The sequence below is a fragment of the Excalfactoria chinensis genome, chromosome 4 (genome assembly GCF_039878825.1).
Source record: "Excalfactoria chinensis isolate bCotChi1 chromosome 4, bCotChi1.hap2, whole genome shotgun sequence".
NCBI classification, from domain to species: Eukaryota; Metazoa; Chordata; class Aves; order Galliformes; family Phasianidae; genus Excalfactoria; species Excalfactoria chinensis.
This window is the reverse complement of record NC_092828.1, coordinates 64,495,048-64,566,749: the sequence shown is the minus strand read 5'-3', so window position 1 is coordinate 64,566,749 and position 71,702 is coordinate 64,495,048. Positions and strand designations below refer to the sequence as shown.

The window sequence follows — 71,702 nt, the reverse complement described above, 5'->3', positions numbered from 1 at the left end:
AAATCAGTAAATGAAATCAACCTTTGTACTTTTTATTTCCTGTAACTTCAGAAATACTTGAAGGCAGCACATTTTTTGTCCCCTACTTTTTTTTTTTTTTTTAAAATAATAATTTCTTTTAATTTCTTCTAATAAATTTAGATTAGGAAATGACCTTGAAGCTCCATGTGGTTTTGACTGATGGGAACAATGACGTGAACTACTACAGAAGTTTGTATTCTATTCTAGCCTAAACTGAGAGAGTACTATTTTGAATTTCTATTTCTCCTAAGTGGTTATAGAATTATTCTCAGATTTGTATTAAGCTATATTTTTACAGATAATTAGATATGTATGTGAAGCTGCTGTATGCATTATTTAATGTTGGCACCAGTGAGCTTGTAAAGAAAACATTTTTCTTGTTATGCAATAATCAGAAAAGCTAACACTGACACTTAGAATATGCTTTTGCTTTCAGGTTTCTGTATTAAATCAATTGTAGTTTTTCTACTCCCATTTCTCACTGTCTCAGTGAACCTTCCTATCGCTGTTGCAGCAATCTTTATTGTTAAGATTCAGCACATAGAGACTGAAATATATATATATATATATATAGTATTCATATAGTCTTTGAATAGAAGAGATCATCCCCCTAATGCTCTTCTAGAATGTGGGCACTTTGTTACACAAATTGAAGCATTCCACATGCAATTTAAATGATCTTACTCATGAGCATAGAAAGAAAATTTGCTGTGTGTTATAAAACAATGTACACAAACTGCCTATTATAACACTACACAGTGAGGTATGCTTCCATTAATTCAAACAAGCCTTTCATTTGGTTTCCATGTCCAAAACACAGCTTTGGTTCCATTAAATGTTCTTTTAGGTGAAAGATAAGCACAAAACAAGAAAATCTGTGATAGCTTTCAAGCAGATGCCTCCTGAAATAGTCGTATATTCCTCTCATTCCTTCCTAGAGAAAGAAACAGTGCACAGAAACTGTTCTTTCTGACAATTCTGATTTTGAGTCTTGACATGGATCTGTTTTTATCATTTTCTCACTGTCCACATAAGGTTATTTGAAGAGTCTGTTCAGAGCAGTAGAACATCAGAAATAGCAGCAAACCATTAATCTCATTGTCCATGGATGATCAGTGGCATTCCATAGCAATCTCTGTACAAGTGGCAGTGCTTCAAAAGCATTTTGAAGGATTATTGGATGTAAATGTTTATCTTTCCAGTTAGACTCAAGCCACATAACTCTACGGAATATTTTCAACTACTCTGATGACATATCTTGTTTAGAGTAATGTCAGTACCAATTTGGTAGGGTTTGAAGATTGTTTGCTGTCTTTGAATAAAATATAATAAGGATTCTTCACTTTTACATTTGAAAAGCCCAAGCTAAATGCAAAGGTATTGCTGCATTGGCAATGCCATGGGAACTACAGTAACATAGTATCTAAGATTTGAAATGTTATGATAATGCACAGCAGATCTCTTTGACAAGATGCAATACTGCTCAGATATAAGATCTTAAAAACTATAAAAGCTCCCCCAGAGACACTTAAGGAGATGGCTACATGCAACACTTATGTTTCCTTGAGAAAAAAAAAAAAAAAGGCATCACAATGCTTAACACTTCAGATGACCACAATCCCAAGAATATGTTATCAGCTCTCCTAGAGACACCACTGTAAAATAATGTGCATACAAAAATAAACCAAAAATCATTTCTAAGCAGTGCCAAGATATTAATGCATCCAAATATCACACCATTATGTATACAGTTTGGGAAAAATATACATCTTGGGACTTTTCTGAACAGTTAATTATGAATCCTAAAACATGTATATACGACAGTGTGTAACCCTCAAATCAGCATCATCTTTTGGGCATGTTTTCTATTGATAATACTATGATTTGCAGTTCTGCTATTGCTATGCTTATCATCTGAGCATAAGGAAAGAAAAGGGGACTACATAGGTAAACAATATGACAGAGATACAGGTTTAAAAAGATAACATTTACTCCCTGTTGCAAAACTTAAGTTTGGCAAAAGTAGGACTGAGAGTTCTAACACTAAGAAAATATACACATAAGAGCAAGAAATTGAATAAGCACAGCTTGGAAAGTTCAATATGAAGATGACTATTAATTTGCCAAACTGACCATATTCACTTTCCTAGCCTACTGTAGCATGAAATTAAACAAAATTTTATGGACCAATTCTGGGTTCTCTTTGAATATGTTTCTGTGTGGTAAGACATAAGAGATTTCATAGTGTGTTCACACATCAAAACACCGAATTTAGGGATGTCAGATAATTAAGAACACAGAACTGAAATGAGTCATCAAATTAGTGATTTTATGGAAACTTAAAATGTACAGAACAGGAAAAAATCTGCTTTCTACCAGTTAGAAGTTCACACCACGCTACATTAAAGACATCTTGGAAATCTTACTAACTATATGTACCGTGCTGTGTTTAACATGAACCCTACACTTCCAGAAAATGTTTGTGAGGCTAAATTTCATGCTAAAAACAAAACCTTGTTCACAATACCTTGTTTCGGACTCCTTCCATTATTTAGCTTGCACTATAGCTTCCTGATTGAACGAGACAACAGGTATCAATACAACCTCAATCCTTGCTGAGATTTACAACTGCAAACACAACACACAACAGAGCACTAAGTACCTTTCTGCCTCAAAAATATCATGTCTACAAGACTTCTGAATCTTCTATGGTGTCGATGTGCACAGGCAGCACAAGTTATTAGGATCTGGCCATTTCGTGGCAGATTGCTGAATTTTCAGCAACCTGGGCTAAACCACCAATTCCAGTCTGGTTTGAATCAAGTTGCTGAAGATCTGGAAATCCCAAAGAAACAGCTGCCTGAAGTAAGACTAATGTAAGGTAAGCCCCATTTCCTCATTAGTACCTTCACACTTGATTGAAAGTGCATTGAAGGACAGATAGAGGGGGGATGGAAATAAATCAAGGTAAGTCAGTAAAAGTAAATCCAACCTCCACCCTTTATATCTATTGTGCATTAAATGATTCTGGAACTAAAATGAATGATTCTGAGAAAAAATATTATTGCATATCATATTTCAGAGCCATAGAGGTAGCCAAAGTTAAATTGTAGTCTGTGAAAGTAACACAACCTTGAGAATTTCTTGGAATCAGCATGTCTTGGTACTGAGTAATGTACAGAAGAGCTTATTTCAACACACCGACTGTGCTAACTCTTGGATGTACCTAATTATGCACCCAGAAGTAAAATGAGGATCATTGCCAACTCACAGTTACCAACGCATTCAGTGATGAAATGAAGGAAAATTCATGCTGTGGATAGTTTGACTTGAAGCTCTGGATGTCATATAAAAATTTAGATGTCATTAAGAAAAATCCATTGTTTACAGAATTATTATTTCCCTGCTGAGAAAACATTCTTTAGTTTGCAAAACCAGCATATTAGCTTAGCATGCAAAAATAATCTCATGGCATTTATATCAGCTAGGATACTAGAAACTCTAGGGAGAAACTGAATGTGCAAAGATGCTTATGGATGAGAAGGAAACACACTTAGAGAACAGAAACTTTTTTTTCCTGATAGAGTTTCATCTAATCCCACAGAAACATACTGTTTAATAAGATATTTAAGTCACATTAAGCAAAAGAGAAGCTGGGAATACCCTTACAGCTATTACTGACATTTTATTTATTTATTTAGTATTGCACAAGGTTGAAATCTAAAGAACATACTCTCGGAATTCAATATAAGAGCCTTGTGCTTCAAGGCTACATGCACCTTTCCTGAGACACATCATCTTACCCATGCTAAACATGTACTGTGCTGACCTGGCCATGTTTGGAACCTCCTGACTGCATTTAGCTAGGGTGACCAGACAAAATGCAGTCTCTGTGCACATAACATCCTTAACCTTCTTTATGGAGCATCTCAAGTACTTAGTTTCAATTATTGTCAATCCTACAGGCTCAAGAGGACATTTTCTGGTGTTCAGAGATCTCTATTCTATAAGTGACTGATCTGGTATCACTTATTAAACTTGTACTGCAAAATAATAATCTTGTCAGGATGTTTCCTTATGTATGAAGCAATCTAGGTGTAGAAAGCACATGTTTTTCAAGCAATACCTTCTAGTATAAAAGGCAATTAGGCATCTCTGTAAGGTGCATGCCTGTCAGATTGATTTGAAAATACTATACTTCAAACAGGAAATAATTTAGAATAATAATCATTTCAAATGTGAAATGTAATCAAGGAGAGGGCATCTGAGACAAATGCAATCTATTTATGGTGTAGGCAGGTGAGACAGTTATGTTATCTCCATAAATTCAGCTTTGCTGTTTTCTATGAGTTATTCAAGGTTTCAGAAAAGTCATACTTGAAAGTAAGAAGATATCTCCATGGAAGTGCTGTTTCTGTGTAAGTTTTTTTGATATTAAATTACTGTGAGCATGATTTCCTACCTTTTCCTACCTGAATGCTAAGATATTCAAGAGCTTATAAATTTAAAGATTTTGAATTTACCACATATGTAGGGTAATCAACCAGAATTTATCTCAGATAAATTAGAAGAAGAAAAAAACAAAACAAAACAAAAAAACAAACAACTGATACATTTTTAGAACAAAGTCTTCACTTTCTTTAAACTTTGACAACATTCACTGCTATCATTCCTGCTACAATCAAGCAGCAGTTTGTTTCTTCCAATATATCAGCCAGAGTTACTACTACCAAGACACCATCACAAAAGGATTCCTCCTTTGTTACTCAGTCTGCAATGAACCTGTGCATACTTTCAGTCCAAGGGGTTTCTGGGTGATTGTGTACGTCTAATTCACATCAGGCTTGTGATGAAATTGAATATAGATAACTATGTTACACAATAGTAAACAAGAATTGTAACCTTGAAAGTAAAACAACAGGTATTTTATTTAGACATTACGAAATGTTTTATTATTCTGACAAAACCAATGCATAATATGGATTTTGAGTGGCGTTCATAATCAAATCAATCCTATCTTCTCAGAATATTGGCCATCTCAATTCTTCACTGATAAATAGAGAAAATAATTATTATGCTAAATGGGCCTGATAGGCTCATAAGCAATTATTTTCACCACACTTAGCAATCAACTTCCTGGTTGCCTAATATAATCTGTCAGTATAATTAAAGCTAGTTGGATGGAGGAATGAAAAAGTTCCACAAGTGACAGAGCTAAGAGGAAGCAAAGCATCAGGTTGGACGTGCAGATACTAACTGTCCATACTAACATATTGCATGCACAGAAGCCAGGGAAACAAAGGAGATAAAGAACCAGCTACATTTAACTAACTTAGTAGCAGTTGATTTGTCTATATAAAGCATTATAGCTTAAGGCAAAAGGAACACTACGGAAAACCAAAGGTGCCTCATCTTAGCTGAGTTACACAGTTATCTCTGCTCTTCTCAAGTTCTGATTTTAGCATTGTTGTGGCATCTGAATGCTCTTCCAGAGGCCAACTACCAGCATGACTAGTACTTGTTAAGTTATATTTCATTAGAGAGCTTGATCTTACTACATTTTGTACTAACTGCATTTGGAATAAGGTAACTGACCATTTGCCAGCATCAGAATTTCAAGGACAGACATTTCATATTTTGTCCAATCTTTTACATTTCATTCCTCACACACACATACTTTCAGCATATTCTGTCTCTTTGTACTTTTTCTTGAAAAAAAAAAATAAAAAAAAAAATCAAAGAACTTCCAGTATCAGAAACTAAGGACCTGTGTAGCTTGTTGGCATGAGCTACAGTGCTCAGTATGTGTTCCATGCAGTGCTTAACCTAATACCCTCTTTCAGCTAATGAACAGAATTTCAGTTACTGGTATTGCAAAAGCAATTTGTTCTCTTTTTTATTACTTCCAGCACTTTTGTTTAATTTAAAACACCTACAGAAAAAAAAAAAATAAATAAAATCCCCCCTAAATCAACAGAAAAATCCAACATTCAGACCAAAGAAAAACTCTGCTCTTGCAGAAGACTTGCATCAATAACCAAGGTCATCTCTTCTAATATTGTATGCCCCGGGAGGAGCCCAGAGAAAAAGCCACTTTGGAAGCTGCATTTTCAGAAATCTCACACTGCAATTTCTTTCCCCACTCCAATTAAACAAATCTAAGTTATAATAACAGATATGGCCAAAGTTAAATAAGAATCAGGAGATTAATATACTGGACAGGATCTGCATGTGAAACTTGATATGAATTGCAGAACCGGGAAGCAAACCAACACTTGTTCTTTCATTATTTATATACTACATTTTTAAAAAAATTGAATTTTCAAAACTGTACATTGGCATGTGGCAAGTTTAAGTTCGTTGCCATAGTGACTAGGGTTTGTTTCCCAAGCTTAGTCTTTCTACAATAACAAAGCGATCGCCCACACATCTCTGAGCTTGTTCTTCCTTGTATAAACATTTTAATACATAATGCCATAGAATAAGTACAGTACATATAGAACTGGATTTGTGTGTGTTTTGAGTAGGTTGGTTTTTGTTTTTTTTTTTTTTTTTTTGTTTTTTGACATGTGGAAATATAACAGAAAAGTGTGAACTGTACGTGTTCATAATTATTGTGGAAACATAGAATTATAGAATCACCAAGGTTAGAAAAGACCTCCAAGTTCATCCAGTCCAACCTTCCACCTGTCACCAACAGTACTCACTAAATCATGTCCCTCAACACAATGTCTAAATGTTTCTTGAACACCTCCAGGGTTCGTGACTCCACCACCTTCCTGGGCAGCCCATTCCAGCACCTGACCACTCTTTAGGAGAAGTATCTCCTAATGTCCAGACCAAATCTCCCTGGCACAGCTTGAGGCTACTCCCCTAGTCCTGTCACTACAAAGACAGGAGTTTGTCATGGTTTTATGATCATTGGTATTCCACATCATCACATCATGTAGTGTGCTGGGAATTAAAGTGTTAATGCCCCAGTTCTGCACACCAAAGACACTACATTTCCCAGAAGACTGTTCACTGTGCTGATATCATTCCTGCACAGGGGGGAATGCATATAAGGCAGTGGCAGGCCATCTGATGCTCACTTTCCTTTGGGTTTTCTCTTCACCACTCCTTCATTTTTCCTCACTGCTGCCCATCCCAACTGCGTGATTACTGTAAGGCCTACAGCTTTCAGATACTCTCATTATATCTGATTTATTAGCTTCAATTCTAATTATTTTGCATTCCAATACCATATTTAGTAAATTAGTCTGTTTCTACTCAGATCATTGCCACTGTTTTATTTTGGGTTTGGTTTTTTTTTTTCTAATTATTTTGTGGTTCCCTGTTTCCCTTCTCCAGAGGTGTGGACTTCGCAAAATCCCTTCACCCCACTACTCACAGAACCAGGCCAAACCAGCCTGCAAACTGTTGACACAGCTTACCAGGGATTCATGACTTTTTCCAGCTTTCACCTCAGTTTTTAATAAAGCATCTCTGAGCACATTTGAACAGGAATACACTTCATGACCTTTTCCCCCCAGTTTTCTGAAATTTTACTCACCTTAGATGATTCGCAAAATGATTGTTTGTATCCATAACATTGGTATGGATTCTAAGAGGAATGCTATCTAAAAGTCACACTCCCAAGCTTCTCTTCCATTTCTCCTTTGCAGTTCCTGTTTTACAGTGTTGTTTTTTTTTAGTTAAACTCCCCTTTAGGAAATGAGATGAAAATCCAGAGCACAGACATTCTGTATCCTTTTGTATTTTGTGATTCTCCAGCCCAAATCTACACTGAATGGTCCTGCCAAGTCTTTATCATCCTGTACTATAGTTTAGAACATACTTACATAGTAGATGTTAAGTCACAGCCTGAACCACTGATTCAACACCTGGGGAAAGGACCCAGTCAGCCTGTGCAATCAGAAGGGTTGGAGCCTGGCTGCACCTCTCTTAGACCTTATTTGAGGGCTGTCTGGCACTGCGCAAGGATCTTGGGTTGGAGATTCCTCCTCTGTGGTATTTCCTTTGTAAACCTAGATCCTCAGAGAGATGTGAGCAATCCTTTCCCTCCCTTCATAGTATCCTTCCATCATGCTGGTTTTTCTGTCATTATGTACTGTATGATAATAGGATACATGACTAAATGAAGTTTTGTATTCTGTAAGAAAGCTCCCTAATGGTGGCATGGAGTGCTGTGATGTTTCACACAGAAAAATTATGGAAGAAGAAAAGTAATAGTTTCATTTAAACTAAAAGGGCTGGAATTTACCATAAGATTACCTTTAACATCAGTGCTACTATGAGAGTGAATAAGGGCTGTCAGTGTATCTTTATAAAATGTGAAAACCACAAGAATATGTAAAGTGTAGAACAAAACTGAGTTTTATTTCACCAATAGGTTTTCATTTGGGGGAAGGGATTGTAGATGTATCCCAGGCACTCTAGAGTTCTTCTCTTATTTTCTTTTTTGTTGTTGCTGAAATAAATCAAACTCTGTAATTTTCATGCAATCCAAACTATTTTACCCTGATTTTTCTTCCTTTGGATCACAAAACAAAAGAATCTGTCATTATTTTAACCCCTATTTCAGTGTCCACTTAAGCAACACTGTTTTTCCTCAAGTGTTCGTCAAGCTGTTTATTTACCAAGGGATTTTCTTGCTCCATTGGCAATCTGACTCACCTGTGTAGAGATGGAAACATTACTCGTGATTCTCTGACCCCCCTAGTCACAAAATACATTGAAATTAAACCAAAGGTAAAAGGCTTGTTGTCAGAACTATTTCTGTCCCTATCTTCATTGATCTGTAAGTTTCCTATTGATAACCACCTTCCCTAATTTCTGATGTTCTTGTTTCATTGTGCACAGAATGGTGTTAATGGGATCTTATGGGTTCAGTGCTTATTATGACAGGATGGAGTTCAGCCCTTATTCATCTTACGCAATATAAAAGTATTCCTTCTAACTATAAAACTTCACAAGCTCCAGGTTCACAAAGAAAGCTTTTCTAAAAGACATATCTCAAAATAACATAAATCATGTGTATGTGGAGGTTAGCTCCTACCTTGATACTTCCAGTTGCCAACCATTAACTCCAAAACAGTTGAAGGCTCACTTCTCAAATCATGCCTCCCACACAACTTCAAGAACTAGCAGCCACGCTTACAGGATTTTAGAGCTATGATTCCATTTACTTGCTGCGTAAAACCATACGCTCAGTACTTAATAATAATGAATCTATGAGAAACAGTAGTCTCTTAAGAAGCCTGTACAGCAGAAGAGCTTATCATCATTCTAAGATGCTTCTGTTCCAACAGACCAAGGCAGCATTCAATATAGTATGTAGATGCCTGGATGCAGGATACCCTAATTGTTGTTGAAAGGAAGTTTAAATATATAAAGTGTATATATATATATATGTATGTATGTATAGAAGGATATAATACAAGAATTGTCATATAATAGATAGCCAAAGGTTATCTATAGAAAAAACTCACCAATTCTGAGGCCTTCAATCTAGATGGAAAATGCTGAGGCTGGTCACCTGAACTCCACAAAGGAGTGATCTCCAAAAGCGATGCTGCTTTAGTGGTGGTCAGTCCTTAAATAAAGTCTAGGAGAGATGGAGTCAGGCTCCACCCCTTCTGGGAGCACAGCTAAATTACTCTCACCTGTGCTCCCACAGCTGACCCGACCCTTGCCTCAACTGGTTAATCAGAGGTTCAGGCTGTGATTACCAATTTCCTATACAACATATCACATAAATGAAAAATGTGTGATGCATCATGAAGCAGAGCTCATATGTGGTATGGGCATTGCTCAACAAGGTAGTAAAGAAAACATCTTGCATTGTAATTAATTTCATTTCCCTGTAGACTTTTGTAGGTTCCACAACAAGACCTTGCTACTTAATAGCCATTCAAATGCAAGTTAATTCTAAATTTAGAACTCCTAATATCACAAACTACAAATTCAAAGCAGTTCCAAAAAGTTGCTGGAGGGGACTGGCAGGGAAGAAAAACTAAGATATTCATATAGATGGCTAGTGATAAGAATTGTGCTGATCCTACACTGAGTTGTTAAATCTGAAATGTAAAGGAGGTTTTATTTTTATTTGAAGAGTTTAGAGCAAAGAGCATAGGGACAGAAATAGGTCAGCTGTTTTGTGTACTGACACAACTTGTAGCCCAGTTATCTTAATCCCCCAGGTTGCAGAACACAAATGCAACAGCTGTTACCTAAATCATCTAAAATATACTCACAGTGCACATGGCACAGTTCCAAGGATAAGCCAGATGCAGTGCTGGAGCTAAACACCACCACATCTTTTACTGAACAAGCTATACCATTTTGAGTTTCCAAAGACTTTTTAGCATCTGTAGACTTACATGGCATCCAAATGAGTTGTTTTATGAGGACTAATATTGATTTAAGAAACTGAAACTGATTGCAATTTATTCTGATTTATTTTTAAAAAATCTCCATGCTTATGATGGTATGTATCGTGTCACGTACTGATACTAATGCAACAGTTATAAGGATGACGTTGGTTAAGGCAGACTTGATTAGTATTGCAGGCATGGCATTTTGGTCTTTCTATGTACCTCCATTTAAATTATCTACACACTACAGATTTCTCATGCATGTCCTAAGCCCTCTTGCAAATGTGGCCCTTCATGCTAACATTCTTTTTCACTTTGAAGCTCCTTTGCAAAGGCAGATAGTCAGAATAGTTCAAGGCTAGAAATTAACAGGAATAAAGATGATGGATCCAAGATCCTTTCCAATGAGAGATTACTTCCTGCTTTTTCTATCTTCATAATGAGTTTTTTTGCACAGCAAAAAGAATTTCCAGTACATGAGACATTGCTATTTAGTGAGAGCTAGGTGTCTAAGTTTTTACTGTGTCTGGAAATTAAGACTTCGATATTTTGGGGTCAGTTTTCCCAATATACATACTGATCACACTATAAATTTTAAATTGGACTATGTAGTTACTGAGGTGGAAGAAAGAACCCAAGAGCCCCGTACTGCAAGAGGCTACTTTTTTTTTTTTTTTTCTTATCTATGTAAGTGATGTTAATAGTTTGCTGGGTTTATTTCATATTCTGCTTAACCATACATTTTTCTTCCACAACCATCATAAAGTGTATTTCAACTTCATAAAACTGGCCGTCAAATTCTTTGCATGTTGCAAGTGAAAGAAGGAGTCAGATCATTTGAGCAGAGAAAGTATTATTATTTATTTATTTTTTAATGAAAGTGGGGTGAAACAGAAGGAAAACAAATAAAGAAACTACAAAAGAGAAGGACTATAACTGGGAGCATGGCAGTGTTAACACAGTACTGATGGACATAGCAAATAAAGTGAAACCAGCAACTCCTGCTATGCTTTCCTCTACTAAAAACTGACACTGGTAAGAGAGAGGAACTCCATTTTGATCTATCACAGTTTATGAACAAGAACTTACTGAGAAAAAGGACTTTGCCCCATTATCTTTCTAGCCCATTGTACACTTAGACACATTTTTATGTCAAGCGTGACTGGACCAAAGTTCTGTTTTACTGTGAAACTTTTGCAAAATCAAGTAACACTATTCTAAAAGCATTTAGATTTTTCTTTCAGTGAGTCCTATTCAAAATGATCTTTCTAATACGTCTGACACCATATTTTTAATATGTATATGTTTATTTACATGAAAAAATTATGTAGATACATGCCTATGCAACTATTAGTTAGTACAGTCAGTTAAAAGGTCTCATTGCCACGTATTGTAAACACATGCATGTCCGCATGTCCTTACTTTTGGAGAATGACTGGAACTGTGTTAAAACAATTTTGCATAGCAGATTTTGGTAATTTCTCTCTCTCATGAAAATGCTGTTTAAACATGATTACAACATACAATCTGTCCTCAGTGGGTGCAGTAAATATGTACTTAGACTCCTTCCATTTATTAGTATCATATTCTGTAGGACTTTATAGGAGAAGCATGCTGAGTCACGTGAGATTTCATAGGTCAAGGTAGCCAAAGTGAGGAAACTCCAAGTTAGAACTTCAAAAGCAAGCTCAAATTTGGATTTCACAGTGGTTCAACACAGTAGTAGTTGCTGGTAAAAAGTCTCACACCAATTTAAGCAAGGTGATTTGAGCCTACTTGCATTATTTGGATTAATAAATCATCAGGATATATTTGGAGCAAGCTTGAATCTCAGGCCTAGTGACATTGCCTGGCCTCCTCTGCAAACACGAAACTTGATCACTGCACTTTCCTGAATACATACCTATGGATTCAGAGGCATAACTTTTTCCTTACTCATTGGATGTACCCTGCAATAGTCTGCTTCTTCCAACTAGTTTCCAGTGAAGGGGGGAGGGATGGGGGTGGAGGGGGGTCCACACTTCACCCAGGAAGACAGTTTGTGTCGTGAGGTGATAAATTGGACCAGTTCTCTCATTCAAACATCTTCTTTATTGTTAGGTTACTATTAAGCCAGATCAACATCACAGCTTAGTTTACCATTCAGAGGAATATGTTATTGAAAAGAGTGGGAAGAGAAGAAGGTAGAGAGAGGGACTGCTTAATCCTGAACCATACCTAAAAGAGCTCTATGTAACCATCATTTCATTTACGTCAATATAGTCTGCTTGCAATGGGAATAGAAAGGGTCAGTGCAGAGAGCTGCAGAATGATACTGAGCAGCAGGAATTCTGACACTCAGCATCACTGGGAACCTGTCTTTTAAGAAATCCTCTGTTGTTTGTTTAAACTGTGTTCTGCAAAAAGAACCTTGTGTAGGATATGTCTAAAATAAGAATCAGAACAATGTATTTATTACTTTTCCTGTCTCATAAAAATAGCCCTACCTGCTCTTGAGTTCTGGCTACCAGGGCAAAGTAGCAGAGTAGTTTGTGGTCTCATTCAGAGGTCACTGACAAAGCAGCATGGCTTTCTGATTGGATCAGTGTTGGTATAAAGCCTTACATGAGGTTTTGAAGTTGTCAGAATTCTCTCTGTGCTGAACCAAATCTCTGAACCAAAAATAAGATGGAGAAGTTTTTGATGGAGAGAGGGGAGGGTTTAAGAAATTGTATCAAAATCTACCTCCTGAGAAGGGAGATTTGGGTTGTTCTTTTAGTTGTTTTTTTTTTTCCCCCTTAGCTGCAATCATAGTCGTTATATAAACAGTACTGATTTTCTAAGGAAATCAAATGGCAAAATCCAGTGTGACAGGGCTAACACCAGTTTTTAAAACAATGTACAAACAACAGTTGCATCCTTATTATGCAGCTAGTAGTATTGCTTATATATTCATCAGAAACACTGCTTCATCTGTAGCTTTTTAAAAATACATTACACCAAGTAAGCACAGTATATTAGAGCAATCAGAACTCTTTCAAATTCAGCTGGCTTTAAAGTTGCAAAAGTATAATTTGTGCTGTCAGCATCTGCACTGACAAGTTCTTTCTCTAACACAGGAACCACGCTAAACTGGATTTTACTCGCATAAACTAGTAAGTTTTATTTTTTTAATTACCAAAACAGAATCTGTGACAAACATATATATAAATATATATATAAACAAGTTTATATATATATATATATATATATATATATATATATATATAAACAAGCACAACAGCTTGGCCTAGAACTGATAATTATCCTGAATTCCATACCGTAGGTTATTGTAAATAATAGTATAAAGAAGATTTGGATTCCATGTTTCCACATCTTATGTCTGCTCCTCAGCCCATCAAATCTGCCTCAGCTCTCTCCTTGTGTTCATACACACACCAGCTCTGCAATAGCACAGCTCTTCCATCAAATTCTACCATGGTACTTCCTCCCACATTGCCCTGACTCATTCAGATTCAGACTGAGCTTTTTGCCCAGATAATGATGGCCAGCTCACTGCTGCTCAATATAGCAGACAAGAGTGAGTTTTGTATTCTTTTCCTTATTTTATCATTGATAGAAATGCTTTTACCAGCATAGCTCCAAATCTTCCCCAAAGCAATCTGTGTACAACTATACTATGTTACTCTTGCAGTCAGTGCTTTTGTATATAAATCAAATCAAGCTTTAACAAGTCCATCTAAAAGTTTATTACACCAAATCTGGATATCAGGGAGAAGTAAGTGGCAAATACTTCAATACAAGAGGGTTACTTGGATCTCACTTAATGGATTAGTAACACCAATACATCATGTAATGTGTTAGCACTGAGATGTTTATGAAGTAAATAGGCTTTTTGCAGAGACCAGTGTCTTTTAAGAGATAAGAAAAATCAGATTGTGTTTTTCAAAACACTTAAAGAATTGACATTTGAGATCATCTTCTCAGGTGGTGTTTAAACACCAGAGTAAAATAAATGGAAAGCTAACACTAACTACAGCATAGCAAATAGAATTGCCAATAGATACAATTTGCAAACACACAGTAATTCATAGCTTGGAGATAAAAACAGCTCCCTAAATTCTTTACTTAAAGAGAGAAACTGTGCTATTCTGTGAAGCAGTTTTTGATGTTGTAGTCCACAGACTCAAAGAATGGTTGAGGTTGGAAGGGAGATTCAGCCAGTCCAACCTCCTTCTCCTGCAGAGACATCAAGAGTAGAGTGCTCAGGACCTCATCCAAATAGCAATTTTAATACCTTGTACATTGCTTTCTTAAGAAAAGATTTAAATATCCAAGGTTGTATTCTCATCCTATGTAACAAGGACCTAAATAACATCTGACAGCCTTCATAGGCTGATTGCCCTTATGTTCCTCACCATCATAATCATCATCATAATCTTCTCAACAGTGTTAGAAGACCAACTGCACCATTGGATGAATATGAGAAAGATTAGGCTCAGACTCTGTAATTTCATGAAAACATTCAGTTATTTGAATGAATAACTTTCACCGCAAAAACATCAGTATTTAAGTTCAAGTTTTGATACATTGTTTTAAAGACGCCCTTACCTAATTCTGAGGACAGCCATGTGTAAGCAACAATTTATAGTACTTTTATTCTTTATTCCTGATGTTTGTGCTGTGTGAGCACCGCTGCTAGTCATGCTCCCAGCCTCTCACTGCAGACTGCTATCCCTTACCACCTGGGTGATGCTGTCCAGGTGGCAATGATCTTCTTTATTTTATTTATTATTGACAAAGTGGGAAAAACAGCAGTAATAACCATAATAAGCAAAATCCACACTTGTGGCTGTGAAAAATCTATGAATCTGTATATTTGTAGAGAACCAAGACTACATTAAGAAGTGCTAGTGCCCTCTTCAGTTTTCTGAGAGGCAAATTGGTTTAAGTCAGCAAGCCAGACAAGCTGGCAGAGATGTTTAACTGGTAACTCTGTCAAGGAAATGCATCATAGCAAAAGTCATGGATGAAGCTAAGAGGGAGGGTGACCTATAAGTACTCGCTGAAGGCATCTGTATGGTGTGTATTCCTCAGCTGTGGAGTTGTCTCTCTACTAGGTCCACAGAACTAAAAGTGACTTCATGGCCTGCTGCCCTCACTAGGAAACAGAAATTCAGACATGTACTGCTACTCAGTGTCACTTGAAACAAAAACTATACCCAAAGCTTACTGAAGTCAATAGGAGGCTTTCCATTAACCTTGCAGTGCTGTAGGTCAGATTTGAAGGCTCTTATTTCAGAACCCACCTAATTATAAGCACATGAACACCATAACTGACATTTATGGGACTGCCCTAGACTGTAATAAATCAAGGCTCATGTAAAGAGCCTCAAACATTACTGTAATAATAGGGGGGAAAAAATCAGGAAAGATATTTCAGTCGTCTCTTAAATGAACAACACCTTACTGGTCTTTAAGAGGAAACTTTTGCTTTTATATCCAAATATATTACAGACAGCGAGAAGGCTGTAGGCAATCATTAAGGCTGTAAGTAAGGAAATAAGGTATTGCCCAGTGTTTTCTCTGTCTCCAGAGATTGGTCACCAAGCAGGAATACTGAATAAATAGACTTAGGTGACATTATATAGCATGAAATAAAACTGTAATCCCCTCTCCCCCGCCCCCAACCGTCTCCCCCCCCCCCCCCAAAAAAAAAAAGGCTGGAGAACAGCATGTAACAAATACATTTGCTACTTTTCTGCACCCTGGAAATATCATCATAGCACTGGGCACATTACTTTCATCCATATGCTCAAGCACATGTAGAATAGAATCTTGCAAGAACCCTTTTTTTTTTCCACATAACTTTTATTAAGAAAGAATATAAATAGCATAATAAAAACGATATCGCTTTGGGGAGAAAACAAAAGAAGACTGCAGAGTGAAAAATAGCAGCACAGTATCAGTGTGAACACGAAGCAAGACAGACAGCCCTCTTCAGCGTTGCTCCTCCTGCCATAAATAAATGTTCTCCATTTCGTGCAGAAGTGAAAGAAAATGGACCCATGTGCCCGTGGGTGGATGCAAGGAAAAGCTGTTCTTTTTAGATTTTGCCAAAAACGTTTTATTTCCTTCACCTCTAAAAAAGATCTAGATTCATCTAAGATAAAGAACCTTAAAATGCATTTGCAGAGCCATTTATAGATACATGTCCCTTCTATTGAAAAGAGATGAAGAGAAGCCATTAATCTTACATCATCTTTGGACCACCACTTTGCCTTAGAAATATTTACATATCAGTCTGTTGACTCCAAACTGAAACAGATATATGAGTCTGCCTTTTAATGTTTTTGTATATATCTGTCAGAACACTGACACTTCATCTGTACCTTTTTCTGCTCTTATCCAAACTCTGTCTTTATCTCTCCGTGTCTCTGAAAGTTAGCATTATTTGTGGGAAGTTAGGGTCCCCTGTGCAGTAACCTCAGAAACTGTTGCAACTGGTGCAATTTCTTGCAATGAAGACTCATTTATGTCAGAAAAAAAACAGATCTCTAGGAGTCATGGAACACAGCGAACTGTCAATATTGCTATAATGTACAGGACATTTTGTATGCACATGTTTCCAACCTACATAGGCATTGTAAATTATGGACTTGTAAGGAGTGCCAATTCTGAGAGGCTTGCCTACCAGGAAATTGCTGGAAGAGAATTTTTGTGGAAGAAATTGTTTAGAGTTTAGCTCATGCTTACAGCACTGTCCTTCATAGAGTTGAATTTTACTCTGTCACTTTACAAAACCAGAGTACAAATTTCTGGGACTTTCTCAGGAAACTCCTTCCAAAGGTGTGAGGAACATCATAAAGCATGGAACAAGGGAGGAAGAATTCAGAAGCACAGGCCCTGGAAGTTGGCCATCCCTCTGCTGTATGTACATGGTGTTACATGGTGATAACGGAGAGGAAAACACTTCTGCAGATGATAGAGCAGGTGTGCATACCCTTGAATTGACACTGAATGAAATTAGGAAAACTACCATCCTCCAGCTACAGCTAGTTGTTGTGAATGCTCTCCTTCATCTGCAAAATTTCAACTTCAATTAGAATATTAGCACTGTTAAGCATGAGCAGAAATATCATATGAAAATTACTTTGGGCCACAGGCAAACTAAAGTATGAGAGAGTAATGCCAGTCAAGTCATACTTATTCCCTCTCTTACATGTAAACCTCGAACACTTGAATTTCTGCAAAACGTGATGAAAGCAAATAATTTTCTTTCACGTCAACTTTAATAATGACTAGGAAGGCGAAGACCACATTTTAAACAACACAGCAATGAAGATGCCATGTGACAGTGTGAGAAATAGCTGTCAACATAATGCATTAGTTATAATTTACCCACTATTTATACTCAACTGAACTATTTTAACCTCTTGTAGATGAAGGTGGTATTTAAGTTCACATTTCCTTCTCTAATATATGTTTTAAAAAAAATAATAATAAAATTTCCTCAATGCCTTCATTATATATGTACTGCTTTGGTAAAATCTTTTAACCAAGAAATAAGGAACACAGTTGAACCAAGTCATTAACCTCAAGTATTGTCAGGCACTGGACTACAAAGAAAAACTTAGGGAAAAGCTGCCAGGAAAATCTACATGCCATTGATTTATTTCTGTAATAATCTGAAATCCAAAGTCTGTTTGGGTTCTTTGGGTTGGTTTTGGTTTTGTTTTGTTTTTTTAGGAAATAATGTGAGGTCCCAGCCAGCATTTCATCATCATTCAATGAGTGCGCTTAGGCAAATGATTAAGCAAATTCTCCAGTTTCATTGTTTCATCTCAGTTCATTCACATGAACTCAGAATCAAAACTGAATAAACAGGGTTGGATTTAAACATATACATATGTATGTGGAAGCTGTGGTGCACAGAAATGCTTATACCTTATAGATTTTTCACTGTATGTGTTTCTGTCAGATTCTTTTGGTTTCTACCACTCCAAAAGAACAAGCAAAGTCTTCAGGATTTTAGGATAGGAATCGGTACATGCCAAAGTTTGGAGAGTTTGATAAAACGGCACATAGTAAGAACAAATATCAAAAGAGAATGACTGAAAAATGATTCAGAAACATGAAACCCAACAATTCACCCTATATAGAAATCTAGCACATAAGATGAGCAGCCATGCTGGAGATCTGAAAGTGAAAAAGAGGATTAGTGCTGTAGCCAGATGTCTGGAGGAAAACGTCTCCAGCAGCTTTTTAGGACTCTAGTGTCAAGTCATACAATCAGTGACAAAAATACTGCACTCTGTAGATGTCATCTACACCCTGCAGGTGTCAGGTCAGCACCTCAGGAAGACTTCTTTTATCTTTGTTCTCATAAAACATTCTTTTGAACAGCAATGATTTTGCTTCTGAAATTCTCCAAAAGGTTTTTTCCATTGAATACTCCCTGCACAGTGCTCACTGCCCGCTGCTGACACAGGCAGTGTAACCCATGCTGTATGTATGAATCTGCACCCTTTGTGGAGCCTTAGGAAAGGCAGCATATCATGCATCTTGCAGGGAAGGGAGGAAACGTGGGAAAGAAGCCTGATCCTAGGGTGCAGTGCAGTAGAAAAATGGCTCCTGAGCTTCACCCAGATGAATTAAGGGGTACTTTAGCTTGCACCTGCTGGCACAGCTACCACTTGATTATCAGACAGTAGGGTAAAAATCCCCAGGCACACACCCTCAGGAGATGGGATGAGATGGATGCTTTGATTTGAGGTAGTACCATCAGCAGGAGAAAGGTTGGTGTGGAACTAACTGTGCTGCTGTCCTATTGAGGACCCATGAATCTTAGCATATGTTTTTAGGACTCCAGGCAGCAGCAGACACCTCTAAAGTCACATCAACAGCTCCCATGTGTAAGCTTCTAATTTAACTTGATAGTTTCCAACAAACTAACTGGAAAACTTCCCAAATAATTTTGTTTTCTTCTCCCACTGGATTTGAAGAAAGTGATGACTTTCTTATTTCTTTTAAATGGGAACAATAATAATCAAAATGCATTATGGTGCTTTTTTTTTGTTGTTGTTGTTTTTTTTTCCTCTCTCTCATGGGAAAACCGTACTGTGACATTCTTAACAGAAGAACAGATCTAGGTTTCTACAATACATCTCTGGAAATACACATCCTTTGGTATAACAAAATTACTGTGAAGAGACAAGGGAATAATTTCAGGAGACTCTTGCCATATTAGCAACACACTCCATAGAGAGTGTAAGGGCAGCTAATATAAAGATGTTAACGAAGATGATGGTAAACATACGAAGGTTATATGCAAAGGAAAACTCACCAGTGTTGATGCCTTGACCAGAGAGGCTGGAGCAGTCTTCACTAAGGAAGAATCTCCAAGAGATGCTGCCTCAGTGGGGGTCAGCCCTTAAATGAGGTCTTAGAGGAGGTGGAGTCAAGCTCCACCCCTTCCGGGAGCACAGCTAAATTACTCTCACCTGTGCTCCAGCAGCTGACCCAACACTTGCCTCAGCTGATTAATCAGAGGTTCAGGCTGTGATTACCAATCTCCCATACAGAGAGCCACCAGAAGAGGGAAATCCCATAAAATACAAAAAGGCAAGGCTCTGAAAGAAAGCTCTGTCACATAATTCATTTTGTACATTCTCTCTCTGTTTTCAAGAACAGAAACTTCCTTTTTAATTAAATTTTCTGTCAGTAAAGAAATACATGGAATTATAATGCACAAGAACACATTGCTACTTTAATATTCTACACTGTTTTTAAGACTGTACAAGGCACAGTTCTTGACTTTTAAATACTGGCAAACTGAATAATTTTCCTTTCTTACACAGTTATCCATATCAAATTTAGAGAGTATTAAATTCACCATCACATCCTGAGATCTTTTTGTTCAGAAAGATATCAGATTTGGTTCCCACTGATGCTACATTTACACCTATTTTAAATACACTCTTCCCTGTCAGAAGGGTATAAAGCAATATTGCTAAATAAAGACTATATTGTATTTTTAAAAAGCTGATTATTCAAAAAGGCATTGATTATATAGCAAAGTACACTGTATGATGTAGAGCCTCAGCTGACTGATATTGTTATCATTCCATTACAACAGCCAAGATATGCAGGCTTCCCTCAGCTGGGGATCTAGTCACGTATATTTTGTGTAATTAGAGGATATATATTTTAAGCAGTAACACACAGAGCTCTATTGTGTATATTTGGCAAATATTCTCACACTTCAGTCAACTGTAGGAACTGTGAGTTTGGAAGGAAAATGTATCAACTGCAACCACACTATATCCTTCTTTTAAGTTTTGCAGATCTCATTTAAGTCACCCATCACTTTGGAGATAATCCAGGTTTATATCATTGCATCTGAACACAGAATAGAATGAGGCTATACATCATTTATATAGATCAGCACTAATTATGAAACAATTCGTGTCGCTACAGCTATTTTGGAGGGTTTTTTTAACCCAAAACCCGACTTGTAACATCACCAGCAAGGATGAAATCACACCTCGTACAGAAAGCAAACATTGCCACCTCCCTTCAGATTCTTGACATTCATACATAGGACATAAGGAGAATTTACATGGTTCATATGCTTGGGACCAACGGCAGATTTCATCTCAGTCTTCCAGTGATGGCAGATGAAAATGAGGTTTGTTTTTTTTTAATTAAAAAAAACTATATTACTAAAATTAGCTATAATCATTTGGGATTAAAGGCCCGTTTGTGCTTTCATTTGCTGTGTTTAAAATCAGAGTTATCCCATTGTGCTCTGTGGAATTACTCCTCTTGTAAATGACAACAGAATTTCTCTCCTAATCCTCCCTTTGAACCAAAGTGATTACAGTCTGAATTGCCTCTGAATGAGACAAAGGCACGTCCCCATTTAACGTGATCTACGGGTTTCTCGCAATCATTTTGTGCATGCCTCCACTACTTTCACAGGATTTTAACACCGATCAAAAGACAGATAAAAAACAACAAAACAAACAAACAAAGGAACAACTCTGCCAGTCAGAACGTCCTAATTTTATGCTAGGATGGGAGTCCTCCGTAGTGACAGCCTCCCTGCAGTTCAAATCATTTCTAATGGTTTTATATGGACAATCCTGAGAACTACTTATTTGGGGAAATAAACAATAATAAACAACAATAATAAAAAAGTCTAAAAAAAGAAAATCTATAAATGTATCTTTGTGCTAAAGTACATAACTGTACAAAGAAACAGAACAAGAGAAAGTTGATGAAAACCATAGGTAGTAGCAAGTCCAGCTACTTTCCATAATAAGATTCGGATATAACTGCTGTGAACATTAAAGCAGCATAAGGGGCAGAAATGCACAGCATAAAATTTCAAAGTGACAACAATCAAAGTTCCTTGGTAAAAGAAGAAAAGCATTACCCATTTAGTACTTGTTACATAATTGTGCTTGTCCTTGGGCACATTTCACCTGCAGGCGAATTTCAAAGGTTTGGTGTAGAATTATTATAACATCGTTATATTTTGTCATCATCATCACTATTTATTTTTTTAAATGCAACTGGGCTTGCCTGCTTTAGAGAGGTTTTTGAGACATCTGTGTGCATGGTGGACATGGCTATAGTTTCATAATCTTCCTCACGGGAGCGGAAGTGGCAGAAGTGAAATAAAAACTGCAGGTCCCTCTGGAAGTTCTTGTTGAGAAACCCATAGAAAATAGGATTCACGCAGGTGGAGATCATGGCAGTGAGGTGGCAGATCAGGAACAGCAGATTGTGGCTGCAGGTAGCAACGGGCAGAATTTCATGGTTCCAATCAAACACGATATTGAAAATGGTGAGAGGAAGCCAGCAAACTGCAAAGGCAACCACTATCGAGATCAGCATGATGTTGATCCTTTTGGTTTCAGAGGATCTGTACTTACTGTCTCTCATCTTGTCCATCATGTTGCTCCTTTTTTTCAAGCGAAAGTATATCTGTGGGAAATTCAACAAAGAGAAACGCGTGGGATAATTTAACCTACAACAATAGCTATTGCTAAGATAAGCAAACATCAGACAAAAAGAAGTATATATCACAGAGGGAGCTCTCTCTTACCTTTAAGTAGCAAATAAATATGAAACAAAGCGGTCCAAAGTACTGAATCACCAAAAGAGTGGTGGTATAAGAAAGCCGGGCAGTGTCCAAGGGGAAGAGGTCCAGGCACACATATTTGTCCTTATATTCATCAAATGTTATGTTTCTGAAGGGTTCATCTGTTAACACATGGTAGATCAGGAAAGGCAAGGAGGAAGCCATGGCCAAAACCCATATGGCAGCAATCCCCATGTAGGCATGCCTGTTGTTCGGCCTCCAGCCACGGGGGTTGATGATCAGCTGATGGCGTTCAATAGCAATAAGAACTAAAGAAAAGACCGAGACTGTGATCGAGGCACATTGCACGAAAGGGTTCAATTTGCACATGGCCTCTCCAAAAATCCAGTGGTCCATTAAAGTGTACACAAAGGTAAAGGGAAGACACATGATGGTCACTAGGAGGTCAGAAAAGGACAGGTTGACAATGAGGATGTTAGTAACATTGCGCATTTCTTTTTGTTTCAAAATGATGACAATCAGGGCCAGATTCCCAGAGACTCCCAGAATTATCACAGTCCCATAAGCCAAGGCCAAGGTGAAGATCATGGCCAAAGGCACATGGCAGTCCTCATCTTCAAACTGCAAGATCTGAGAGTTCTCTGAAAAGTTCAGGTGACTGGAATTATTTCCCAGAGGATCAAGAACCGAAGCATTCATGTTTTTTTCCAGCTTGCTGTTTAATATTCCCAGCTGCCACAGGTCTCATCCAAGCCACTCCTGACTGTCGATGTATGTCAGTCAGCCCACAAGGAGCTCCTCTGCAGAGCCCACTCCTCGATGCCACATCTGCCTGGCAAGACCTGGGGGAAGGAGGAGGACTAGTCACCTCCCACACATAGGCTACCCCAGCACCCCAAAACCCTGATGTGATTATCACCCACCTTCAGCACACCAGTCCCCTGGCACCACTGGGCTTCGGGACCAGGGATTGCTGACCAGACCAAAGGGGAAGGCCCTATGGGAAACTGGCAGTCATGGCTTTCTATCCAAAGAGAAAGCAAGGGCTGTAGGACAGGGAAAGGAAGGAATCAGAGCCTAAATGTGGATCTGCAGGCACATCCCTTCCCAGCACTGTCTCATAAGCACAAGTGGCAGAAAAACAACGGGGTGTGAATCAACTTCAGTCTTACACCAGCGTAGCCTTTGTTTGATGCTTCACATGTCATTCCTACAAGTTTAATCTGCAAAGATTTGCTTTCTCAAGCTGCTCTAAGTGCAATTATACCTAGCTGTAGCATAAGAGAGGGGAAAACTCCACCTGACGGGTAGAAAAACTACATGAAAAAAAATTGCTGTACTCTTTTTTACCTAGTGTACACATGATGCTGAGTGACTGAGTTGTCAGAAAGTGTTTTTCTTTAGTCTTTTACATGAGTGCGTACAGCAGCACTATCAGTGAGTCAAAGGGAAATCAGGACCTCTGAACACCTCAATCTTAACTAGCAGGGCTGCACCATGAAGAAAGAACAAAATGGGAAACAAAAAAGTGAGCAAAAATTAAATACAGCAGAGCATGTACCTACGTAAAAAGAATAGTAATGCCTAAACAACCACCCCTTTGCAAGGCTTCTGATATTAAAATCAGAGAAACTCGGGCATATGTGTTAAGGAGGAAAAATGAAAACAAACAAACAAAAAAATCAAATAACCCGATACAATTCTAGTTCAACTTACCATTCACAGCAGCTACCTTCAATCTGAAAGTTTCCCTCCACCTCTCTCCTATGTGCTAAATTTATTGCTCATTTAACCTCAGGTTATGCTAATGACAGTGATGCCACTTAAAATTCACACAAGTGGGCTCTAAACTTGGCTCCATATGGCAGTAATCACTGAAGCTGTCAAAGCAGAGCTCACTGAAATGTGCTTCAATGGAAGTGAGAATGGGTGAGCTTTGGTATGAAATATTTGGTATAAATCTAGGTGCCACCTAAACTGACTCTCATGTTACCGGTGCCAGACATCCCTTCCACAGGTCCCTGCTGGACTTGTGCCTCCAGCTCCTCCAGAGAGTCAGCAAAAGGAGGACCATACTGACACGATGTTTGTTTCAAGTGTCACAAGATCACCTCAGACAGCTTTGCTAGCCCTCTGTAATCATCACCTGGCTACAGGGAACCATGACAGGCAACAGCCTGCCTGTGGGTGACATCTTACTGACAGAGTTCACAGCAGCAGCTTGAGAGAAAAAGCGTCTCTGCTTGAGGTTTGGCTGTTCTGATTTTCTAGCTAGCTGGGGCAGGCACCTGAGAATTATTTCTCAGAATTGCTGCCTCTGATAACTAAATTTACCAGGTCTCCCTAGGCCATGTTGTTGGGGTCCAACGAATACAAAGGCTTCCCCAGGGCCTCCTGAAGCATCACTTCAGTCAGAGTCAGAGGAAAGTACTTTATCTGAAGGACAAGCATGTGAGTGATGTGGAGTCAGGAATCAATTTCCAACAGGTTAGATTTTACTCCAGCCTTAAAATCACCATGTGGATTTAATCATGTCTCAGTTACTTGTACAGCACAAGATGGGCAGTGCAGTCCTTGGAGCTGATGGGACAAAGGCAGGAGCAAAGTGGGTGAGGGCCAGGACCTCGCTGCAGCCAGCATGGGGTCAGGACATGATTTCAAGCTCTTGCTTTTTCATATTTATTAAGAAGCCCACAGCTCTGCTTTTGCTTATTTATTAAATAACAAATTCAAAACCAGAAAATGACACTGCTCCTTACCTTCCCTTGCCTCTCCCCGTAGCAGAGACCAGTATGGGACCATGGCTGAGAACGAGCTCAGAAGCCCAGCACTGTTTGGCAAGCAGCAAGGCGTCCTGTCACCCTGCCTACCTTTCCAAAACGGACACAGCAACGGTATGGGTGCAGTTACCTCTCCTGGAGCATGGTGCTGCTCCCCGCCCCCTACCAGCAGGGACAGCCCTCCCCATCCCGGGGGCTGGTGAAGCTCTGCAGAGCTCTGCGGTGACCCACGGAGTCTCCCCATTGCACACACCTCTGCCCCTCCAGCTCTCCCGGATTTCTGTCAAAAGTTTAGCACCAGCGGGTCGAAAGGGTAAAAGAACGTGCTGCGAGCTGACTGGCAACTCGCTGTAAAAGCTGTGGGAGCATTTCGAAAGGGAGCCCAAATGCTGCCAGTCCCAGCCGTTGCAAGTCTAGCCTGGCACCTGCTCCTCCCTACCTCATGTCACCTGCCCCGAGCAGCGCCGGCACCGGGAAGCGATCGCAGGGAAACTCACCTTGCAACTGCTCCGCCTATCCGCGATCTTCTCGGGGACTGAAGGGAGAAGGAATAGGAGAAGGGGAAGAATCCTCCGGTTTTCCTCCAGCTGAGATGCTAAAGATTGGTGGGGAAGGCTGGAGACTCCCCCTTAAAGCCGAACTCCACCTCATCCCAGAATCACATGATGGGGCTCTGCTGAGCAGATCCTGAAAACCTCATTGCAAGCACATCACCTTTCAATTACACATCTGGGGGTGGGTTGCCTAGTAATTCTGAAATACATGCAATTAAATACTGAAACAAAAGAGGAGGGGAAGAGAGCCGAAAAGAGCTCCGGGAGGGAGAGTTTCGCATCGCTCTCAAGCAGCTCCGGCGCTTTGTTTGCAAGTTATTGCCACCGTGTGGCCAGTCAAGCCGGAAGAAAAGATCTGTTGGAAAGTGAAGTGGAGCAGCAGTTAAGAAGTTCGGCATTGGATTTTTGAACCAGCACAACCCCTAGCTGCCGTCAAGCAGACTTTTCATGCAGCCGATATGAATTGCCTTGCAGACTACTAGCAGCTGTAGCAGGTTAGAGCAATGGTTACTGAACAACTTCTATGAATAAAACCAAACATTTTATTTCCCATTCCCTCCTTTCATGTTTCTGAAATATCTTGGTATCTCAGGCACACAAAGCACTGCTGCTGCAGACCTACTTTAATAGCCAAAAATATATAAAACAAACAATGAGTTTAGAAGCCAGCACAGAAGTCCAAGAAAAGTTACCTGGATCAATTCAAGTATGAATGCCCTGTCAAACAGGCTGCACTGTGATCTTGGAATTCATGGAAAGCAAAAATGCCCTGACTCCTTCAAGGCTCCAGATAAATTGTTCAAGAGTAAGGACTTGCTGATGTTACAATTTCCCTTTTACAGCGCAACTCTGTTAGGCTGACGATAGGTCTCAGGCGGGTAACTGCACTATTACCAAAAAGAAATAACAGTTGCACGTATTAAATGACTGTAATATGTTTTGCAGAGTAAGTCTCGTGGGAATGCTACAGAATCCAGTACTCTGGAATTTGTGTATATCACGTATTTCCAGAAAGCTCAGCTCAGCTGCATCTAACCTGCAGCCCTCACTGTGAGGAAGGAAAGTGTGGGCATACCTCCTGGTTGCTCCAAACTTGAGCTCTGCTGACACTGACCCCCAGCAACCAAGAGGTAAGTGCAGGCTGTAAATTAAATCTCTTGAGGATTTCAGTCATATGTGGATGTGGATCATTACTGTGTCTACCCAAGTACAGCAATGGTGGACATGGCTGGGCAGAGAACACGAAGATATAAACAGGTGCTGAGGATCCCATGAAGACTGTATTTCTGCCTGAGCCAGTAGCACTTTCAGACATGGAGAGCTGAGGACACACATTGTTATGGATGTGCACTCTACAATGTAAAATAGTTATCAACTGTGAGAGATTGGAGATAGATCCTGCATGTCACTCAGTGACCTGAACTCATAGTGAAGGGATCAGGCATTCACAGGTTATTTGCAGTGCAGACTGATGTTTCAAGCAGAGCAGTGGAACAATGGAAAGGGCTATGTGAGTCACTGAGTCTTTCAGACATATACTCTCCATATATATATATATATATATGTATGTATATATATATACCTCAGCAAGGTTTTACAACAAAGCTCCTGCTCTGTCATACTTGCCCTCCACTCTGTGCTCACCTCAGATGACTGAATCTCTTGGAGCTACACCAATCTTCACCAAAGCATTTCATGAAAATGTGAGAATTAAAACACACCGATAAACAATCACTAATAAACTGATGTGTTCTTTTCAAAGGTTTCCAACTATATCTATACAAAATGCATTCTGCAAAGTAAATGCCACATAGCATTAGGTAAGTTGTGAAGGAAGCTCAGATTTTAGCAGTTCTTAGCTCTTCTGTGCATACCCAGTCCCAGCACCAAGTTGAGCACCTCCAACTGGAGCACCAGGCTCACAAAGACACCAGATAATTCCACAGCAACTCTTGTTCTATTGCTAGTTGTCAGGACACAAGAATACTGGAATAGCAAAACATCTATAGTGCAAGAGATTATTCTCCTCCTTGGAGTATGTTATTTCAGTGCATCACAGACAATGCAGACTGGAAGACTGTGTCTGTGTGAAGATGTGACACTGTGAAAAGAGAATAAATGCAAGAGAAAGAATGCAAGAATCTTAACTAAGAAAACAGAACAGCATGAGTAAAAGAATAGAGCATTTCTTTGAATGAATAGCATTGAGAAGGAAAAAGTGGTTTCAAAGAAACACCTGGGAAAATATGCCAGGAAATCAACCCATTGAAATACTCTCCCTGCAACTCTCAAAAATGTAAAAGAAAAGAGATCATAAAACGAGGATGACACTTTCACTACAGCGTATTGTCATGCGTTCAGCTAGCACAATCTCTTCCTAAAACTTAAAATCCACAGAGTAAAAGAACGGCTTGAGACTTGTTTGAGGTTCCTATTGCGCATAAAACAAACTGAAGTCACCACTGTTTTGGATGGAAACACAGAAGGAGTTTTGTTTGCTTGATTTTACTTCTACTTTTATTGTTTATTTTTATTGTTTTCATTTTCTACTAATGAACTGTGGTACCATTGAAAGGCTTTCATTTCACATTAGAGAACTCATGCTCCTTGGGGGCAACAGTCAGTCATCAGTAGAATAAATAGATGTTTTGCTGTTGAGTACAAATTCTCTGTTTGGCTAAGAGCATGTTTATTCTGCAATGACTGCAACTGACACCAAACATAACAACACTTCATTTGACTGCTAATGTCACTAACACAAAGAAGCTGCATGAATAATTATGTGGTTAATCTTGTCTGAGTGCCTTGCTGCTGCAGTTCTGCTTTCGGTGATAAAGTCAAGCTAACCAGTGCAAAGCTGCCTTGATTATATGCAACATTACTCAAAGACTGATTGAGATGTAACTTAAATTATGGCTACCTGGCTAAAATACTAAGTCATGTTTTCTGCTGTAGCCATCAGGGACTTGAACTTATATATGAGCATCCACCTGACTTCAAACAAAGCAGAAATAGGCTCTGTGCTTCAGCACGATCAACAGACAGTGGTATAGCACCAGCCAGCAAAAGTGATGAGATCCGTTAGGTAACAAAATTGCTCACCCTCAGAAGTGTTGCATTACCTAACAGATGTCCTGTCTCCTTGCAGACATCTCAACCATTAGAACATTTTCATTAATCTGTGGCTCACTGTCTTCATGCTCAATACAAGATAAGACCTGTGGAATGGTCAGGCCAAATATATATCCATAGAACAAAAACATAACTAGTATTTTATAAAGTATTTTTAACTTTAATTTAACTCATTTAATACATGAGTAGTATGAGGGGCAGATTTAGATTGGATATAATGAAGAAGTTTCTTTACAATAAGGCTGGTGAGGCACTGTCACAGGTTGCCTACAGAGGTGGCGGGTATCCTGTCCTTAGTCTTTTCAAGGTCAGGCTAGACAGGGCTCTGAGAACCTGATGGAGCTTTAAGTGTCCCTGTTCATTACAGGGGAGTTGGACTAGAGGATCTGTAAGGGTCCCTTTTGACTCAAACAATTCAGTGGTTCTATGAATAGCTGGGTTGATGTGTGGGAAAAGTTCCAACCAATAAGAATGCTTTATACATACCTCACAAAATGCCTCAAACTCTGTAGTAGTTACGTCCTACCATTTTAGGCTATCTTGCTGATGGATAGGTGCTCTGCTGGCATCAAACTTTACATTAACATTGAACTCTGACTCACAGCAAGTTTTGATTCAAGGCAATCAACTGCACACTGCAGAATTTTGAAGTTAGGTGGATTTGGGCTTGATTTTTCAGTGGCATTTATCAGTTCTCAATGAATTCAGTTGGAGCTTTTAGTCTTCATGACTTCAACAGTTAACATTTAGAGGCTAAATCTTCAAAGATATTAGGATGATTCTCAAAGATAAATTTCCCTTGGGAGCACAAGGGAAGAAACACGCCAACATTAATTTGTATTCCTTATAATGGCAGAGTTCTGTCCTGCATTTACTGCTGTGCCCTTCTGACTCACAAATCTCCCACTCATACACCGGTGTTTTCTTTGCCAGCTCCTCCATCATCATCATCATCATCTCTGACTTATTCAAGGACTCCTCCATGGTTTCAACAACCCCAGAGAAGCTAATTCCTAGGGAACCTGTGCCATCATCTGTTGCCAGCGCTGACATGTCTCTAATGTCAGTACCTTTCCTATCCCAGGATCACCTATTTTATTATTCAGTAGTATTACTGGCAATTCTGAGGTTCACAACCACTAAAAAAGGAAAAGAATGCTGATAGCTTGAATAGTAATTGCCTCTGACATACACAAGTGCCAGCAATTAATTGTCCACATACAGCTGAGAGAAATCTGGTGATATATACAGGACTGAGGTAAAAATGGGGGGGAGGAAAGAGGGAAGAAGAAAAAGTCCACATGTGCAGTGCATTGCTGACTGATGAGCTTTCCTGAAATAACACAATGAAAAGAATAAGGTATTCTGTTCTTAGACAAAAATGCTTCCAGGAGTAAACACTTGTCTTACTGACTGCTTTCACCAGGAAGCATGTAATTTCTGGTGATTGCTTGGGAAACCATAGTAGGTGACCATTAGCCTTAGAAATGGTCAGCACAGAGGAAATGTGTTTTTTTTAACCTTACAAAGTAACAATAGTATCCTGGGTAAGTCATAGCTATGGGATGCAAATTCCCATTTGTGGGCTTTGCCAGCAAATTCAGGTTGGCCTCTTTGTTTTTGAAAGGCAATGCCTGTTTGCTATAGCCAGTTTTCATGGAAAGGTTCAGTGCCTCTAAAGCTTCTCTCTTTCCAGGAAGGAGCTTCCATGTCAGGCAGCAGGGTCAGCACTGTGGGAACCTGCCCTGGAACAGGGAGCATCCAGCTAAATAGGTGCTCTGGAAGATGGTCTTAAACAGCAGGTCAGAATCAGGGTGGGTTTCTACCTTCAGTGTGAAAACTTTCCAAGTACAAGTGTTAGGTGAGAAGATGGTAAAAAAAATGTTAGGAACTGCTGCTCGGCCCTAAAAATGATTAATTTAGTTCTCCTTTATGACTAACAGGAGAGCTGTCTTAAAATGATGAGCTGGATTGGCACGTCACTTCCACCTGGCAGCTCCCTGTGCTCCACTTGCACATGCAGTGATTCACGAGCAGTGGGTGGTGAATAGTGCAGAAGCAAATGAAAAGAATATGGGATGCGATTTTCTTTGCCATACTGAGCCCATCCCATGAAGAGTGAAATTTATTGTTCCCTTAGCACTCACCCTAAAATGTGTACTTTAAAGACCCAGTTAAATAAGGAATCTAGCTGGACATTTAGGGTTGTAAAGCTATTTTACAAGTTGGTTGATCCAGCTGGTTCACCTTTGTGTAGGGCGCTTTTTCACTGGCTAATTACACTGACAGCTTTTCTGCAGTACTCTGTTAATATCAACTGTCTAAGGAGTGCCTTGGCAAATGGAAAAGTCATTACATTCCCATGTCACACTCTGCCACCTGTGCTCCCAGAGACCCGCACGTCACTCTGTTCTCCAGTAGCCCTGTAATTGGGCTATGATCAATGCGACTTTGCTTGCTAGAAGATTCTGGTGCAAGCAACAGAATTACTTTTCATCTGTTGGGCTGTGACATACCCAACCATTTTTAGACTTTAAAATATCGTTCACTTAAAGAAAGAAACAAGGAAAGCATCCTGCCTTCCCACTGATGGCCCAGAACAAATTTAGATACTTGTGTCTGGGAAAACAGAGTTACTCACCTCAGAGTGGAAAACATGGGGGAATCCATCACCTCCCACCTGTTCTAAAATAAAGGTGGATAAATGCCACCAAAGCTGAGCTCCAGCTAAGGTGACGGGAACAGCAAAGTGCACAGGGCAGCTCCCAATGACAGCTCGGCTCTGGGCAGGTCTCCCCATGGCCCACAACAGCAAAGCACTTTGCTGTGTCCTGAAGTCAGACAGCGTAGGGCGGGGGAAAGCAAAGATAAAAAGAGAGCGCATCCCTTCAATACCGTCGAGCCTGGGATTTGTTTACAGTCTCACTGTATTTCCATGGAAACTCTAATTGTCATAGCATGCAATAGGGAAATAACACGCTCCGGCCCCGCACGGAACGCTCTCCCGAAATGCACCCGCGCGGCAGCCTCAGCCTCAGCGCCGGCAGAGCAGCGAGTACGGCCAGCAGCAGCCTGCCCGGGGGCGACGTCCCCGCGCCGTGCCGCGGCCTGACCCGCCGCTCCCGCTGTCCCCGCGTAAGATGCGCGGCCGCGCAGAACGGCTCGGAGGGAGCGTGGCGAGGCGCTCAGCCCCGGGGCTATGAGCCCGCAGCCGCCGCCGGAGCCCGAGGCGTGGGGCGTCTTCCCCGCGGCTGCAGGTGAGCGCAAGATCGGCGCGGGGCGCGGAGTTTTGCGGGGGGATTTTCGCTGCCAGACCTGTCCCGTCCCATCCCAGGGAAGGCACCGCGCCAGGCAGTCTCGAGAGGCACGTTTTTTGGGGGGGACAAAGCAAAGCCCGTCCCGCACGCGGCTGGTCCGTTCTCCTTTGCGCAAGGTGCTGCAGTACGTTGCAAGTTTTCTGATCTGCCCGACTAATCCCTCATTACTCGGCACCGTGCTTCCTTGGGGCTGCGGAAATAATCTCGTTAGATGGGGTTGGTTTGCTTTTGGAAGCCATGTTCTCTTTTTCCAGACCAGCATTGCAATCCTTGCTTAAGTTGGGCACATAAAGAGGCACAGCACTAGCACGCACCAAAACCCATTTTTTTTGGACTGGTGAAGTAATGTCAGGCTTCAGAACTCTGCTGGTTCCCAGACCAGCTTGTGCTGTTGCATGAGAAGAGCAGCTGCTGTCGATCTTCAGCCTTTGTTGTGAGCATGACTTCAGTGGTTTCAATTTGGGGTTTTCAGTTCAGTCTGTGCTGAGATGAGGGCATCGTCTCTCAGGTCAGTGCTTCCCTTAATCACCGGTGGCCAGGCAGGCACAGCCTGTCTCATTCGCTGTGTACAACCTTGTGTGAGTTAAGAAAAAGACTGACTTTTTTTCCCTATACATTCCTGTATGACAAGGGCAGAAGGGCCCACAGGAAGGTTTCATGTTTTGCTTTCTCCTTGTACATCTTATTTTTTAAGGTTGAGAAAGGACTTTCAAGATTATAAATTGTGCTCAGCAGTGGAGATGAATGGCCCTGTGCAGGCACTCTGACACGGACTGAACAGACTGTACTGGCACCAGCCAGTACAATACAATGGGTATTAATATCGTGGGATAGGAGATGATGTCTGTAAACAAGCCTTGATATAAACAACTCATAGAGTTGAAGGAAAATCTTCCAAAAGAGCAATTTGCCTTCAGGGCAAATTCAAGATTGCCTGCCTAACTTTCATGTTATTGAAAATCACCCCATAAGCATGTAAAAAAACCAAACAACAACAACAAAAAACAGAATAGCTCATGTATTATTCTGCTGAATGGTGGCTTATGGAGTTGGTATTTTAAACAGCAGCTTTAAGTGGAATAAGACAACAAATGGGAAGATTTTAAATATTAAGGTAGCACGTTCTTTTAGGTTATCTGATATCTTAATTCAGCTAAAACTGAGAACAGTTTTAAGTTCTGCCTGTCAAATGCAAACTGCAGATCAACTGCAGTTGGGTACCTCCAGACTGATTAAATTTGATCTGGAGTACCAGAACCCTTGGGCACTGCAGTGCATTCAGTGTAGAAATACACTTCAAAAATGGGGACAGTGTTTTCAAAAGAGGCTGCGTTGTTTAATTCTGTTCCCCACAATGAGCTTTTCAGGAGTCCTCATATCACTGAAACCTATGTTAAGCATAAATGCCAGTAAACATCCACATCCCTGTGAAGTCACTGATATGCTAGTGTTAGACTGGTGACTGCAGATCAAACATACGGGAGGCATGTATGCTGCTGGTAGCTCCTTCCTCATGGATTGTGGGACATGTGGTGCCTACACAGCTCTCACCCCATGCATGAGGCAGCATAGCATGGGCAGGACACGGCTGGTGATCCCTGCCTGGACTTATAGGCACCCCTGTGAAGCTCTTTCAATGTCAATCAAGAAGAAGAGAATTGCAGTGGATAGAAGAGACCTCTGCAGATTATCTAGTCCAACCTCCTGCTAAAACAAGTCACTTGAAACAAAATATTTTGCTTTCAACAAAAAATAGCATACTTACTGTTTTGTCAAGAATTACATTAGAAACATGGTTAGCAGCTGAGCTAAAACCACACTGCATGATATTTAAGTGAAGGCAGAAATGCACAGAATCTGCAAACAGTCTTTTAATTAAATTTGTAAGAAGCCAGTAAACTTTCATTTAATAAACATGTTCCAGTATAACAACACAGACAAAGTTTTGCTCTTTACACTAGCCTTAGCACTACACCCATTGAATATAGGAGATTAAATAATTTGCCACACGCAGATGAAACCTGTCAATGACAATTTCCCCAAATGGTCTAGGTAGGGAACTGCAGCTTTGGCACATGGATCAACAAAACTTTCACGCATACGTAACTGTCCTTGGAGGCCTATTATTTTAAATCAACTTACTATTTTAACTGAAGTATCAGAGTGCATTGTCACTACTCAGTATGACTTCTGGACAGATATGACTCTGTGAGAGTTTAATCATTACCAAAAATAGATATTCTATTTTTTATTCTATATTTTAGATATTCTAAAAGCAGTCAATCTCCAGGTTTCCTAGAGAGAGGAAACATCTGCAGTTTCTGCTTTTTTTAGCCTTATACCAGTTAAAATACAAGAAAATATACAATGGTCTTTCTTGGCTAAGAGTTACACACATATAGGCAAACAAAATAAATGGATGGCTTCTTCCTTCAAAGGCTTCATCAACTCAAGAGCACTGTAAGAATTTGTGTGTTTTTTTAAATATCAAGATGCTACTCGATTCCTTCCCTCTGTCTTGTTATTCTTCTCAGGAAATGACTGTGTGGTTAGTAAGCAAGATTTGGACAGGTCTAGCTCTTGACTAAAGGTTCATTTCCCTTTCTCAGATAACTCCTGCTTTGTTTCGTATCTGCAAGCAGTCAAAGACATGTTCAGCTCATGATGTCCTCTTCATTTGTGCAAGATATAAACTGGAAAGGGAAGGCAAAAGGAAGGCAAGCAAAAAGAAAATTATCTAGAATTACGCCAATGGCTTTTTCATTATTAACTCCTCAGCTGGAAGGGTTTTTTCCTGCACACTTCTCAGCTAAGATGAATGCTTTTGTACAAAGATAATGGATATTGTTCACTCTGAAAATGTTAGGTAGTATTTCATATGGAAATGCAATGTACAGTTGAAATGGCTTTCAGGAATCAAAAGAGTCTGCAGGTTACAGCTGCATACACACTCCAAAATCAGCAGAAACTTCAGTCATTATCCAAAGCCATGCATCTTCCATGCTGAAATAAAAGAAATATATAAGACACGAGATACATAATCCCGTGAGACTGAGGTAGGGGTATGTATTTTATCCAAGGTAGAGACTTGCTTTAGTTTACTCCTTAAGTTGGCTCACATTTAGAGAACTGAAGGAAATTTCAGGTGGTTGAGAAAGTCACTGTTCTGTGCAGATCAGATCATATTGTTTTCAGATGATTACTAGCAATGCAGAGACGCTGACTCAAAAAAAAATTATATGTATAAGTAAAAGCATTTAATTTTTTAGGTAAGAGTTCTACAAGGAGAATGTTACCAAACTGAAAACCGCTGGTAATATCAGTATTAAAATAGAGAGTCATTGGGTCACTTACAGAGTCTTTAGTCTGCTTCCTTTAAAGATGGTTGAGACATGGGTAGTTTCAGATAGCGTTACTCATCTGTTAAGTGAGTTTTCCCTATTTCACCATAGACTGGAAAAAAATTAAACAGAAATCACTTTCATTAGCACCATCAGCTCATACAAGTAAGGCTGTAATATTTCTATGATGTAAATTCACGCATCCAGTGCTTACATCTCTTTTAGATGTTTTTAAAAAGCACTTCAGCTCAGCATGGTGAGAAGCTGGAAAGGCTTAGTTCTCACACAGTAGTAAAGGCATGAAAACCTGCCATATCTTACTCATATTTTTAAGTATTTCTCATCTCACCTGAGATTAGAGGTTCAGAAGTTACATCCCAAAGCACCGTCAGGGAATATTCATCCAGGGCATTGGTTGGCTTAGTTCCCCAGTGGCAGCAGGTAGTGGGAGCTTACAACTGGTGGTTTAAAGGAAGGAGCACAGCTGCAAGTGTAGAGGAAATCAATATTGTTACTGTTCTTTGAAGACTGCATGATACAGTCTACTGGGAACAGCTGCATTCCCAAGGAGACCTACCTTTTTTTGTTGCCAAATTCAGCTCTTTCCTCAAAAGGAAAAAATAAATTAGCCATTTCCTAAAAATGTGTATTTTGGTTTTGTTTTGATCTTTGTCTTAAGATTTCTAAACATTAAGCTAGGACAGGATGCTGGCAAATAGGGGGATTTATACTTAAGAAATCTATATAAGCAGGTTTTTAAGTTAAACCGGCATTTTGAACTGAATTTGACTGTTTTTCTCTTTCCTCTAAAATGAAGACTAATCACATCAAGATTCTGTATGTGGAATAACTTTGTGCTGAGCTAGGATTCAATGTTAGCCAATTTTGTGCTGAATACTTAGCGATTCCTTAAATTTTTTAATGATTGGGTGGGGTTTGCATGTAGTACAAACCACAGTCTCAGTATTAAGTGAAATTACTTTGGGTGATTTGGACACAGTTTTCCCTTCTGCATGAGTCCTAGTTAAAATATGTTCAATACTTTGTAGAGGATGGCTGGTATATGCACCATATTAGGAATTCCATCCTGGGGCGCTGACAGTAGATCTCCCTAGAAACTGATCATCTTTGAAAGCTCTTACCTACTTTGTTTCAATTTTCTACTAGCAAGGTAAGAAATGCTACTGCAGTTGCTAACATATGTCAAAACTTCATATGTTTTCAGGTGCTCTCATTATATTTTGCTGTCATGTAATGACTAGGCACATACCCAGATGGTAGTTGTAATTTCCTTACTCACATCAATGAGCTGTTATTCACATGAGTAATCTCACTGACTGTAAATGGATTGCTTCTGTAGCTAACTGTTCCTTCACAAAAAGCCTGACAATATGGTCTATAGTGAAGAATAGCTAAAAACCAGCTTCATAATGCCAATCTTTAAAGTTGCAATTGTCAAATCATAGAATGTTTTGAGTTGGAAGGGACCTTTAAGATCACCTAGTTCCTACCCCCCTCCAATAGACAGGGACACCTCCCACTAAACCAGGTTACCCACAGCCCCATCCAGCCTGGCCTTGAATGCTTCCAGGGAGGGGACATCCACACCCTTGCTAGACAACCTGTTCTAGTGTCTCACTACCCTCACAGGAAAGAATTTCTTCCCAATATCTAATCTAAATCTACCCTCTTCCAGTTTAAAGCAATTTTCCCTCATCCTGTCACTACCTGCCCTTATAAAAAGTCCCTCCCCAGGACTTTGATATGAGCAGCCAGCTACTAGATCTAGGTGCACTAGATGCCATATGATAAAACCTACCAAAGGAATTTGCATTAACCTGAAATTATGCCATTGCATTACAGCATAATAACACCTCTATTAATTCACTTGTATTAAGGTGATACAAAGTAAAATCACAGTTTTGTACAGTCTACTGTACGTCAGTATATTTCCTTCAGTTGCTAATCAATGCCTTTCTTGTTCTAAACAGGACTATAAAATGGATTTAGGATTCAAAGACTATACCAACAGGACACCTACCAAGAACACTTCTGCTATTACAAAGAACTTTTCTGCCTGGGAGGACTACAAGAGCAGTGTCGATGACATACAGTACTTTCTTATTGGGCTGTACACACTTATAAGTCTGGCTGGCTTTGTGGGAAACCTGCTTGTACTAACAGCTCTAACAAAACGCAAGCAGAAGACAATAATAAACATTCTCATCGGTAACTTGGCCTTTTCTGACATCTTAGTCGTGCTGTTTTGTTCTCCTTTCACGCTGACGTCTGTCCTGCTTGACCGGTGGATGTTTGGCACAGTCATGTGCCACATAATGCCCTTCCTCCAATGTACATCCGTTCTAGTTTCAACTTTAATGCTAATATCTATTGCTGCAGTCAGATACCGTATGATAAAATATCCCCTCTCCAGCAACTTAACAGCAAAACATGGCTACTTCTTAATACTTATCATTTGGGCTGTTGGCTGTGCCATTTGCTCCCCTCTTCCAGTTTTCCACAAGATCGTGGACCTCCACAAAACCCTCAGTTTAGAAACACTGGAGAACAGGCTCTTGTGTATTGAGTCATGGCCTTCTGACTCATACAGAATTGCCTTTACCATATCCTTACTGCTCATGCAGTACATACTGCCACTGGTATGCTTAACTGCTAGTCACACCAGTGTCTGCAGGAGTGTAGGTTCCCGGCTGTCCAGCAAAGAGGGCAAGTTCCAAGAAAATGAGATGATAAACCTCACGCTTCACCCATCCAAGAGCGTGGGCACTGAGGCACAGCCCTCCAGCCACGCCAGCTGGAGCTGCGCCCTGGTCCGAAAGCACCACAGAAGGTACAGCAAAAAAACATCAACTGTGATGCCAGCTATTTTAAGGCAGCGTCATGATGCTGATTTCAGAGACCTCCCAGAAACCTCTGGCACAGAAAAAAGCCAGCTTTCTTCCTCTAGCAAGTTCATCCCAGGTGTACCTATCTGTTTTGAGATGAAACCAGAGGAAAATACAGAGATCCAGGACATGATTACAGTATCCCAGTCCATCATCAGAATTAAAACAAGATCCAGGCGAGTGTTTTGCAGACTGACAGTGCTAATCCTAGTTTTTGGTTTTAGTTGGATGCCTCTTCACCTCTTCCACATTGTGACAGATTTTAATGCCACTCTCATTTCTAATAGACATTTTAAATTAGTGTATTGCATATGTCATTTACTTGGCATGATGTCCTGCTGCTTGAATCCCATCCTCTATGGGTTCCTTAACAACAGCATAAAAGCTGATTTAATGTCCCTTTTTCCATGTTGCCAAATACTTTAATTTTATGAGCCTCAAGATAAAATAAAGAAATTTGACTTTCGTGCATGCTAATGCATATAGCTATATGAACTGTATTAAGCTTAATTAGTCTGATTTGGTTGTGATTAGTAGCGTCTCACTTGAATGGGTTGTTCTAAGGCTGCATGTATTTCTTGCATTGGCTAGACTGTCTGAGTGTATTATAATGTTATTCAATCTGTTACACATAGGAAGTCATGCCCAGTGTACAAAATCAGAGTACAGATTTCATTACCTGAAATATTGCCAGTCTGTACTTAAGAAATATACAAAATATGAGTCATAAATGTGAGAATACCTTGACTATTAACAGTCATACATCTAATTATAATAAAATACACATATTTTACTAAGTTACTAGTTGAGACTACTTCAGTGCCAACTTTGACTGTTTTCTAAATTAATAGAAAGCCTGTTTCTGGATGGGACTAGGAAAACATTTTTCCCTTGCTGTTTAACACATATTTTGCAATACGTTCCCACCATCTTTTGCTGCTTCTTCCCAGGTTTCCCCATTCCCTGGAATGAGTTTGAGGGCAGTTATTATCATTGAGATTGTTTCTGTCTCACTCTGTTTACCCAATACAATTTATCTCTGATTACCTTAGCTAATTTTCATTCTGCCTTGTCATTTTATGGAATTTTCAGCCAGGCTTGAACATAATGTATAGCTATACCTTTGTGTTTGCACTAATGGCTCCCATGAACAAGTAGCACATTTCTGATCAGAGTAAGACTTCATTATCTAAGAAACTGATAATGGAAAAAGAAAATTTCTTTTGCCCGAAAGCAAAATCTTGATGCACTTCATCATAGATAATCCTTTTGCTTTAGGTCAACAGCTTCAAGATACACCTGCCCATGTGCACATACTTTCAGCCCTCCTTTATCATCTTCTTTTTAACCAGATTGGTCTTTTTTCTTCCACAGTTAAATCACACACATCTTCCCTAAGTCATAATACATTTCACAGCAGAAATGGGAAAAAAAAATCTATATATACACATATATTTCCCATGGGCTACTCTTAATTTCATAACCCACCTCTGCCCTCAGGGTTCAGTAAATGTACAAAACCTCAACTCTTGAGTTTTCAGCTGTCAAACTTCTCCCCATGTCTAGGTGGTGATTCTTTCTTTTTCTCCGTTTGAATTCCCAATCTGATGGTATCTTTAGTATAGCATTTCCAGACTGAAAAATGAAGTTGTTATTTTTGTGAACAGATGGATGGGAAAGCTTATGATTTTTTATTTACTTATTTTTTGCTTTGGGATACTTTCTTTCCAGATATTCATCAGAAGTGGAAGCGATTCTTTTATTTGAAGGAACACTCAAATTATTCTAATGTTACAGTTTTGAGACCTTTAAGACATAGGCTGTCATTGGGTAAGGAGATTATCACATACTAGTTGGTAATATCATAGTTTCTGTCATTATGGTACTTCCCTGAAGTCTGGTTCCCAGTAACCCAATCTGTTCTTTGTTTTCACTAGTGATACACTTAAATAGTTTCTGCCTGGACACCGACTACGGCATTTTGCAGATTATTATCTCCTAACAACCTACAGCATGTCATTTTATAGAGTACAAACAGTGCAGGATATTGAAACAAGACATTCTAAATAGCTTTTTAAAAGTTTAGAACTGTTTAATTTGAAAATACTCATGGTTATTCTTGTTAGGTAAACCTAAGTAAAAAAAAAAATCCTTAATCCTCACTGAGAACACAAGGATGCAGTTTTATAAAAGTTACAGCAAATTATGCCCAACTTGCCTCCACACATTTCCTTGTCATTGTGATGTGTCATTTAATTTTATTTTACCCTGTAATGTAACCAAATGCTGTAAGAAGGGAGTTGCATCATTTCATCTTCTACTATTTATTCCAGGTTTATTTTAATATATTTTATTATATTATTATTTTTTACTGTTATTTTCCTTCTGACTTGCTATTTACAGTTAATTTCTTCATTTCTTTATATACTTTCAGAGTTTCAACCATTTTTTTTTCCTGGTACATTTAGGACTTTTTCTATAATGTAATGTTTTATTCAATAATGACTCTTTTCAGTTCGAATTCTATTCACTTTTACTGTGTATGACACACAGAAACATCCTAGCATTTGAATAAGTCCTTTGTCTAGTTTCAGAGGCTCATAAAGATTAGTCTGCATGCTGGTGATTTTATAAGAGCACCTTCCATTTGCCTGGATGGAGTAAATATCTGTGTCCCCACTGTTTACACTGATCAAAACATGAAATTGTAGTTTGGCAGTAGGAAATTAAATGAAGACAACTAGTGAACTTCTATATTCCTTTGATGTCTAAAAATCTGTTTATAATCAGTGGTGGGAGAATGTGTTTACTTTTTATTTACCCAAGAATCATAATCATTGGAGTTTGACATCTCCAAAATGTCACTATCCTTCCTCTGACATGTTAGATAAAAATAAAATATTTTTTCTACCTTCTGTCTTCCTTCAGCAGCCAGTATAGCTCGATCTCAGGAGAAATTCAAAATACAAGGATCCTCCCTACCCTCACACTTGTTGAGTGGTCCTGAGCCAGGTGAAGCTGAAGCAAGTGCTCCTACACGTTCCATGTACAACAGTGACTGGCAGCATGATGCTGTCTCCTACCTGCATATCTGTAGATCATGGGAAGATGCATCTCAGCACAGCGTCCAGCAGCACCTTCATGAGAATGGTATTGTTCTTCTATGTAGGTAGGCAGGTACATACACAAATATGCTAGAAAACAAAGCACATAATCAGTCTTCAAACAGCACATTAAATCCCCAGTCCTTGGCCCAGTTAAACTACTATTGAACAATTACTACTGTAATGAAAAATGACACTATAGTATACTCATATAGGGGAAGAGATTGGAGCCACTGTGGTCCTCCAGAGTACTATGACAACTGTGGCTGAGGCAGAGGTATATATCCCACGTATCTGCATCAGCTGCAGTCCTATTAGGCAGTGCCTTGATCAGATGGCAAGGAGCACCAGCTCTGGGTAGGAAGGACAGCAGCCACTGAGGAGCAGACAGCAGAGAAACAGCACTTCACTGTAGAAACAGAAAGGAGAACTATGTTGCCACTGTATTCCCTGGTGGCTGCAGCCTTTGTAGACATGTCACCCTGCTCCTGGAAGCTCATAATGTGATGTTTCCTTTCCAGCAGTGTGAACTCCTGAGGATTGAAAAATAAATCACTACCCTGAAGGTGTGGCAGAACCAAGAAGAGGAGCACAATAAGGAAAAAAAATTCTCCACTACCAATCATGCTGAGACAGGCACCAGCTCTCCTTATGAGTAATAGTATAGGTGGCATGGAAACTTTCCTCTGCACCGATGTTTGTGATAATTAATGTTACCTAAATATTACTAATAGATCACACAGCCCTTCTGTAAACCCTGGGGTTCCATCATCTATCACTGCACTTCTGGAAGAAAAAAAAAGGCATTTTTTCACTGCAGACCCAATATCTATCAGTGCAGCATAAAAAATAAACAGCCATAAACATCATAGCCTGCAGAAATACATCCTTCATAAATATCGTTGAATCCAGGAACTTATCCTTTGAATTTGATGAAAGCCAAACAATGCCTATGCAATTTATTATTAAAAGTCCTAGCAATAAAATATACAGATAGTGTCTCCAAGTAAAAAAAGAAAAATAAGCCCAAGAAAAGCCTTAATGCAGTGGTTCTGGTGCAAGACAGGCCTCTTCTTTTTCTGCCCTCAAACGCTGAAGTAACTATATAAAATCATGATACTTATGGAATTCATTTATCAAGATTATTAGATAAAATTGGGGACAATCTTTGAGCATGATACATCATTTGTAATCTCTAAGATCAGATTTTTCTTTTACTTAATATTTTTTATATACTTCTGCATGAGAAACAAACAAACCTTACTTTCTAAGGCACACTACATGTTCTACGTAATGCAGACTCCTGAAATTGATTGGTTTGGATACTCGTGTAATTGGTTAAGTGTTGCCATTCCAATGAAAGCAGACAGAGCTGCTGTTTTTGTTCATTTTCAATTAAAGTGATTTTTGATAGGAAGAAAAATGAAAGTCAGAAAAGAGAAAACAACAAAACATATTTTTGCTAAGACTAGCTAGCTATACTGTGCTAGTGACAAAGGAATACAGCCAAAACAGACCCTTATGAGGTGCCTGCCCCTGACATGACTGAACTGTTACTCCCACATACGACCAGGAAGCCTATTACAAGTTTTGGAATGTTAGGAAATGACAAGTGATAAATGAATGTGTACACATGTCTGTACCCCTCTCTAACTGTTTCTTTAAAGTACAAGCATTTTCTTTCCAACCATTCGATAAGGGCAGTTTTGCCCTGTGATTGTTCGGACTGTGCTGTTCTATGCCATTAAGATGATCTCTGTCATACTGTGGTATGATGTTATCTAAATTGGCAAGTCTAAGCACAGCACCTTAAAACTCTGCAGTCTCAGAAAAAAAATAGTAACATCTGCTATACTCCAAAGGTTATCATGACCTCCTGGTCTCCTCAACAAACTCTGCCTCATTTTGTTGTAAAAATACAGCATGTTCTTGGAAGAAATACCCATTGATTTTGACACATACTTTGTCACAAATATTATTTCCCCAGAAAGAAAACTACTAGTGACAGGAAGATGTAGTCATAGTCTTTTCTAAAAAGCTAAGCTGTGCATTAATGGTACAACTAGCATCACTGCTGTGAATAATTTAACTACAAAATATTTTTAATTAATCTTACTTGGTTTTGAAGAGAAATATTCCAAAACCTTTGAAATACTTTTTTTTCCCCATTAGAAACTAGTATTAGGAAATACAAGACAAGATAACATTGTCACAATTCAAATTTAGTTCTTTCGGATAAATACGAACACTTCCTTATGCCCTTGTCAAATTTTTATGATGATCCATTTAATAATAAGGCTTAAAAGCACTCCTCTGGGAAATTAGCAGAGTAGTAATTTGACATTCAAGACTGAAGTACACTGGCTCTGCTCTTATGTCCAGTTAATAAAATGTTTGCTTTATATTAACAGGAGAAGGATATCTCTATTACTTGAATGCCACACTAGTCTGACATTTTTAGCAGGAAACATTCCTGTCCATGTGAACAAAGCAGTGTACAAAAGGACTTTTCAGGCTACGTCTAGCGCAAAGTTTCTTCAGAGGAGTAACTTGGCACTGGCCAAACAGTTCCACAGATACTAATTTCTTCATACTCAGTGGGAACCAGAAAGACACAAACTCCAAAACAGATTGTTAGTAGTAATTTTAACTATAAAACTGTTCATGGTTTTTGTTTTGTGCTGTTTTGTTTGGGGTGGTGGGAGGAGCACAGGTTGGTTATTACTAGAAAAAGAGCTAAGCAAGGAGATAACATCCCTGCAAGAAGTGTCTCTTCATAATTAACATCTGGATCTCCTTAGTTTGAGAGAGACGATAGTCTTACTCATTTAAATGCTAGTCATTCTCTTAGCTTTTTGAGGATCTCCACCTAACTAGGATTCATTTAGTACTCATAAGGATATTGGCCTCTTGGCCTGGAGGTTAAAGAGCTACACAAGAGATCTGCATGCAGTCTAAGTCTTCACTTTCTGCTGTTTTTTTCTTCTATTTTTGTGGTGTTAGCACAACTGTGAGAAGTGCAAGCTGTTCACGGCAGGAAAATTAAATTCATTTTTATGTAACTACTGGAACTCAATACAGGCAAAACAATTAGCTGTTTTTTAAGGCTCCATCAGTTCCAACACACATCCCACAAAGGTAATTGTTTGAATCCTTGATGATACATTCTCTCAATTAATATCCTAGATTATCAGAGCACATTTCAGATAATATAGCTTCCTCTGATCCTCACTGCACATCATAATGGGTGAAGTTAATAGTTTTATTCCTATGGCAGAACTGAATTGCAAATATGCTCTACTTGCAATAATTTCTTAAGATTATTTGGTGAGTAAAGCTCAGTCAGGATACAGTTGAACTCTTACTGCTTCTGTAAGAATCCAGTCTTCAGAAGTACTCCGAGGCCATTAATGTCACATTAGATCCCACTAGCTCTCTGGGCACACAACACATCTCATCGTTGCACGTTGTCACACGCCTGCATCAGCAGTGGTCCTCAAGTGCTGTTCCTTTCACAAAAGAGAGGAGATGATGACTGAAAAAGGAATGAAATTATAAACTCTCCAGTGTGTATTTTCCTTCTTCTGAAATCACCTAAAACATACCAGAAAGCTGTAAAAGACATTTGTGATGGACTCTTTGGAGTGAAAATGAGGAATCACATTTCAAAGATGAAATGAAGAAATCTGTCAGTGCAGGACAAGCTGATTAACTTAATGCATCCAGGCTTCTATGGCCTTAATAATGTCTGGGAAAAAAATAAAATAAAAAAAAAAAAAAAAAAAGTAATATAATGTTGGTTATCTGCTTTGCTGATTTTCTTCTAATAAGACACATCAATTTTAACACAATGAATGGAAAGTCTGCTGTATCCTCTGACCCAAGGGCCTTCACACTGGAACACCGATTTGAGACCAAGCTACTCTGGCTCTGCAGGTATTCCCTCTATTTCTTGTTGGCTCATTACATGCCACAGTAGGTCTGGTCCTGATAAAAGATTTTGTTGAATTACTACCTTGAGAATAATTAATGAGAGTAACACTACCAAAAAAATCAAAGTAGTACATCTGTCAAAATGAGAAGTTGAATAGATCAAGCTACTCCTAACAAGCGATAGGAATGCTTCAGCATAGCTAATTGACTTTTTTCAACTGAAAAGTAAAGGCTTATTTTCCACAGTCTGGCAGATCTTTTGCTGAAATAGAACTTCTGATTTGTCTCTTTAATTATAAAAGTTAATTATAAAATTTTATTTTAAATGACTGTACTAAGAATTTTTTTGACCAAGAGCACCAAGAAAGAACAAAGTAGAAAAAGCTTTTGTTTAAAGATCAATATAAATTATAGTTTATTTCCTTCTATTACTGACTGCATGCATTGTAATAAAATGATTTCTACTTTCCATGAAAGAAGTTCATAGGCTAATGCTCACAGTAGATTGCAAGCAGAACAAAACCTGTAATTTATAACAATAAACAATAACTAAAAGGCAGAGTTCACCTAATTATCATTAGACACACAAATAACCTTGCTTTATTTTGTTTAAAGCAGAAATGAAGACAGCATCCACTACACAATTTGTGCAACAGCATTCACTGTATTTATTTCCAAAAAATAAGTTGTATAATAAGAATCATAGAATTGCTTGGCTTGGAAGGACCCTTTAGGATCACATAGTTTCAGCCCCCTGCTACACACAGGGACACCCTCCCTTAGACCAGGTTGCCCACAGCCCCATCCAGCCTGGCCTCAAAAACCTCCAGGGAGAGGGCATCCACACTCTCAATGGGCAGCCTGTTCCAGTGTCTCACCACCCTCACAGGACAGAATTGCTTCCTAATGTCCAGTCTAAGTCTACCCTCTTCCAGTTTAAAGCCATCTCCTCTCATCTCATTGATGCATGCCCTAATAGAAAGACCCCCCTGTTTTTCCTGTAGCCCCCCTTCGGGTACTGGAAGGAGTTGGCTGATTCTGTGCTTGTATCCCGGTATACATTTATCTTCATGATACAAGGGACAGCAATAAAAAAAGATAAACAATATACGAAGGGTCCTGTTTCCTATATGAGCCATACATTTCTATTCATTTTCCTGTATCTCCCTAACAATGATGAAATCATTTATGTAGACATGAAGGTCAACAGTGCAATGCTTGCTTTTGCCAAGGAAAGGGAAAGGACTTATGAAGTCCCTTCATTGTGGGGTGTTTAATGTGATTTCACAGAATCACAGAATTCCCTTTCCTTGGCAAAAGCAAGCATTGCACTGTTGACCTTCATGTCTACATATCATGCTGCTTATAAACATGACTACTGCCATACTGTTCAAATGCAATATTTGACAGCCTTATAGAGGAAGAAACGAATCCAAGTTGCAATAGCTACCTCAGCATCCTTCATTTTCACGTCTCAGTAAAACCGAGAGTGATTTTCTGAAGTTTGAAGCTATCATTTCGGTAAGCAAAGCACAAAAGAACATTACCTGATCTAACGCAGGTGCTGCAGGACTCTTCCCCAGCTCCGCCTCTCCAGCCGCTGGCTGCGCTGCCAGCAGCAAGCTGCGGGGGACCTCTGCTGGTGGCTGCAATTTATCGCCCAGCAGCTGCCGCTTGTGGACCGGGGGTGGATGCCTGCTGTAAAAGAGGATTGTGTTTAGAGCTTTCAATGTTATAATCCGTTGACTTTTTAATAGTGGCAGCACGATTAGATAAGAATACGAGTGGATGTTTTTTGAAATACTTCGACATCTGTCAGCACCGCTAAAAACAACTTAAGTACCTTAAAGTCACATGAAAGTGGGAAAAACAAACAACTTAGCAAAGGTAAAAAGCGTATTTGTGAGAGTTCACACAGCAGTGATCAAGAGTTAATAAGAAAAGGCAGCTCGATTTCCCTACAAAAATAATGCTCCTTTGCAGAAGAAAAAGAGCACAAATGAAAGTTTCCAAAAGAATGAGCCTCACACAGTGGATAACAATTTTCTTTGTATTAATACTTCCTCAGCAGACAGATGTTTCAGATCAGTTCTTCCAGTTGTATCACCCCAGTGAGAATCTAAAGTTATTTCAGAGAGTATCTCCCCATTCCCTTCAACTAGAATATAAACATCCAGTTGTCAAAAATTCTGTGTAGATCACTGAATGACTCAATAAAACAAAGATGACCAAACCAAGGCAAGACGTATTTGGCACAAAAACACATTTTACTTCAAAAAGCTATTGAGACAATAATTCTTTGGGGATACAGAGGAACCATACAGCTCCCCTTGCACACACTAGCATGATGTTGCACTAATTGCGGCCCAGCTCACTATCTCATTCTTATACCTCTGTGAATGTTAGGCAGCATTGTTGTATGTAATCTCTCTTACACTGCCACATATACTGACCATCAGTATAAAAATCTACTTCATTTTACAGTTTTAGACTTTCAAATCCAAAAGGCACTTTTGTTAAATTGTAAAGTTTCTTGAGATCTGCAGATATGTGTTCATGAAAATTGCATCCCTAAAGAAAAGAATCTGCTCATAGCATTCACTGAAGTGTTGCTTTTAAAGTACATGTTCTTGCCACGTTTTTAGGTAGTACTTCTAAAGTTCTGCTGTTGTAACAATAAATCCCATTAGCTAGTGATAAATGGGTTGTTATTTGAAGTGGCAGATGAACTGAATGAACAATTTTACAGTGAAAGTAGCAAATGCCCATCAAGTATAAAACTGTTCTTTAGACTTTTTATAAAAGGAAACCAATTCTTCTGACTGAAATTGTCACATTTAGGAGCAGAATTTCTCTGAAGAGTCTGAAAAGGAAATTACTTGCCTGACAAATAATATTTTACACTTTTAAACTTAAACAGCTGGTGAAAGGAGCAAAACCAATATATTAATGGACAATTATAAAGCCTGTATAAAATTGTGTGAAACATAATGGAAATGGAAATAATTTTACATTTCTATTTGACCTATAATACCTGCAAAGCCTTTATGCTGATTTTACTACCAGCAGGAAGTACTGACAAGTTATCCCCATAGGACTTTCAGGAAAAACAATAGCCGAAGAACTTCATTCCTGTTCCTCCTCCTGCACCAAAAATAAGTAAAACAAACAAACAGATATGAAACACTTGTGTACAGTGGAAATAATACAAGTACAATATCATACAGTTGAAATAATATAAGTATAATGTACAGTTGGAATAGTACAAATATAGTTGTAAATATATAGCTTGAGAGTAACTAAGGAAAAAGACTTACCAACTCTGAGGCCTTCAAGATAGGTGCTCACTGATGTCAAAGCTCACTGCAAGAACTCCACAAAAGGGCCATATCCAGAAAGAGATGCTACCTTAGTGGTGGTCAGTCCTTATATGGGATCTGGGAGAGGCTGGGAGCACAGCTGAATTACCTTCACCTGTGCTCCCACAGCTGACTCATTGCTTGCCTCAGGTGGTTATCAGAGGTTCAGGCTGTGATCAACCATTTCCCTTACAACTTGTCTTTCAAGTCCTGCATTAGTTAGCCTGGGGTCCGAATAGGGTCTGCATCCATCTCTTGCAGTCAGGTTGCCTTCTGGGAGAGATGGCACCACTCTGCTTCCTAGGAAATCCTCATGTCTGTCATTTAGGAAATATTCTCCTTTGTGTATATAAACTTTGTCCTGTAAAAATCTGGCAATCACTATGACCCTGTGAGCAAACCACTGAGAAGGCCTGGTTTTGATGGGATGCTGTGCCTCTGAAAAAAGCCATTACAGAAAAGCCACTAAATCCACAAGTCATTTGGTATATGTGTGCTCAACAAGCAGTAACAACCTCCACACTCAATCATGTGCTTTCTGTATTGATTAGTTATGAGACAAACACATTACCATAATAATTAATGTCCTGTTTACCACTGAGGGAGCCCACAGCTCCTTCTAAGTAAGTTTTGTCTGAAAACTTAGAATGCATTCAGTACCCACATCTAGATAATTTATAAAAACACTGGAGAGAACTTGACCCCTAAATTGTATCCAAAGATGCAGCGAGATGTCACCATGTGAACATCCTTCAGGAATGCATTTTAATATGTGGGAAAATTACGTGTTAGCTTGAAAGACCAAAAGTGAGAGCTTCTCTCCATTGACAGAATCTGCTCTATGCAGCATGCCAGGAAAATATCCATCTAAGTGTTCCCATGATGCACAAAGCAAAGTGCCCAGCATCTGAAGGGATGTAAAAATGTATTCATGATCTGTGTTCCTCTCCTTATTATGCCTCCTTTCAGCAGTTACCTTATGAAGACATTCATTGCAGTTAGCCAGAAGAAAGTACTCAAAAACCAACAAATTGCTGAGATGAACTGGAAAGCTCAAAAGGAAAGGAGATTAACTTCTAAATGCATGCAGACAGGCATAACACTGAAGCATAAGTAAGCAAAGGAATGTTCTTTTGAACTCACTCAAATTCTTTTCAGTTGTAATTTTTGTTTATTTATTTATCATTAGCATTCGAGACAAGAATGGCAGGTTAATTTAGCTCTTAGATTCCATGCGGTGCCATACAACAAAGTTGCATCTCCCTGTTCTGGCACAGTTTCTCTATAAACTAATTGAGACCGCAGTACTGCACATGTCTTGTTGTTATCCTTCCAATTTCCTCTGGGAAAGGAGGAATAGGAAATTTAAAAGAAAATCGGAAGGAGATGAACTACTACCTCTTCTTTCTGCAGCACCAAACTTACTGTCTGACCAATTTATCTGTTCTGCTTCTCTGCTTATAAAAATGAAATTGAGTACAGAAGGTTCTAAGGAGTAATACCTGCTTGTATAACAAAGAAAGGAAGAGGCAGACCAAGTGACTGGCTTTACCTATCAGGAAAAAGATGAGTGAGAAATTCAAATTAATTGACGTGCATCTATATTTGCCCACACAGTTCATTATAATACTGAATAATTGGTGTAAACTGAGTAGATCGCATATTTCTTGCTTCTTGTACCAAAGTAGGCACAGAACTCTGTGCTATGAAGCCTCTAGTTCTGGCTGATAACATAAGAATGAAAAATAAAATTAAAAAAAACCAATATTTGTACAGTTGATATGTTACATGATAAATATCATGTCTGGGAGACACTCAGACAAACAAGATCCTTTCAGGTAGATCACACAATAAATTCTTCTCTTTTTCTGGAGCTAAGTCTTATTCTGAACACAGCATTAGCTGGCTATGTGAATACTTACCCTAAGGCTCCCACGTCTGATTCAATCTCAGGAAAGCCAAAACAAACCAGCAAACGACAAACAAAAAACTGGTGTCAAACACCATTCAGTACTTTGCGGTTTCTGAAGGATGAGAGAAAAGTTGCTGCACAGCTCAGCCACTGATCTCTGTCCATTCCAAAACAGGTATGTGGTTTGTACACACAAGACAACAAAATGTTGAATGTAAAGGCTGACAGACTTCAAGCAAGATTGTGCTACAGCTTGAACTTGGGCAATTTGGATGCATAATAGTTCTACTTAGATTTTTATGGAAGTCAGGGTTACATTTGTTTGCAATGCAGGAAAAATATGCTGCCATTTTGTTTATTATTTAATAAAGGTGATCAAAAAAAATGTAAGTAGAGTAGGGAAATTTGTGGTTTTCAGTACTCTTGATGGATTAGGAACCATGTACACAATGTGCTTTCAAGTAAGTAAGTGTTTTCTGAAGCCAAATTACAAAGTAGAGTTTAGTTCACACACTACTCTTCAAACTTAAAACAGGCAAGGAATCATGATATGATTTCCTAATAGGATGAACTTAACCCTCTCTATTTTCACCACTCCTCTATTTCCATACATGTTCCAACAATGCAGCACTTCATTACCCATGCTATAGAACTCTGCAGTCTAAATGCCAAGAGGTTGACACGCTTGAGAAGATCTTAAATGATACAAGTACAGAAGAGAGTGAGATGCTTCTATGGAAAAAGTATATCATCCTTGCCCAAGATTCAGTTGCTACCTTAACAGCTATGTAGCACCTAGTTGTATCTCACCCAGATATACATACGCAATGCAGCAATTGTTAGTAACATTTCACATAACCCCAGAAGGCACCATTCATTTCTGTGAATTCACTTTTACAGCTGAAAAAAAAAAAAATCCCCCTTTTTTTTTTCTTTCCATATTTCCAGATATATACAAACCTATTGTGCTGTTTCAGTTAATGTCACTGTAGTTTTAGTTGCTTCTTCTCCTTGGTTTTAATTATCTTACAAGTAATAAAGACCTGAATCCTCTGGAGTTATAACTTGGCATACTGTTTTCCCTAAAGAAAGAAAAGCACCGCTAAACCATATTAAAGTTTCACAGCAGTGCCAGCTTATAAAAGCTCAGCATATGGCTGATAAGCTTTAAGGAATAGAGACTCTGTTGCAGTGTTTTGCCTTTTTGCCTCTGAAAAGTCAAACTGAGAACTTTCAGGTTCTTAGTGTTTTCATGCAGAAGATGAGTTAATTGGTGTGAAGGATTTTGCCTAAGCTTGCAACTTAATGGACCATTTAGACAGAAAATACACATCCTGCAACTTCAGCACAGCAGGAAGTGACTGCTAGCAGTAAGGCTACTCACAGATCACAGAATTGTAGGGGTTGGAAGGGACCTCTAGAGATCGAGTCCAACCCCCCTGCCAAAGCAGGCTCCCTACAACACGTTGCACAGGTAGGCGTCCAGGCTTGTCTTGAATATCTCCAGAGAAGGAGACTCCACCACCTCCCTGGGCAGCCTGTTCCAGTGCTCCGTCACCCTCACTGTAAAGAAGTTCTTGCGCACATTTGTGCGGAACTTCCTATGCTGAAGGCTAGTCTTAGCACTGAAGACTGAAGCAAAGAAGGCATTCAGAATCTCTGCTTTCTCAGCATCCCCTGTTACCAGGGCACTCACCTTATTTAGTAGGGGACACACATTTTCTCTAGTCTTCCTTTTACTGTTGGCATACTTAAAAACAAACAAGCAACAAACAAACAAACATACAACAACAACAACAAAAACAACCCACACACACACCTTTCATATCATCCTTTACCTCCTTCACAAGGTTTAATTCCAAGAGGGTCTTAGCCTTCCTCAGTGCATCCCTACAAGCCTTGATAACATTCCTTTCTTCTTCCCCAGTGGACAGGCCCCTTTCCCCACATTTTGTTGTCTGCCTTCTTTCTACACAGGCTTCCTGCCACCTTTCCCCAGTTTCTTACTCTTTGGGATGCACTGATCTTGAGCTCAGATGAAATGGTGTTCAAGATCTTCTATGGAGAGCAATTATACCATCTAGAACAGCACTGAATACAAAGTTTCCTCATAATTTCATTAACTTCACTTGGTGTAGTTAACCTACCTAGAGCTCAACAAAGGTCTTGCCTTTAGGCAGTTTTAGTTTCATACAACGGAAGTGCATTAAACAACAGCTGTTATGATACACAGAGATAATTCTTAAACTAATTGCATTCAGTTATGGTTTGGATCACAATAATAATTCAGTCTGTACCCCTGGAGTTTCTACAATAGCTAGGGGAAGTGCATTTAATTCATAGACTCAGATTTCTATACACCTATTTAACCAGGGTAAAATTTAGAAATTTTTCATGATGAGTAATTCCATCACTACAATCTTATCTGAAGTATAACACACTTCCTCTAGTAGATAAGTCTCAATTTCCTATTTTACGTCGTACCATTCACAAAATAACATCCTATCCTTTGGAAATCCTATCTATATTTTCTTCTACACAGTGTTACAAAAGCTGCATGTTCTAGATGCTAAACATATGCACAAAAATGAGTCCAACAAAATGTTTGCTGAACGAAGTGCACTTGTTGTTTTATATTATTAAGGACTGATAAAGCTAACCACCCCACTTTCTTGAGGGGAGATCTACCATCAAAACAAGTATTTTTTCCACTAAGTAGGCTAAGAATTTTTTTTTTTTTTAAAGTTTAAATATGTTTGGATATGGTACCTATTACAGACTCCAAAGTCTTTAAACAATCCAAACTCTTCATTACCTCCTTATACAATGCTAATTCCTTTAAACAGACATTAATGAAATTGGGGAAAAAATAACAAGGAAAAAAAATATTTGATGAGAAAAAAAGATCCCACATTAAAAGACTACAGAGATAATCAGACAAATAATTAAGAATGCATAATGTTTACAAGGAAATCATATGTCTACTGAGGAAAACAAGGCACTCAGCTAAAGCAGTCAAGCTATTTACAAGGACCTGCAGGCATATAGTGAGGCGTCTGAACACATTTACCTGGACTATTCCAACATAACTCTTGCAGCTTGAAATTCAAAAGTAAAGTGACTAATAAGAAAGAAACATTCTAGGCCAAGTTCTCATGGTAATATGGTGTAATGTAATGTTGTTTGTTTTTTTGTTTTAATTATGTGATTTTAAACTGAAAATAGCAGAGTTGTATATGAGTAGCTATGTATGTTTTAGCTATGCACAATGCTGTGGCATTCCTTTATTGCAGCAAAGAGAAAGCCTTTCTAAATAGGTTAAACAAACAAAAACAGAAAAAAAAAGAAGGAAAAAAATATCAGTATAAATAACCAAATTGTGTTTAAGCATGCTAGAGGAGCTGCTGGGAGCCTCATAAGATCTTAGAAGTGACACTTATTTCCATGAGTCTCAGATAAAACAGAATTGCCAGAGTTACCTCGACTGAAATATTATACAATATGTTCACACGTCAGCCTCAGTTACAGCAGGTAAAGGACCTGAAGTGAAGGAGACTGAAAGAAACAGGAAAGAAAGAGATCACTCGGAACCAGCAACAGAGCCAAATATACATAATTATCTACTCCTACTCAGGCTTCTCTGGTACACAAAACAATGAGATTTCCATCATTTCACATTTTTTCTGTCTCCCACAGAAATATGAAATGTGTGGGTTAATTCACTAACTATTTTCTCAATTGCCCAAGATTTCCTCTCTTATATTTCCATTCCTAATTTATGTACAGCGAAAATATCCAGAATAGATCTGGATCAGAAAATATCCAATAAAGTTTAGCAGGCAGAAAACTCAATTCACTATGGAAGACATAAAAAAAAGTGAGAATATCTTAAACTTCTCTTTATGATCTTAATTTGTGTTGCAAGTGCACAACGTAAGGACACATTTTAATGGTTATAAGGATTTATTCCTCAGGGACTTTCCAGCTATGTGCAACAATTGGACAGTCTGAAACACTCCCAGACCCAACACCCGGCGGGGCGACCCGCCCCGGAACCGCGTGCTCGCTGCACTGCCGCCCGCCCGGAGCTCTTTGGCAGGAGCACCGCGCGGACGGCGGCCGCAGAGAGAGAAGGCGTTCGCAATGGTGCGTGGCGGTGTGCGGGGTGTGGGTGCGAGCGGCCCTTCCAGCCGGGAACAGCTCGTTGCGGGAGGCGGTACCGCCGGCTGCCGGCATCTAAGCACGGGACCGGGGGGTAAAAGGCCCGTAGCGGCTCGATCGTGTAAGACTTTCCGGTAGCACGCAGAGGGCTCGTGTTGTGCTCGTATCGCCCTTAGCGTAAATAACTTCTTCCTTATATCCAGTCTAAATCCTCCCTCGCTTAGTTTGAAACTCCTTCCCTTTGTCCTGTGCCCTGCTGAAGAGATTGTCCCGTTCTTTCACATAGCCCTCCCCTTTGGATACTGACAGGCCGCTCTCAGGTTACCTCGCCAGCCTTCTCCAGGCTGCACAGCTCCAGCTCTCAGCCTGTCTTCAAGGAAGCATTCCATCCCTGGGATCGTTTCTGTGGCCCTCCTCTGGACGTGCTCCAGCAGCTCTGCCTCTCTCCTTACTGAGGACTCCACATCTGGACATAGATGATATGCATGCATGAGCTTTCAGGTCTATAGTTTTAGTAGCATACAATATCTTTCATTTGTTTTCAGCCAAAATTGAGAAAAATCAAAGGAGGGAAGCAAGAGAAAAAAGCTGTCCATCCTTACAGCAGGAAAGCTGCACAGCTTGCTAGAGAAGCACACAAAAAGGATAAGAAAGAGAAGTAAGTACTGGGTAACTTTACATACATGCTGAAGGACAGTGTGTGTTTTGGCTGGGAGTGTTGGTGAAAAGAGACTGGTATAATAAAGCTTTTCTTTTTAAAGATCTGCATAGCAGTGCTAGGCCATGTGAAAAGACATAATTACTGTAAGGTGGAATAATACAAAGATGGTAACAGATATTCAAAAGGTTATTTATAGGGAAAAACTCACCAATATGGATGCCTTCACTGGGAAATGCTGAGGCAATCTCCAGCAGGGAATAATCTCCAAGAGTTGCTGCCTTAGTGGTGGTCAGCCCTTAAATGAGGTCTAGAGGTGGTGGAGTTGAGCTTTCCCTTCTGGGAGCACAGCTAAATTACTCTCACCTGTGCTCCCACAGCTGACCTGACACTTGCCTCAGCTGATTAATCAGAGGTTCAGGCTGTGATTACCAATTTCCCATAAAATTACATACACAAAATCATGAAGTATGTAGTTCAACTACTTCATTTTTGGATTTTAAGCAAGGTTTTTGCATTGCAAGTAAGTATTTTGCTTCCTATAGTCCGAATGGCATTGTGTTAGTGACATCAAATGAAGCTTAGTCACCTGGCTTGACTTTACTCCAAGTTTTACTTGAGCCTAACTTCTTGTGCTGAGTTCATTGAAAACAACCTCACTGGTATCTGCCCCACTCAACAGGAGCTTTCTAAGTGAGCCTAATATTTGACTCCTTTTGGATGATGTCTTGCTGTTTCATGGCAAGTTCAGTTTTCTTTTAGCTTTCAATTCCCCTTCTGCAGAAGGAAGAGATAGCTATACAGCACTCCATTTCCATTCTGTCTCAGCTTGCCCTCTCTAATGCATAGACCAGCTCCTTGAATAGTGATATGCTGTGATTGTGTAGAAAGCTCTTAAAGTGAACTTCAGGCATTTTCTGTCAAGGTATAATATGGAAGGACCATGAACGCTGAACCAAAATACTGATATGTCTGAAGATGTTGCACTGGGAGCTCCTGGTACAGTTAAAATGTTCCTCAGAGTCTGTGCAACCTTTATGGTTGGGGATGGGTGTACAGCCTTACATAGAGCAAATCTGCACCTTTTTGTACCTGGAAAGGCCTACAAGCACAACTGTGCTGCTGCGAGAGTTTACAAGCAACACATGCAGAAATTCCTTCAGTTTTTTTAGCATGCAAGAAGTCTCCTGTGCTGCTTTATACTGTCCGTGCTGTCTGACTACTGGTTTCAAATGAGTGCTATTAGTGATCATAAATGTTTTCTTAAGTGCTAAATTGACTACATCGTCCCTTAGATTACCTCTTCTTGGCTCTTAACTGCCACTTAGAGAGCTTAATCACGAAAGGTAACCAAATCATATTTGATTTTCATTGCTTACATCTGCTTCTTTGCTAAAAGCAAAAACGTACACAAAGCACTCAGTGTGTAAAGGATGTTATGATTATTCATTGTGATGTGGCACACTTTCTGATTTGTTTATGTGGGTAGGATTATTCTGATGTAGACACCCATACTGACAAATTCTTAAGTGCTTTTTTTGTTTGCTTAGTACAGAAAAAAGCAAAAAATAATAATAATAAACAATCCACCTCCTACTGGAATTGGCATTCTCCCATTTGATTTACCATTTAGTTACTTTTCATCATGAAAAAGTTAACTTTGTAAACAGAATTGCTTTTTAACAAGGAATTTTACATAAAGGAAATAAAGTTATTTATAAAAGGATTTATAACAGTACAGTTAGCCTTTCTGTTCTTTTGAAGTGCAGTAAAAGGAGCTGGTCATAGCAGCAGTATTTTTCCAAGTGAAACAAACAGACCCCTTTTGATATGTGTAATGGGTTAACCTGAGGAAAAAGCACCACTTTATGGAAAACCATTAAGTACTGGCTGCCCAGCAGGCTAATTAAGGGTGTTTCAAGCAAGTCAGTGAAAGAGCAGCTGCTTCTTCCTTAATTCTGTTAAGGATCAGGGAAGCCTAGTGTCTTCAGAGAATGTCTCACTTTAAGATTAGACAATGTAGAGAGCTTTCTTCGCCCTTAAGCTCTCTTTGTTTTGAATGTTAAAAGCTTTTTTTCATTTTTATTTTTTAATAAGCAGACGTGCTCAACAGTTCAAGATTAGAGGATGTAGATTGCTGTCTTAGGCTCTGTTTGATTTCTGCCTTTCCTTTTCCAAGCTTTCTTACTGTTTCAGGTGCAAGTTCTTTAATCTGATGGTAATCGATATAACCCTTTGTTTCTCATACAGAAACTATTCTGCCAGAAGTAGTGTGTCAACATGGGCCATCCAAAGCTTATTGTTATAGCAGAGTGTTCTGTCTATAAATTCTGTGCCCAAACAAATGAATTACCCTTTGTTATCTGTTCATGGAATTTCAATATTACCGTGTGACACTGGGGGAGAAGGAAGGAGAAATTCTGTAAGTTACAGAAGTCTTTGATAGCCTCTGTCATCCAAATAGTCTTCAATGCAAGCATGCACAGTGAAGTATGAAGGAAATAATAAGCTTGTCCTGAAACTTTATCTGTCCTACAAAAGACCAGCCCTTATCGTAATAAGGTGTGACAGACCAATTGGTTTTAGAAAATTGACTGCAGTCTTCAGCCAACTTGTCCACTTGAATCACACTTTTTTCTTCCCTGTGTTGCTCTTCACACAATATCTACTAAACCTCAAGAAGACCTTTCATCATACTTTTCCATAATCAATGTCTAAACGTATCATTTACTTTTTTTCTTTCATTCGGAGTCAAGAGCTTGCTGCAAGATTGAATTCCTGCCCTTATCCTCTCTTCCCCTTGAGTAAAAGATGCTACTCATTGTGTGGAAGGAGATGAGAGGAACTGTCTTTGCCTTGCCTTATTTGATTAGCTTCCCTTCAAATGCTGTTTTTTTCTAGCAGGTGTTGAGGTAATGCTCTTAGGAAAAGTACAGTGAGGCAGTAACTGATCATATCCTCTCGTATTTCTCATACTGAGATAAGTTGTGTAGTCCTTAATAAAGAAGGCTTTTCTGCCAGAAAATAAGCCTGATTATGTACATAATTGCCTAGACAAATAAGTGATCCATCGACCATTGCAGGTCCAAACGATGGCTTTTAGCGTTGTAAACCATAAATAGATGGTGTTATTTATGATTTGAATGAGAGAGCTTTTCTTGATGGCATTGTAGTTTTCTCCATGGCAACTCATTGCAGATGTGCTTGGCTCGCTTTGTTGCCATGCCATAATCACAGCTGGGACTGCTGGTGTGCAACTCTACTGCATGAAAATACAAATCCTTTCCATGCAAACTGTGACCTGTCAAAACTCCATGCTGTGTGCTGTAAGCCCTCTGTGGGATATCAACCATAATTATCTTGAAGAAATCTCCTACAGCAGAATGTTACAGCTCACTTCTAATCTTAATCCTTTTTCCTTTGTTTTTACAAAGCCTCATTCAGATCTGTACTTTAACCCTGATGTCATTTCTGCTTAAACATTAAATTTCATTAGCCAGCCAGCTTTTTGCAGGTACGATAGCACTCATCCTGCTTGTTCGTCTCCTGTAGTTTTTTGACATTAAAAATTCTTATCCTAGATGCTGTGGCATCTGTAACAGTTGAGAAAAAAAAGCAGCTTCCCATTAATGTGTTAGTGAAAATCTTAGCAACTTGGATGCGCGCTGGTTTGTATGTGGCTTTCAGGAACTCCTCAGAGAATAAAATACTACTTGAAAAAGCTAATCTTTATTTTAATAATGTAGGTTAATGGCCAAGTGATCTAAGTATTTTTGTTTCTTGGAAGCAGGACTTTCTCTTTTGATCTGAGTATTTTTTTTAATGGATGAGATATTTTTGCCCACTAAGTTACTTCAGTTAACTGTGAAATGCTCATTAGATTCTACAGAGTGCGAAGAATTTAGTACAGAAGCACATAGCTTTGAACTGTCTTGAACTTTGATAGCTGGCCTTTCAAAATACATCCCTTATTATTTTATTCAGGAGAGATTTTCTTATTAAATAACAGAAAAAGTCTTAATAATATAACAAGTCCTTGAATATAGACGATGAACATGCAAATATATTTTTTCCAGCAGCAAATTTTATACTTATCCCAGCTGTCTATTCCATTCCTTTTTGGAAGTAAGGTGAAATCCAACAACATTCCTTGCTGCAAAATGAGTTTGAGAGCTCCAGGACTAAATGCATAAGGCCTGTTAGAAAACTTGTTGTCCCTCAGAACTTCTTAGTGGGACAGGAACTGATCCTAAGCTGAATTGTGTAAACACATCCTACACAATGCAGAAGGCTTCATTATCCTACCACAGACTGAGGTGGAGTGAAAAATACTTTCAGATTAATTTTCTTCATAGTTTCTATTTTCAAAAATGAACTCTTAGTTTTGTTTTCTTACCACATTAACTTCTCACATAAATATTTACTGTTCACTAAGCACTAGCTTTAATTATTTAGTAGTTTATTAAATAGTAGTATGATGTTTTGTTGTTCTACATTTGGCAGATATTTCTGTTTGTAATTTTACCTTGACTTTCATCTAAGTAATTTTTACTTTTTTAAGAAGGAAAATGAAGATAACTATTTGCACTGTACTCTTTCCTGGCTAACATGTTTCTTTTGCTCTGTTAGGTTGAAGACTGAGAAAGCTTTACGTTTGAGTATTATTGGTGAGCAGAAACGTTATTACCAAATACATTACACGACTTTCTATGATATAATTTTGTTACTAACTTTATAGCTGTTCCAATTGGAGTGTCTTTCTCTATAATCTGACTCTATAATTGTAGGATAGATGTTGTAGATTTGCTGAAGTACCCACCACTTTCTCTGATGTAGTACATAGAGGAGCTGAAATTCAGTTTTTGACCACAGATTGGGCTTTACAGAAAGATTACATAAAGATTAAGCTTGTTTATAATGTGTCAATGTAAACCAACCATCTGCTTTTGAATCTGTATATTTATTGCAATTGTCTCCATGCTTTTCATAAATGTTTGGTAAAGAAGGCTATAGATAAACAGACATTCTGTGCTCTGAAGTAAATAGAAGACTTCAAGACACAATATGCAGTACTTTTTAATTCAGTCTGTTTAAAAATTGTGGTAACTGGAACTCTTGTTCAGACATTGTTTGTTGTGATTTCTTTTTCTTTGTTTTCCCTACTTGCAATCTTAAGTAATTAAGCCAATGATATTTTAGACTCACATTTCCAGTATTTTACATTAAAGCATCAAAACTCTTTTCCCTAAGGAAGATAACATTTCTGTTATAAATGCCTTCATACCCAGCCAGATCTTTATGATGCCATTCAGGTTTATTTCAGTAACTCTGAAGAACTTTAATCTTTCCTGGTGCTACCATAATGATGTAATCAACATTAACTTCATTCTTGTAGGAGAAAAACTGCAATGGTTCCAGAGTCACCTTGACCCCAATAAAACTGACTACACAAAGAAGGACGCTTGTGAACTAATTGAAGAGTAAGTCTGGGTTTAAAAGAGAGCTGAAGAGCTTGATTTGCCTTTAAAAATAATGTTCCTAAATAAGATCTCTATAGTGGCTCAGGATTTCTTTGGTATGTAAGCCTGTGAATTATACCAAGTCGTTAATTTTGTTAAAATTGAAGATTCAGCAATTAAAACTTAGTGGTTTTGCAGAGCAGATGTGAAAGTTTCATTCAAACTGTTTGAACACAAAAGCAAATTAAATAAAAGAAAAACACAACACCTTTCTGAAAGCAGCAGATGATTCAAATGCTGTTCTAAATGGAACCTCTACTTTGTAGACTAAATTTATTTTTATTAGATTCGAACGATATCTGACTCATTTTGAAAATATGATTGGTGAAATATCTTCTTACATTGTCAGAGTAATTGTTTTGCAAAAATTTCACAGTTGCATTTAGCATAAACGAATTGTATTTCTTTCAGATATATGGAACGATTCAGTGCTGAGTTGGAGCAGATTGAATTACGAAACAATATTAGAGGTAGACAGGGAAGACAGCATGGATCAAGGGAAGCCATCATCAGGCAGACCATGGAACGTGAAAGACAGCTCTATGAAGGCTATGGGATAGGTATGTAAAAGCATTAGTAATAATCCTGTGGTTGTGCCTCTCTTCCAACTTACAGGGCCAAAATGGAAGTAACATTTGTAAGTATTACATTTTTCACTCCTCAAAGGAGTTAACTAACTGCTACGTATTTATGGCATACCTTACAGAGAATCATAGAATCACAGGGTTGGAAAGGACCTACAAGATTGTCTAGTCCAACCATCCTCCCATTACCATTGCTACCAAAAGCCACTAAACCATATCTCATAGCTCCTCATGCAGATGCCTCTTGAACACAACCAGGGATGGCAACTCCACCGCCTCCTTGGGCAGCCATTCCAGTGCCTGACCACTCTCTGAGAGAAAAAGTTTTTCCTTATGTCTAATCTAAACCTTTTCTGGTGCAACTTGTGGCCATTTCCTCAGGTCCTGTTTGTTGCCTGGGAGAAGAGGCCAAACCCCTTTTCAACACAGCCTCCCTTCAGGAAGTTGTAGAGTGCAATTAGGTCTCCCCTGAGCCTCTTCTCTTCCGTGTCTTTCATGTAGTGAGGGGCCCAAAACTGAACACAGTACTTGAGGTGAGGCCTCACCAGAGCTGAGTACAGGGGGATGATTATCTCCCTGCTCCTGCTGGCCACACTGCTTCTAATGCAGGCCAGGATGCCATCGGCCTTCTTTGGCCACCTGGGCACACTGCTGGCTCATGTTCAGCCAAGCATCAACCAACACACCCAGGTCTCTTTCCTCTACACAGTCATCAAGCCACTCGGCCCCAAGTCTATACCACTGCATGGGGCCAGGACTCGGCACTTGGCCTTGTTGTACCTCATCCTATTCACCTCAGCCCAGCAATCCAGCTTCTCTAGATCCCTCTGAAGGACCTCCCTACCCTCAGGCAGATCAACACCACCACCCTCTGCAAACGTACTGAGGGTACACTCAATCTCCTCTAATCTAGCTCATCAATAAAGATATTAAACAAGATGGGTCCCAGTACCAACCTCAGGGGTTCACCAGCTGGACTTAACTCCTCTTACCACAATCTGTTGTTGGGCACAGCCCTCTAGCCAGTTCCTTACCCAAAGAAGGGTATACCTGTCCAGGTCACGGGCAGCCAGTTTCCTGTTAGAGGCAAGTGGTGAACTTTGCATTAATGCTAAAGTATTATGCAAAGTCAGTCAGTCCAGCTAGTGAAAGTAAGTGACTAATCAAAATTGCTTAGATAGAAAGGACAGCAGAGTTTGGATTGTGTATCATGTTTCCCTTTCCACTTTATTTTATTTTACCAATAAAGTAAATGAATGTGTCTCAAAATACTAGAAGTGTTATGTAGTACATTTACATTTTGCCATCAGAAAGGAATTCAGGAATATCTGTATGACCTCATGCCAAATGGAAGACCATACTGTTTACTTAGAAAAAGCCGTAGGAAAATAGATGCTATGAATGTTATCAAACAATTCAGATGTTCCATTTTTCCTTTGTTGCCTTGTGGAAAGCTGACAAAACAAGTAAGACTAGATAGAAAAACATCAAATGCACAAGCACAATATAAAAACGAAGAAGAATCCAGAAATATTGTAAGCAAAATTGGAGGTTATTATAGTATTAGTAAGTAAAGCATTCAGAGACCACAGTGCAACTTCATATATTAAATATGCTCTCAAATCATTCATTATTTGTTATAACAGCTGCTGCAGGTTTTGCTCTGTCTAGGGCAGAATTCATTCACAGAAAATAGTGCTGCTAAATACTGTAATTACAGATTGGGGATAAATGGGAATCAGCTGGAAGCTGCTTTTATGCTTCTACGTAATTATTGTCACTGAAAGCTGTAACGTGAGGAGCTTTTATAACAGTATTTGTTGAGTTTTTATACCCATTCCTGAACTCAGTTCTTGTAGATGCACATTTTCCTATGAACAAGCAACATGATGTGAATTGTTTATATTGAAGAAATGGTTGTAGAAATTGATGTACATATCAGATACATGTAAATGGAGAAATCATTACTTCTTACTGGCTGCTTACAAAATTGATTGATAGATATCCAAAAGCACAGTAAATCTTAGTGAGGGGAAAAAAAAGGGGTATTTACACAAGGAATGTTTGGTTCAGTTCTGTTAGCAGTTCCTTATCACTCCTTTATTCCTTAGATATATCTAAATCAGTTTTACTGCTGTTTTCCTCCTTATGTATCATCATTTGTGTCAAACCTGGTCTTATGTGTTCGTAGGAAAGCTACTGAAAGGGAATCCTAAATCATGATGTGACCTGTGCTTGGAACTCAGCATTAGTGCACTTTCTGTTGGAAAGCATCATAATTATTTCATCTGAAGATTGTACATTTTTGATTATCTGTTTCTATTTCACTGGCATGTTCTTACAATAACATAGTAGTCCTGGGGGAGAGCAGCCTTTAAGGCTTAATGTGCCACTTTTTTTAGTCTGTTCTTGAAACTTCAGGATATAAGGAAACTGATTTTAATTTAAATGAAAGTTGTATCACTCCCATATATCTGCTAGTGTACCTACAACACTGATAGCTGTTCCCTGTAACAACCATTATCATAGACAGAAATTATACTACACATTTCACTCAAAGAGAAGCAGGGATATACTTGTATATAAATCTAATACAGTAATTTAACAAAACTTAACTATAAATAAGTCAGCTTCTTAAGAAGATTTGAGAAGATTAGATACACTTGATTATTTATTGTATAGAAGATGAAGTTCAGTGCAGTGAAGTTTGCAGTAGACTCCCTTACTTTCTAAACTCCTTCAATGATAGAAACAAGCCTCGGTGCAGCTAGAATCAATCCCAGACTTAATCGGTGTTTTATGTATAAGAGATCATATGTGCACAGTCAGTCTAATATAACCTTAGCAAACCTAACAGTTTAAAACAAACTATTAATCACTATGGGTCTGTATCAGCAAGATGTTTTGATACAGAGGTATAAGGGGTCTCCACAGTAGCTGTAACCTCAAGAAGTATTGCTTCTTAAGGGGAAACTCATACCTACAATCTACTATTACATCACTCCTCTTCCTCACAGTTTTCCCTTTGAGAGGCCAAGCCAAAGGAGGAAGCTGAGGGGAAAGCATACCAACACAGTTCTGTAACTGAATGGTTCATCATTTAAAGAGCATCTACAGTTTCTGGCATCTTTTTCCCTTTTTAATCTCAGACTGCAAGATCATCTTTTGACCTGACTTCATGGTTTCTCTGTATGATAGTTCTAAAGATTATTATACATATGCTGCTTATATTCTCTGTCAAGGACAGTGACATTTCAGTTCTTCTGAGATTTAGGTAAGTCTCCTGTGCAGTTCTTCATTTTTGGAGAGAGAATAGCGCTGTGAAAAAGGATGATGTTTTTATGAACAATGTACTTCTGGAAGGAAATGAAATATTTCAGGAGACTGTCACACAACATGATTCCACTTAGTAAAAAGTAGCGCTGTGAGATGGCACTCTGACACTGGGATTGCATCCTCTGCCTGCTTTTTCTCTTGTTATGATTTAGAAAGTCTCCAGTTCAAGCATGTGCACAGAGGCAGGATTGTTCAGACCCACAGCTGGGAGCTGTTGACTCCTGGTGCTCATAGGAACTAGAAGTAATCTGTTCTGGTGTTTCTTCATCCAATCAGTTACAAAGGGGATGACTTACCAGTATTTCTCAAAAGTTCTGTTACAAATTAAGCTCAGTTCCTTGTCACAAAATGGTGTTAAGGACTCCCATCTTCATGATAAAACTTGAGAGCTAGCACAGTTTGTTCTTCCTCTGAAGAAAATCAGTAAAACAAAGTAGCTGAGAGTGTCAGAAAAGTGGAAAAAAAATACATTTTTTACTGCCGTTTCATAGCTGCAAATAAGTTGCCGAATACTTAATGTTAGAAATGCCAGATGATATCTGTTCCCTGAAATACTTCCTTCATTTCTTTTCTGTTAGCTTTTATGCTCTGTTTCTCCATCTGCCATTTTTTTTCCCCCATTTTTATCTCAGTAAACTCTGGTGACTTAATGTTTTTAAAGCAAATTAAGGTCAGAAATGAGAGTAAAAACCAAAGGAATCAGGTATATGCTTCTTTGCTTTGCCATACTCAGCTGTGATTGCTATCGCCACTCCTGTTTACCAAGAAGCATTCTGCAAAAGTCAAAGTCATTGGTATCAAGATTTGTTGCATACATTATTAGTCATCGGCTAACTTTGTAACCCAATGTAAAGGGAAAAGATATTATTCTGAATTGCAAAGACTGTCTGGCTACAAAGATAAGTGGTAAGTATCATCATTTTACATTCTGTAGCAAAACTATCCATAGTCCTGCATTGATAGCATCATCCGATTTATTTTTGTAAGACCCAAGAACACTGATAGATGAACAAAGGTATAACTGTATGTTCAGGGCTTGCTCAAGGACAGTGCAAGATGTACCTAAAATGTTTTTTTTTTAAGGGCGAAAATAGTAAAGTGGATTAAACGTTTCAGAGGTAGCAAGCAGCCTTTCTTCTTGCACGCTGTGAAATCTACAGTATAAAATACAGTCTATTTTAACTATGTGATTTATTTTACATTTAAAAAAAGATTCAAGACTTCTAATTGTCTTTAAGTTAGTGATGATGATATTAAGCACAGGCCGTATGAAATATTCTGGGCTTGGCTGAGAAGAGAATGGCACTGAATCAAAGCAAAGCAGTGTAGGCCTTCTAGGTAAAATTCTACATGAGTTACAAGCAACGCATCTGGTAGGAACATGATAGATTCCCAGGGAGCAAAAAAAGAGAAAAAAAAAAAAAAAAAGTAAAAATCTGTGCCATAAGGAACTGTGCTTTTTGCCTTCTTTCTTTTTTACTACCAAAGGTAATAAAGATTTGCAGTCAGTATATTTCTCTCAGATTTGGTTTGGGAAAATACTTTGTCTTTTTGAAAATGCTCTGCCTAAAAAACTATCAGTGTACATTTCTATTTTACTTAGAGGAACACTGGTTCATGAGAAGGGATGGGTGTCAACATTCTTTATAAATATTACATTGCATGTAGTGAAGACAGTCATTTTGGCAACAAGAAGCTTCCCAATAGCAAGAGTGGTTTTTGGAGCACGTCTAACAGCAGCCGTTCTTTGCTTTCAGACTGTCCCATTGCAGGTGGAAGGAAGTAGTGCTATATTCAAAAATCCAATAACGTGTTCTATTCAAGCACCTGAAAAGTTACTGTACTCTTCTGATTGTTTATATACACATACAAATAGTTTTCTGTATGGTAAATATTGAGAAGCACATTGAAGCGCTTGTTAGGTTTGCTCCCTCAGACTGCTGGTACTTTCCTAACTCCATTACTGATCTGTCTTGCTTACAGCGATGACTTAAGTGCTTTGAAATTGTTTTTCTATTGATGTTTCAAAATACATACGGAAGCCTTAGTACTGCCTAATTAGTAGTGGTCCTTGTGTATTTAGGCTGCTTTTGGAAGTAAGTTTTCTTACTGTTTTCATAGTCAGTTCTGCTGAGCAGAATTATCTTTTTATTATGTGAATGAATGTTAAAAACTACTCACAGCTTGATTTTGGTTGAGGATGCTGGAAATTCTTTAAGAACAAATAATAACTTAATTATCTTTCTGGTTTATTCGTTGGCCTTTTCTTAAATGCAAACTTTAAATGCTTACTTTTGCACTGTTTCTCAGATATGTGACTTAAGAGAAGATGAAGCACCCTCTTCTTATAATATGTTAGGATCGAATTCTCAGTGATTGCTGCATTTGAATTCTGGAGTAGTTCATTAGTATAATTTCACTGCTGATGAGAGGTCTTCCTATTTATGTATTTCTCTTGGAGCTTTATGTATTTCTCTTGGAGCTTTCTAGTATGACTCCTTATTCTCATCCTCTGAAAGACTACGGCCAGCCCTTAGCTCACTTTTCTTGAGAATGAGACTCACTTGAATAATTTAGCACGTCTAATAGAATTCAATTTCACTCCCTTTAGAAATCCCAGACATTGTGAACAGCAAGCACCTTAAATTTTTCAGGTAAGTTTTTTGTAATCTCACTACTAAACCTGTTTGTGCAAAACACAGTGTTTGAATTTGACCCATTGTATGTCGTTTTTCTTAAGAAATAATGTATGGAGACTGCTAAAGAATTCGTCATTTGCAAAACTAGACGAGGTGTGACGTTGCTAATTCTGCAGTTCTTAGCTGTTACAGGCTAAGTATTAGTGACGGCTAATCAGTAAGACATTGGAGGGGTTAGAAAGTTTCAACAGTTAAGAGTTTTGTATCTGTAACTTAAGTATCTCTTCTTGGCTATTCTCAGAGAATGTTTTTTGTCCACCTAAGCTGTTTGCACTGATCTACACTAAAAGAATTAACACTCACTCTTAGTTTTTAAAGATCAAGACCTAGATTTACTGATAAATGAAAATACAGTGTAATACTGTTAATACTGTTTTCTTACCTGAAATGAGATTTCAGATGGTAATTGTAGTCATATAGCACACTAATCTAAGTTATTTATTAAACGTACCGTTAAGTAACCAAAGCAGCAAAAAAATCTTAGCCTTGGTTTCAATGAGATGCAGGTGCACTACAATCTGCAGCAGTGTTTGTTCACATATACTAGTTGAAAATCATAAGAGCATTGATGCCATACCAGGTGATGCTCTGGAATCTGTAGAACTTGCTGCCAGTATCTCTGGACCAGCAAGCCAACACACCTTGTTAATGGATTGAATGAATGCTCCTGCTGGCAGCTCTACTGAATGAGATACTTCAATGGAAGATAAAAATATAATAATAATAATAAAAACGACTTACCAATGCTTATGTTGGAAGGAATTACATATGGCCATCTCTTGGAAATGGTGTGTAGCTGGAAGTCACAGTTGGAGAATATAAGAATAATGCCAGAGATCTTAAAGATAAGACCTCTGGCTGTTCTGTTTATTCATACACAGCTGACTTACCTTACTGGGATATCTGATGTAAATGTTGTTTTCTTACCTTGCTAGAACAAAACCAAGATGTCTGTATCATAATTGGCAAATACTCTCTTTGCCCTTCAGAAAAAGCAGGCATTCTATTAATCGAATACAGGATTTGTCTTGTGATATTTAAATGACCCCCTTCCTCTTTTATGCAGCCTTCTGAAGTAATATACTTCCTGTGTGAATTAATGAGTACTAACATTTTGTGTCTCCATGAAGTCAGTCACAGAATCATAGAGTGGTTTGGGGTGGAAGGGACCTTAAACCCCAACTGCCACAGGCAGGGATGCCTTGGATCAGATTGCCTAAATTCAAACAAAATATTAACAATCATAAATCATAATGAAGCATTTCAAGTACCTGTGATATTAGCTTTGCAAATTAAGCATCCAGATGAAGTAAACTTCTCCAAGCTGCTCTTCCATTACTTAAAAGACCAGGGGTTTAATATGTTAAACCTAAAAACAGTTGGCCTAAAGTAACTGAGGAGAGAAACAGGCCATGATTTCTGATTCTTTGTCCAGAATGTTAAATCTGAAAGTGCTTCATTCTTCACAAACAAGTCACAGCTGCTGCAGTGTACAAGATGAGGTAAACATGTTCATACTGCAGTTGGAGTGATAGTATAATGTAGAAAAGCAGCCTCACTTGAGAGCAGCCTCACTTCTGAAAAAAGGTTAACTAATTCTGCTACTCTTTCCTGCTATTTCTATTGCTGGTTGTTTTTCATGACTGTTTTTGTTTTTCTTTTAAGGGAGTGGGATGGTGATCTGAAGAAGCTGCCAAACATCAAAATGAGAAAGCTGTCATATAGGGATGCTGTTTGCATTGACTCTGAGGCGTCAGATACGGAAGCTGAAAAAGAACTGAATAAAACAGAAGACGTGGCATCATGAAGATTCAAGAGCTGGAACAACTGAAGGGAATTGTATGAAACTTATTTCAGTTGTCTCAGATTGAAGAATAAAGCTAGTGTTTCTAATTATATTTGGAAAGGCTTTGTTAATTGCATTTTTTATAAGCTTGCTGTGCAACTATGCTCGAGAGTGAATGTTCAGCCAACGTATTATTGGGTTACAGCTTTTGAATATAAATCAGATTCAGTATTTTGCGTCCTTATACCTCATTCTGTACCTGCTCTTCAGAATGCAGGTCTCTAGGATAGCAAACAAATTGTTTATGTCTTGGCATTCTAACCATTTCAGTGCATCTTCTGTGCTCACTGAGCAATCAGGATGCAGAATCCTGTTGGAAGTACTTTGCAGTGGGAGATCCTTGCCTTTTCCTGGTAGTTGCAAGAATATATTCATCATTTAGTACATCATTAAGCAGGTACCCTGTTGAGCAGCAGGCCCAGCTGGTGACAGCTTTTATATATCTCTCCTGGAAGTGGCTGTGGTGCCTTTAGGTGGTGCAATATTTTAACGTAGCTGTGAGAAAGCAGAGAAAGATAAAACAAAAACAAAAAACCTTTTTGTTTATATATTAAATTTCTGCACTTGGAATGTTTGCGCTGAGAAGCCTGGAGAAGGGGAACAAGAGAGAGCCTTGCCTCATGTTACACAGATGAGGTAGTTGAATCTTTCCTATCAGTTTCATAATACTCCCATGCCTGTGCTTTTAAAGTCGCCTATTAAGAGTTATAATAGGGTAGAGTTTCTTCTCTTAGGTTGAAAACAGGACGAATATTCTCAGGAGTTCTGCATTCTTATTCTGTTTCTTAAAAAAGAAAGCAGTTGCTGCTAACAGCTGGACTGAGAAATATTCCTGTAAGTTCTTTGTTCTTATGCATTTGCTGTAGGGAATACCTTGAAATGCTGTTTACTTGTAAGGTTTATACATTCTAATGTTAAACTCCTTGGTTATAATGCTTATTACAGTTGGGTTATTTTGATGGAAGACTTCTTTCTTTCTTAATTAGGTCAGATACAGCTTCACCACTTCTCTGTTTCTTAACTGTGACCTGCAAAGCTGTAATTGTTAAAACTCCAATTTTTTTAAACGTCAGGGCTCAAATGAAACATAAACAAAGTCATACAAAAAGTAGTGCTCTAACATAGAAGCCAATTCGTATCGCAAAAAACTTTGTTTTTTGCTGCTTTTTTTTTTTTTTTTTTCCCAAAGGAAATGTGCTTTTAAATTAGTTACACTGCAATTTGCAGCATACTTCCTTAGGTACTCATTTATTCCTGACAGCCTCGGGGAGCCAAGATTTCTCGGAGGACCTGGATGAATTATATTCACATATTTTCAGTAGCAGCAGAGCTGTTGTGTTCTGATTCTAGAGCCGATCATATTGATGGTCTTGGCTGGAAAGAACTAGCTGGCTTTGGTTCCAGTAGTAATTGGATTTTGGTTCACATGCACTAAGCAAATAGCCATTGGCTGTTGATTCAAGAAATGAAAGAGAAAAGAATACCCTTCTCAGGGATGGCTTCTTGCAGTGAATTAATTGACAGCTCTTCAGTGTTAGAAACACATTGGACTGAATTAATGGAGCTGTTCACTGTGGCTTTTCAGTCTGCTCTACAATGAAATTTCTAAAGGGATGAGACTACAAACATTTCTGGTGTGGAAAAACAAGCCTGTAGTTAAGCAGTTAGCCTCGCTTGTTACAGTATCTTCACTTTTTTTCCCTCTACCAAAGCACATGCGGATCCTTTGTAGAATGTCAGTATGTGCAATAGGATGCTACAAGCCAACAAGGCAACAAAGGCAATACATACAAACCATTTTCTATGGCGCTCTTAGATAGTCCAAGAAATATACTTGAGAATTACATCACACACAATTGTTTTGGTTTTAGATTTTACTTCATTGGGGTAGCACTTCTATATGCATCACTGTACTGACACTGTCAGATAATATAAAGACAGAATCTGGAATCCAAAAATGTTGGACTCCAGCTTGGGGAAAAAAAAAAGCCAAGCAGGTGTAAAAGAGTAATAAAAAAGGATTTCTTTAATTTTCTCAGGAGAAACGAAGTTCGCCACTTCAGGAATCTTCCC

The 71,702-nt window shown here is 38.8% G+C and overlaps 3 protein-coding genes and 1 long non-coding RNA gene across 7 annotated transcripts; 2 read left to right on the top strand and 2 right to left on the bottom strand.

Annotated features, from left to right (window-relative positions):
- Positions 1-16,107: 16,107 nt before the first annotated feature.
- On the bottom strand, positions 16,108-26,194 carry NPY1R (neuropeptide Y receptor Y1). Of its 4 annotated transcripts, none has more exons than XM_072336282.1 (4): positions 25,766-26,043; positions 23,412-23,534; positions 22,492-23,330; positions 16,108-22,370 (listed from the first exon to the last, which is right to left on the bottom strand). In XM_072336282.1, exons 3-4 carry the CDS (start codon positions 23,185-23,187, stop codon positions 21,912-21,914), a joined length of 1,155 nt encoding a protein of 384 aa, XP_072192383.1. In that variant the 5' UTR covers positions 23,188-23,330; positions 23,412-23,534; positions 25,766-26,043; the 3' UTR covers positions 16,108-21,911. The 4 variants fall into 4 exon arrangements, with proteins under 4 accessions (XP_072192383.1, XP_072192384.1, XP_072192382.1 ...); XM_072336283.1 differs by lacking the exon at positions 25,766-26,043 and adding an exon at positions 24,205-24,238; XM_072336281.1 differs by lacking the exon at positions 23,412-23,534 and having other exon boundaries at positions 25,766-26,194.
- Positions 26,195-32,075: 5,881 nt separating this feature from the next.
- NPY5R (neuropeptide Y receptor Y5) lies at positions 32,076-39,322 on the top strand. Its single transcript, XM_072335130.1, has 2 exons — positions 32,076-32,211; positions 37,604-39,322. The coding sequence occupies exon 2, from the start codon at positions 37,613-37,615 to the stop codon at positions 38,942-38,944; it is 1,332 nt and encodes a 443-aa protein (XP_072191231.1). The 5' UTR covers positions 32,076-32,211; positions 37,604-37,612; the 3' UTR covers positions 38,945-39,322.
- LOC140252200 (uncharacterized) lies at positions 34,125-47,226 on the bottom strand. The gene is made up of 6 exons (XR_011903573.1): positions 47,103-47,226; positions 44,988-45,157; positions 41,602-41,712; positions 35,962-36,096; positions 35,626-35,724; positions 34,125-35,274 (listed from the first exon to the last, which is right to left on the bottom strand). It is a non-coding gene; the product is annotated as an uncharacterized lncRNA (long non-coding RNA).
- Positions 47,227-54,887: 7,661 nt separating this feature from the next.
- TMA16 (translation machinery associated 16 homolog) lies at positions 54,888-69,681 on the top strand. The gene is made up of 7 exons (XM_072334322.1): positions 54,888-54,972; positions 55,533-55,645; positions 60,275-60,312; positions 61,041-61,125; positions 61,576-61,724; positions 67,696-67,738; positions 69,449-69,681. The coding sequence occupies exons 1-7, from the start codon at positions 54,970-54,972 to the stop codon at positions 69,588-69,590; spliced, it is 573 nt and encodes a 190-aa protein (XP_072190423.1). The 5' UTR covers positions 54,888-54,969; the 3' UTR covers positions 69,591-69,681.
- The last annotated feature ends 2,021 nt before the right edge of the window (positions 69,682-71,702 follow it).

Bases quoted from the DNA above. Each gene is read 5' to 3' on its own strand.
- TMA16 (XM_072334322.1), top strand. The intron at 61,126-61,575 runs GTAAGTCTGGGT...TATTTCTTTCAG, and splicing joins GCTTGTGAACTAATTGAAGA to ATATATGGAACGATTCAGTG. The intron at 61,725-67,695 runs GTATGTAAAAGC...CACTCCCTTTAG, and splicing joins CTATGAAGGCTATGGGATAG to AAATCCCAGACATTGTGAAC.
- NPY5R (XM_072335130.1), top strand. From the start codon at position 37,613: ATGGATTTAGGATTCAAAGACTATACCAACAGGACACCTACCAAGAAC.
- NPY1R (XM_072336281.1), bottom strand. From the start codon at position 23,187: ATGAATGCTTCGGTTCTTGATCCTCTGGGAAATAATTCCAGTCACCTG. The intron at 22,371-22,491 runs GTAAGAGAGAGC...AATTTCCCACAG, and splicing joins TATTTATTTGCTACTTAAAG to ATATACTTTCGCTTGAAAAA.